The 72,089-nt window shown below is 38.8% G+C and overlaps 2 protein-coding genes across 9 annotated transcripts; both read left to right on the forward strand.

Moving 5' to 3' along the window:
• Nucleotides 1–14,795: 14,795 nt before the first annotated feature.
• LOC135594872 (mavicyanin-like) lies at nt 14,796–15,519 on the forward strand. The gene is made up of 2 exons (XM_065085377.1): nt 14,796–15,032; nt 15,120–15,519. The coding sequence occupies exons 1-2, from the start codon at nt 14,849–14,851 to the stop codon at nt 15,473–15,475; spliced, it is 540 nt and encodes a 179-aa protein (XP_064941449.1). The 5' UTR covers nt 14,796–14,848; the 3' UTR covers nt 15,476–15,519.
• Nucleotides 15,520–16,691: 1,172 nt separating this feature from the next.
• Nucleotides 16,692–41,409, forward strand: LOC103999829 (uncharacterized). 8 transcript variants are annotated; one of them, XM_065085758.1, is made up of 7 exons: nt 16,693–17,057; nt 17,702–18,238; nt 18,840–19,063; nt 20,032–20,178; nt 25,809–26,033; nt 40,881–41,159; nt 41,275–41,409. In XM_065085758.1, the coding sequence occupies exons 1-6, from the start codon at nt 16,782–16,784 to the stop codon at nt 41,122–41,124; spliced, it is 1,653 nt and encodes a 550-aa protein (XP_064941830.1). In that variant the 5' UTR covers nt 16,693–16,781; the 3' UTR covers nt 41,125–41,159; nt 41,275–41,409. The 8 variants fall into 8 exon arrangements, with proteins under 8 accessions (XP_009419970.1, XP_064941830.1, XP_064941831.1 ...); XM_065085759.1 differs by having other exon boundaries at nt 40,881–41,152; XM_009421697.3 differs by having other exon boundaries at nt 17,702–17,783; nt 17,874–18,238; nt 40,881–41,409.
• Nucleotides 41,410–72,089: the final 30,680 nt, after the last annotated feature.

Below are 72,089 nucleotides of genomic sequence, written 5' to 3' on the forward strand. Positions count from 1 at the left end.
TGGCTCCATTTTTTAGAGTCATTGGGGTCTATAAATACCCCACCATTTTCTACATTAAAGGGCCAACGATATCTTGATATATTCTTGAGTCTTTAAAGTGTTAAAGAGTTGTAAAGTGCTAGAGTTCTTCTCCTTCCTTTCTAAGTGTTGAGATCATTCAAGAGATGAGTGAAACTTATAAGGGTTGTCTCTTAAGCCCAGCAAAAGGAGAAAAGCTGTAAAAGGTGGTTGGCCTTCACCTATTAAAGGAAGGTGTTAGAACCCTTGCAGATTCTAAACTTGGGGTTGATCTCTTTAGGGGATCGGCCTCCTTGGAACTCTATAGGGGTTCCTCCCTCCAAGTGCTGCTCAAAGGCTGTAGAAAAGTTTCATCTATTGCTTAAGAAAAGAGAAGGAATACATGGCTATTTATAGGGCTTCTAAACCCTAACTCCTAATAGGACTCCTACTTAAGACTCTTACTTCTAACCAACTCCTAATATGACTCATACTCAAGACTCCTATTCCCTTACAACTCCTAATTCTTCTCTAAGAAAAAACCTCCTAATAGAATATCCCTTTCAATTAGGACTCTCCTAGTTAGAGTCCTAACAGAGTGTCCCTCTCAATTAGGACTCTCCTAGCTAGAGTCCTAACATAATGTCCCTCTCAATTAGGACTCTCCTAGCTAGAGTCCTAACAGACCCGCCCTCTTCAAATCAGCCTTGTCCTCAAGGCTGAGATTCCATGAACTCAGGGAACCGGGTCTTCAGCTCCTCATATGGTTCCCATGTGGCATCTTCAAGTGGTAGATTATTCCAATGCACTAGTACTTTAGTAGAGGGATGTCGGCGACGCATCACGATCCTGCGATCGAGGATGGCTCGTGGTTGGGCTTGAATAACTCCATCCTCAGTTGTGTTGGGCAGTTGGATCTGGGGTGACTCGTGTTCTCCCAACTTGGGCTTTAGGCATGATACGTGGAAGACAGGGTGAATTTTGGCATCTTCAGGTAATTTAAGTCTGTATGCCACGGCTCCAATACGCTCTGTGATCTGATAGGGCCCATAAAAACGTGGGGATAACTTCATGGAGGCTCGAGTGTTGATAGAGAGTTGCTTGTATGGTTGTAGGCGAAGATAAACCCAATCTCCCACTGAAAATTCTCTTTCACTTCGTCGTGTGTCGGCTTGCTGCTTCATTCTGGCTTGAGCGGTAGAGAGATTATCTTTTAACAGTTGTAAGAGTTTGTCCCTATCAATCAATTCTTGGTCAACCTGATCTACCATGGCCGAGCCAATTACATACTTTGGAATCACAGGTGCTGGTCGACCATACAATGCTTCATAAGGGGCACATTTTGTAGATGAATGATATGTAGTATTATACCACCATTCGGCCCAAGGAAGCCATTTTGCCCACTCTTTTGGTCGGTCGCTAGCGAAACACCGGAGGTACGTCTCTAAGCACCTATTTACCACCTCTGTTTGGCCGTTAGTTTGTGGATGATATGCTGTGCTCATCTTGAGTTTGGTGCCTTGTAACTGAAATAACTCGGTCCAAAATTTACTAGTGAAGATCCTGTCACGATCACTTACGATGGACCTTGGCATCCCATGCAGTTTAACAATATTTTCTATGAAAATCATAGCAATACTAGCAGCAGTGTAGGGATTTCTCACAGCACAAAAATGAGCATATTTCGTAAGTCGATCAACCACCACGAGAATCGTGCTTTTACCTTTGGAAGATGGCAGCCCTTCAATGAAGTCCATGGAGATGTCAGTCCACATTGAGTCTGGTATGGGTAGTGGTTGTAGCTTCCCTGGATTTGCCACAGTTTCACCCTTGTGCTGTTGACATACATCACATTGTGCCACATATTCAGCAATAATTTTTTTCATCCCTCTCCAATAAAAAATTTTGCTTCACTCTTTTGTAGGTTCTTAGGAATCCAGAGTGCCCTGCTAAAGGTATAGAGTGCATTTCATGCAAGATGATTGCGATGCAAGGGGAGTCAGGTATAAGCACAATGCGACCTTTGTAGCGTAAATCCCTCGAATCCCAGGTGTAGTGGGCTATTGCACTTGGATCCTCCTCCAATTTTTTTATGATCTTGCTGATCTCTAGATCCTTCTTCTATTCTTCCCTAATGTCCTCGAGGAGACCGGTGGTAGGAAGGGAGATGGCTGAAACCTTAGCTTGTTCAGGTAGCCGTGAGAGTGCATCTGCAACAACGTTTTCTTTCCCCTTTTTGTAAATAATTTCATAATCAAATCCAAGAAGTTTGGTTACCCATTTTTGCTGCTCAGGGGATGATATCTTTTGCTCCAAAAAGTACTTGAGGCTTTTATGGTCAGTTTTAATTTGAAATCGCCGGCCGATCAGGTAGGGTCTCCACCTCGTTACTGCATGTACAATGGCAAGCATCTCCTTATCATATACTGACATATTTTGATGGGAGGGAGATAATGCCTTGCTAGTGTATGTGAGTGGTCGACCATTTTGCATGAGAACGGCTCCAATTCCGACTCCAAATGCGTCGGCCTCAATGATGAAGGGTCTATTGAAACCTGGTAGCGCAAGCATCGGCTTCGTTGTCATGGCTGCTTTAAGTTTGTCGAAGGCAGCAAAGGCTTTGTCCGACCATTGGAAAGCATCTTTTTTCAGTAAAGAAGTGAGTGGTGCACTGATCTTCCCATAGTCCTTAACAAATTTTCGGTAGTAGCCCGTTAGTCCAAGGAACCCCCGCAGTAATTTCACGTTTGTAGGTTTCGGCCAGCCTTGCATTACCTCAATTTTTGTTGGGTCTACCGCCACTCCTTCTTTTGATATTATATGCCCAAGGTAGTCTACTTTTTGCTGGAGAAAGCTGCACTTTGGTTGCTTAACAAAAAGAGTATTCTCCCGAAGGATCGTCAAAACAATCCGTAAATGCTGAAAGTGAGTCTCAAGAGAAGGGCTGTAAACGAGAATATCATCGAAAAATACCAGCACAAATTTACGAAGAAAGCTCCGAAATATATCATTCATGAGACTTTGAAAGGTTGAAGGAGCATTAGTGAGTCCAAAAGGCATTACCAAGAATTCATAATGGCCATCATGTGTGCGAAATGCAGTTTTTGGAATGTCATCGTTACATACCCGAATTTGGTGGTAACCGGATCGGAGGTCCAACTTCGTGAAGACTCAAGCTCCTTTCAATTCATCAAGAAGTTCATCCACCACTGGTATTGGGTATTTGTCCTTGACGGTGATGCCATTTAAAGCTCGGTAGTCGATGCACATCCGCCAAGTTCCGTCCTTCTTGCGTACAAGTAGCACCGGTGAGGAATAGGGGCTGCAACTTGGTCGAATCACCCCTGTTTCAAGCATCTCCTTTACGATCTTTTCAATTTCATCTTTCTGGAGGTGAGGATATCGGTATGGTCGAGTGTTCGCTGGTGGCTTGCCCGGAAGGATTGGAATTCGATGGTCATGTTACCGAGAAGGAGGAAGACCGCGCGGTTCAGCAAATATGTCGGTAAATTCAATAAGCAATTGGGCAAGATTTTGATCTTCAAATTCTATTTTCTTTCCCTCTGGTTGCTGCTGGAGGTGCATCAAAATGGCACCATTTACCTTGTGTAAAACTTTCTCCATTCGTTGGGTCGAAACAGTGGTAATGTTGCTTCCGCGCTTCCCGCGTAGGATAATCTGTTGGCCCTTACAGTAGAATTTCATAATTAATTTAGAAACGTTCCAAGAGACATCACCTAGTGTAGTCAGCCATTCTATACCAAGCACTGCCTCATAGTCATCGATTGGTAGGAGGAAGAAATCGGTGATAATTTCTTGGTCTTGCAGTAATAGTTTCACCTGCGGGCATCTTTGGTCGCACTTTAGGATTCTACCGTCGGCAACCTTTACATCGAACTTGCTGCAACCTTCAATATGCAGTGTCATCCGAGCAACAACCTTACTATTCAAGAAGTTATTAGTGCTACCCGTGTCGATGAGAACAGTGATCGGCTGTTGTTTGAGAAGGCCTCCAACTTTCATCGTTTGCGGATTTGAATAGCCGGCTAGTGCGTGTACCGTAATGTCGGTCGGCTATGGCTCTTCTTCCATATCTTCTTCTTCATGTTCAAGGCTCTCTTCTAGATGTTCAATGTCCTCTTCTTCTACTGGTTCAATCATAAGAAGTCTACCTTTTTTACAGCGATGCTCGCGGCTCCACGGCTCGTCACAATGCCAACATAACCCCTTCGCAGATCGCTCCCGAAGTTCTTCTCTTGTTAACCTTTTCGGTGCAAGGACTCGGTTGATAGTAGGGGGGGCTGAGGGCTTTAGTATTGTAGGTCGTGGAGTGATCCTTGTCCTCCGGGCTTCATGGTTCAATCGCTCCTCTTGAAGTCATGCGAAAGAGATGGCTGCCATAAGCGTGTATGGTTGTCGCGACTTAACTTCTCCCCGGATCTCCGACTTTAAGCCCTCAATAAAAGTCCCCAATAACTGTTTTTCAGACCAATCACGAGTTTGATTAGATAACCTTTCAAACCTGGTTTGGTACTCCTGAATGGTGGAGGTTTGTCGGATCTTTGCTAGTTGTCCGTCAATGTTCTCGTAATAAGTTGGTCCAAAGCGGATCAGTAGTCCTTCTTTGAATTGTCGCCATGAAAGGGCTCCATAAGTGTGTTCAAACCAGTCAAACCATTGTATGGCATCCCCTTCAAGATGTATAGCTGCAATTTCCACCATGGATGCATCCGCAGTTTTATGGTACCGAAAATATCGCTCAGCGCGCGAGATCCAACCAATTGGGTCTCCTTCTTCCCATCTAGGGAAGTCCACTCTCATGCGCGAATAGTTGGGGTCAGTCATAGAGCCTCCCCTCTCTTGGAAGTCATCTCTTTGGGCATGATGTGATTGGTTAGAGCTCTCTCCTTGATATGATTTCTTCGGGCTTGGTGGTCGGCCCAAACTGAATTCGGTAAGGAGAGTCCGAATCTTATCCTCCATTCGTGCCTCAAAGGCTTCAAATTTAGCATTGATTGCCTCCTCAGATGCCATAGTATATGACTACAAATCTGTGATGTTAAGATCTCTCTTTTGTTGACGAGTTAAAGGCATGTATAGGTTTGATAGAAATCAGTGAAAGTTTGCTGTTGCAATTCACGGGGAGATCAAAGGTTGATCTGCGGTGGTGGAGATGATGGTGGAATTCGGCGACGATCTTTTAAGCAATTGTGGGAATTGCTTTGGATGGTTGTGGAGGGTTGATGGATGGTTGTGGAAGGGCAGCGAGACGCCAAGAACGCTGCTCTGATACCAGGTGTTAGAACCCTTGCAGATTCTAAACTTGGGGTTGATCTCTTTAGGGGATCGGCCTCCTTGGAACTCTATAGGGGTTCCTCCCTCCAAGTGCTGCTCAAAGGCTGCAGAAAAGTTTCATCTATTGCTTAAGAAAAGAGAAGGAATACATGGCTATTTATAGGGCTTCTAAACCCTAACTCCTAATAGGACTCCTACTTAAGACTCTTACTTCTAACCAACTCCTAATATGACTCATACTCAAGACTCCTATTCCCTTACAACTCCTAATTCTTCTCTAAGAAAAAACCTCCTAACAGAATATCCCTTTCAATTAGGACTCTCCTAGTTAGAGTCCTAACAGAGTGTCCCTCTCAATTAGGACTCTCCTAGCTAGAGTCCTAACAGAATGTCCCTCTCAATTAGGACTCTCCTAGCTAGAGTCCTAACAGAAGGCCTCTAGTGGACGCCGGTGACCTCGTTGGAGGAGGAAGCCGAAAGTGGATGTAGGTCAACTTGACCGAACCACTCTAAAACTCGGTTTGCATTTACTTTGAGCAACTTTCTTTTATAGCAAACTGCCTCTCCTCCTTACTGTGCTTTAACTACGTCTACATATGCTTTCACGTAAACATCTTCCAAGTTCGGCTTTAATCATATGAAGACTTTATGAAACCGATGCTTTTCATTTGTGTAATTTATATTACTACAAATCACCTTAGTCTTCTCTTGCACTTTCATGAAAGGTTTCAAGTTTAATTTCCTTCCGAAATGGATTAAATTGAAACCATTCTCATTGGAATCGGTTTCAATCGAAATAAGTTTTTTAAAATAGCGAAAGTTTTCCGCTGCACTAATTCACCCCCACTTTTAGTGCCGCTCTTGATCCTAATAGAGTCGGCACTAGGGGGGGGGGGAGGGGGGAGGGGGGGTGAATTAGTGTAGCGGTAAAATCACGTCAGTTCTGAAAATTTCTTTCGTTTCGTATGATAAAACCGATTTCGAAAACTTTCTCAACTTGAAAGCGTATAAACGTATTGAAAGTAGTAAGAAAGGAGGTTTACAGTAAGATAAATTGCACAAAAGAAAAGGCAAACCAGATTTTTATAGTGGTTCGATCGTCGTGACCTATATCCACTCCGCCGATTCCTCTTCCGTCGAGGCCATCGACATCCACTATCGATCATCCTTTAATAGGCGAAGATCAACCTCCTTCTTACACCCTTCTTCTCCTTTTCATCGGTTTAGGAGATAACCTTTACATACTTTTAAACTCTCTATGTTTATGTAAGTTAACCAGGGATGAGAGGGATATTTATAGGCTTCATGCTGATTCAAACTTGGAGCCTAAAAAGGTCTCATCCCAGGTTTCCTAGGTACTAGCGCTACCACTACCGTTCCTGGGCGGTACTACCACCACAGGATCTGCCATTGGACAGTACTACCGCCGAACAGGGGCGATACCATTGCCGAACAGGGGTGGTACCACCGCCGACCGGGGTTTCAGCACCCTGGTTGGGCCTTGAATCTGGCCCAAACCAACCCAAGTTCAGGCCCAGTTGGCCCCTAATAGAGTTGATGAGATTACCTCCCAATCCCAACTCTAATTATGTGCTAACTACGATTCCTAAGATATATTCTAAGCAAGATAAGTCCGATTTCTTCTAGCGAGCTTTCGGCGATCTTCTGACGAACTTCCGACGAACTCTTGGCAATATTCCGGTGGACTCTCGGCAAGCTCCTGGACTTCATGATGATCTTCTTGGCGAGTTCCGACGAGCTTCTTTGATAAGCTCCTAGACTTCTCGGTTGGTTCCAGTAGAACTTCTGACGAACGTCCGGACTTCCGACGAACTCTCGAACTCCTAATGAAATCACGTTATTGACTCTAGGACTTCATTTTGCCTTATGTCTTACTATCATAGTTAATCCTACACACAAAAACACACTTCGATCTAGATAATTATTTCTAAGCATGAATCATGTTGTCCGGCATGTCATTAGTCAATCAACGCTTCATCTGATTCTTCAACGCATAGTCCAATCTTGCGGTCTATTGCCCATTCGGTCAGTTGACCTCTGCAACTCCGATATCCTTAGTGCAATATCCGCTCTTCTTAGCTCGATGCCCGAATCCATAGCTCGAAGCCTTCTGTCGATACGCCAACTAATCCTCCGGCCCGACGTCCAATCTTCTGACACGTTTTCCTTCGGCCCAACATGATTCTTCCTGCATTAATTATCTCTCTTTGATCAAAGCATCCTGCATCACTCAAAACGTAGATTAAGTCATAAATACTTATCAATTGGTTTCATTATCAAAATCCGAGATTTAACATCTTTGTGAATTGGCCATCAATATTTTTATACTTCGTAGGTCCGAAACGATTCAATAGTGCGTTCTTAAATTGATTCCACATCAGAACCCCATGATTGTATTGTTAGGAATGAGTTGGCAATAAGGAGGGGCGGGGGGTGGGGGGCCGGTGGTAAATTAGTGCGATAAAATTGCGTTAGTTCAAAATCTCGTTGCGATTAACCAGTTTTGACGAAAACCGTTTCATAAAGATATTAACTTGGAAGCGTAAGGGAGCGTGTAGTGGATGTAAAACAAGTAAGGCAGTTTGTAGTTAAAATAAATTGCTCAAAAGAAATGCAAACTGGATTTTATAATGGTTCGGTTGTCTTGATCTACATCCACTCTATCGATTCCTCTTCCGTCGAGGCCACTGGCATCCACTATCGATTTTTCTTCAATGGGCGAAGATCAACCACCCTTACAACTTGATTCTCCTTTTGATATGTTCAGAAGAGAACCTTTACAACCCCCTTTACTCCTCTCTCAAACTACACTAACACTTAAAGCTTTGAGAGGAGTTCACATACAATTAAAACTGAGTTTTCTTTCCTTTTTTTGCTCTCAGTTATGTGTGGTTTAACTAGGGATGAGAGGGGTATTTATAGGACTCAAGTTGATTCAAACTTGGAGCCTAAAAATGTCTCATCCCTGGTTTTCGGGGTCCTGGCGGTACCACCACCTATGTTGGGTGGTACCACTACCTGTAGCTCTAACATTGGGCAGTACCACTGCTTGACACCGCCTGACAGTCTCTCAGAGACTGTGTTTAGGCAGTACTGTTGAATCTCAGATTTTGATGATGAAATCAATTGGTAAATTGTTTGACCTAATCTATGTGTTGAGATAAGTATATATGATTAACTGAGATAGCAGTAAGGCTTAAAGCAGATGATGAGCCGAAATCGAAGATTCAGATAATATACCGGGAGCTTGCCGAGAGCTCGTCTGAAGATCGCCGAGAGTTCGTCGGAAGATCACCGAGAGTTCGTCACTGGAAGCTCATTGGAAGATTATCGAAAGCTTGTCAGAAGATCACCTAGACATCATTGGGAGTTCGCTAGAAGACTCGCCAAGAAGTTCGCCAGAGGATCGCTGAGAGAAATCAACATACCAGACTAATCGCCTGCCTTAATCATAGTTAATATATTAGTTGAGTTAGGATTGGGAGGTAATTCCACTAACTTAGATAGGGGCCAACTGGGCCCTTAATAGGGCTGAATTGGGCCGGATTGAATAACCCATTCAGCCCCAAGAAACATGGCCGGCGGTGGCACGGCTTGGGAGACCCAATCTCCCAAGTGGTCTGGGCGGTGGTACCGTCGGTAGTCAATGCTGCCAGCAGTGGTACCTCCAGAGCTCGGTCTCCGAGCTCTATCAGGTGGTGGTACCGCCCATTAATGGTGGTGGTACCACCAGCAACCTGAAATCCAAGGATTTAAATTTTTTGGCTCCAACTTTTGAAGTCATTGGGGCCTATAAATCCCCCACCCTTTTTTGTATGAAAGGGTAACAAAGTGTTGTTATATGTGTGAAAAATTCTAAGTGTTTGGGGTGTGAAAAGTGTTGTAAAAGTGAGAAGAGTCCTCCTCCTCCCTCTCTTAGCCTTATAACCATCCAAGAAAGAGGAGTGAGACTTGTAAGGGTTGTCTCCTAAACCCGGCAAAAGGAGAAAGCGTAGTAAAAGGTAGTTGGCCTTTGCCTATTGAAGGAAGGCCTTTATAGACGCCGATGATCTCGACGAAGGAGGAATCCAAAGTGGACGTAGGTCTCATTGACCGAACCACTCTAAATTCTGGTTTATTTTTTCTTTTGTACAATTTACTTTATTGTAAATCTCCTTGAGCTTCTCCATTTTTACAAAAGTTTTAAGTTCAACATCTTTTTGAAACGATTTGAATCGATACAAACTTTATACGAAATCGAAAAAAATTTCACTATACTAATTCACCCCCACCTCTCCCCCCACCCCCACACCCCCCCCGGTCTTAGTGCCGCTCTTGATCCTAACAATTGGTATCAAAGTAAGGTTCACTCTCATTTGGTTTAAAACCCAAGAGAGATGGCATTTACTAGCAACCAAGAGGTTCATTCAATTACATATTCGTCCATGTTCAATAGGACGTATTACACATATTAGAAGACTAGAATGAGGATCTTCCTAATTTCAATAGATTTTAAATTATAGAATATTATTGAAAATGGGTTTCAAAAGTCTTCTCTTCCAATGAACAATTGGAATGAGTTAAAGAAGAAGACTTTCGCTTTAAACGCTAAGACTATGAATACTTTGTTTTGTGTTTTAGATAAAAACGAGTTCAATCGTGTGTCTATTTGTGAAACCACTTTTGTATTTGGCACACTCTCGAAGTAACTCGTAAAGACACTAGTAGAGTGAAGGAGTCAAAAATTAATCTTTTAGTGCATATTTATGAGTTGTTTCCAATGAAACCGAGTGAGACCATTGGAGACATGTACACCCGATTTACGGATGTTGTCAATGGTCTAAAAGGACTTGGTAAAGGTTTTTCGAATTTTGAACTTGTTAATAAAATTTTAAGATCCCTTCCAAAGAGTTGGGACCCTAAAGTCACGGTCATTCAAGAAGCCAAAGATTTAAATAAATTTCCTCTCTAAGAACTAATCGGATCACTAATAACCTATGAGATTACTTATAATGCTCATGAAGAGTTTGAGAACAACCTTCCAAAGAACAAAAAGGATATGTCACTAAGAACTCAAGAAGACCACTTGAAAGAAAATTCAAGTGATGAGGACCTTGATGATGACTTGGCACTCTTTACAAGAAAGTTTAAAAAATTCATAAAAAGAAATAAATTTAGAAATGATACAAAAAATGAATTTAAACCTAAGATAGAACAAGTGATATGCTATGAATGCAAGAAGTCGGGACGCTTCAAGAGTGAATGTCCCCAAGCAAAGAGGAAGCAACCGAAGAAGAAGAAGGCTCTTAAAGCAACTTGGGATGACTCAAGTGCATCCGAAGACGAGGAACCAACCAACACCGAGCAAGTTGCTCACTATGCGCTAATAGCTATTAGAGATGAGGTGAGTAGTTCCTTTGATGCAAATTTATCCTTTGATGAACTATTAAATGCTTTTCATGATTTATTTGATGAATATAAATTAATTAGTAAAAAATATAAATTGTTGAAAAAAGAGCATGCTTCTCTTGTTAGTAATTTTGATAAATTAAAAGTTGAGCACAATGATAGTTTAGTTGTACGTACGAAATGTGATGAACTAGAAATACTTCAAAAGGAAAACTTGCTACTGAAAGAAACCTTAGAAAAATTTGAGGTTGGTAGCAAGTCCTTGAACATGATCATTACTAACAAGGGTCATATTTTTTAGGCACCCAAGATTAAATAGGTACCTAAAAATCATCCTTTTTTGTAGAAATGTTTACCATCACAAGCTAGGAGCAAAAGATGGTACCTTGATAGTAGGTGCTCAAGGCATATGACCAAAGATTCATCTCAATTCTCTAAGCTCATTAGCCTAGACGAAAGATATATTACATTCGGAGACAAAAACAAGGGTAAAATCATTGGCAAAGGAACCATAGATAACAAATCTAACCTTTTTATTGAAGATATTTTGTTGGTTGATGGCTTAAAGTACAATCTTTTGAGCATTAATCAATTATGTGATAAAAGATATATTGTTAGATTTGAATCTAATGCTTGTATTATAGAAAAACTACACAAAAACACATATATGATTGTCCTAAAATAAAATAATATATACATTATCAACATTGATGATATTTGTAATGGATCTACGAGTCTACTTTTAGATGAAGCAAGCTTTGTCCAAATCAGAATTCGGTGCAGAGACTCATAAGTAAGACAAGACAGAAAAATTAGTATATCAAAAACTTTCAGGTTCACAATTTCATATCTAAATGAGATAGGTTTCTGATTAGTAAAAATAAATTAGGTTTTTAATTTAATTTTATATATCCTTGACTTAGGGAATGACTCAAAAGAAGAGAATGATTGTAATTCTCTAGCCTTATAACACTTATAGCTTAATCTTGGTAGTGTAGAAGGTCCCAAATAATGATATTTTTAAAGGTAATAAGATAACATAAATGATGATCTTCTATAGGGTCTTAGTCCTTTTCTAACTTATCATTATTTCAATCTAAGGGGATTAGGGGAAACAAGTCTTTTGTGGTGGTAAAGTGGATTTGCCTGGATGATGCATGAACAAAATTGAATGTAAATGTATACTTCTTTTTAGCAAATAAATGAGAAGGGTCTTGGTTTTCTCGTACCGGATCTTGTCTCCTTCAAGGATAGATTTATTAAAGGAAGAAGAAGTCTTTACAATGAACTGACTACCACTATTAAGAAGGGGTTAGATGCTTACTAAAGAGAGAGGAGTTGATTAAATTATGGTGGAATTCGACGTTGAACTAAGTGATACAAATTTTGGAGAAAAGGATAGTGCCTCTTTGAAAACCTAGTTAATGATTTATTTCACATTCTTACTTATTTGTCTTAGGTAACATTTTCTTATCTATTTTAGAAGAATAACTCTAATACCTCCACTAAGTAGACTTATAAGTGTTTGATAAGTATACTACTATTGATTTCAATCTAAGTATTTTAATTAGTGGTTTGGATCAAACATAGTTAATAAATCAATTATCCCATTGGATCGTAACATTTAAATGTTATACCCAAATTTTTACGTTATTTTGATAATTTTATAACTAAATCTATGTTAAAATTAATAAAAGATATTTTGATAAATAGATACTCCTCCTAATTATGTTAAGAATATATATTTTGATTAAAAGTGAATGTCGAGATTTAATAGAAATCCTAATTAGATTAGGATTGCAAATCAAGCCATGTTAATTAAATTAGGGCTCCTAATAGATTTGGGTTAGGGATCTTTGGAGAGATAGATACCCATCATATAAATATATCATGATCCTTTTTCTCCCAAGTTGTCAAGGGAGTGAGGTCGACGATGGAGATGATGCTGACGAGGGAGAGAGAAAAAAGGGCATGGATATCACCTTTGTTGATAGGGATCTTCGTTTGTTTACACTTATATTTCTTTGATTAATAACTTATCTTTACATCAATTAAATTGACTGTTCAATTGATTTATTCATCTTTCATGATCCATAAACTTGTAATTGGATCGAGATGTATGTGATCCTTTCTTATGATATAAAAAGAGAATTAAAGATGGTTGAGGTTCCTGTTGTGGATCAACTCATCAAGGACTAATATTGACGTACTCACCGACATGCCGTAGATCATAAGAAACCAGCCCACTCCAGGGCTACGTATTAGATCTTGTGAGATTGCTGCAGCCAACCCTATGACCACCACGGGTTGGCGGGCTCTCGGGCTGCAGCAACTGTCGGCTGCCACGAGCCGTAGTTGCTATAACTTATGTCTTACAGTGACACTATGGTTTCGGTCACCATAGTAACGTCCACACTATGATTGCAGCTACAAACCATAGTTACATCGTACAGCCACACAATGCAATTCGGTGCATACCCTGCAGGCGGCAGCACGATTGGTTCCAAGGGTGTTGTTGCACACTGCAGATTGTGTTTACTGCATAGCATCACCTTAGATTAGACAATTGATCTCTTTGTATGGAATTATGTAACACCGTACCCATCCTTTATAAGCACAGTAACAGTGCATGACACAATCCAGAACGCACCAGAACACATAATCCCTTGCAAACATGACCGCGTACGTGGACTGTTAGAACGCATGGTTGCTGCTAGCATGCAACCTGCTACACGTCGGGCGTCCCTCACCCGGCTTGATGTGCAAGTTTATTAGGCTGCTGCCATGCCAACCCTCTTTCTCTGCAACCTATGATTCCCATAGAAATAGTATTTACATGGTTCGGGACCTAAAGCTTGGTCCCACTTTTCTATGTGATCCAATAATTAGAGTATGCATTAGTAAACCTCTTTCATGATTGAATCTTGCTGGAGAGAAACTATCATATATAAGATTATAATGCATGACTAAGTATAGAACGTGTTTAAGGGTTATAAATGACTAGGTAATCTCCTGGCTTCCCTTATAACTACAACCACCATGTTGCCGTAAGTCACAGTAGCAGCATTAACGACCTAAGCACCTTGAAATTAGTTGAGTTCATGCCACCGCATGTTGCTTTGTGCATTAGAGCTGTTTGTCCTATACTTAATAATGATAATACCACTACAGTCAGGTGTCACGTGACCCAACATTTATGCACAGGCTTAAGTTCAAATGCAAGCCAAGACAAGCTTAGGCCTGCAGGTTTAGGCACATGAGCAAGACTTAGTACTCTCATTGCACTTGAACATACGTTCCATTTGCATGTCTTTTAACTATACATAAGAGTGCATGAGTAATACTATTTGGCTTCGCGCACAATAATAATTGACGAGTCCAACATTATATATCCTCGTATAAGTTGCACTTTACACTGCATGTAGATCAGACGACCAACTTGGCCTCACAGAACCAAGTAGTTACCTATTTGACATAATTTTTCACATATGGATTAGTAACTATTTGTTATTTGTTAATGTTATATCACTTGAGGTGCACCATCCTGAATAGGTTTGTCACGCGACGTGTGGACTTGACCAGGACAAAGAATTTAGACTTGTGATCCACACCTAGCACGGGGCTTATCTGCTTAAGATATAACATGTACTGTTATGTGATAATACTAATTTACGTACATATGGCAGCTTAAGCCACTACTTACCTAAAGCACCTGCCTTAATAACCAGTAAAAGAACTTTTAGTATAGATGGGTCCCGTTCATGATTGTTAGACTTGGTCAATGCCACCGCGTCCTCCACACGCGACGTGTTCGGCCATGATTAGACTCGTTCAACGACACGTAGTCACAAACAAAACTCCGGCATTCTCTCTCGCTCTCTCTCTCTCTCTCTCTCTCTCTCACTCAAACATCGAATCTTAACACGTACATGTACTCACCTGTTTGAATCAATCACGTCATACACCCCACTCCCCCTCGAGACTGCATGCTCGATCCAATCCAACGAACATTAACTACCCATTACTTTCTCTCTCTATACTTGCCTCCTTTTAAAGGTCTTCTTTGTTGCTACAGCACTTTCACCTGAAGAGCGTCCACGAGTCCAACACGAGCAGGTCGAGATTTTGTGACCTTCCAGTCTCATCAATGGCTGCTGCTTCTCACCTCTTCTTCTTCTTCCTTTCGGTTTCGCTTCTTCTCTCCTCCACCTTATCGGCTTACGAGTTCCGTGTTGGAGGACCGAAAGGTTGGACGAAACCCACGGGAGATGAGTTGGAGAACTACAACCACTGGGCGACGAAGAACCGCTTCCATATTGGAGATTCCTTGTGTAAGCTTTCTCTCTCATTATATAGTATTAAGATCGTTTTGCTGGCACGAATAACATTCGATAGTTCATTTCTTGATGAGCTGTCAGATTTCAAGTATGAGAACGACTCGGTGCTAGTGGTGGACAAGAACGCGTACAAAGAATGCGACACGAAGGCGCCACTCCTCAAGTTCGTAGGCGGCAACACGACGTTCACGTTCGACCGCCACGGCTACTTCTACTTCATCAGTGGCGAACCAGGCAACTGCAAGGCAGGGGAGAGGTTGATCATTCGCGTGATGGTGCACTGGGAAGTGGTCATCTCAGGAGATGCTCCATCTCCTCAGCCAGGCCACAGTGGCAGCTCCATCTCCAGCGCAGCCGTGGGTTTTGCTACTTCCTTCAAGAACACCGTGTTCGTGGCAGCTCTTGGATCTGCTTTCGCTATATCTCAGTTTGTCTAGATTAAGCTTATGTTCATTTATTTGTTGATCTTTAGGGACCTTAGAGTTGGATGCTTCTGTCTTCTGTTTTAAGATTTGGACAGCTTTAAGTTTGAATTACGCTAAATGATTATTCCATATATAAAAAACAACATAGTAATTTACTTTATCAAGCAATGTTATAGTATGGTATATCATCCTGGTAGTGCATTACCATAGAGGAGATGTTCCTATTAATATGTAATTACTATTACACGCTATTTCAATCAAAGAAGCAGTGAAGATGGAGAATAAAATTCAACGGGAAGGTGCGTCCCACTGTACACACTGAGAACCTATATTGTAGGCTCTGATCCATGCGAGACCCAATTCATATCGGCTTGCAAGGCATAGACATGAAGAAAGCAAACGGATAGTAGAAGGTAAGGAAACATCGAATAAAATATCGTTCGAATTGAACAGGACAAGCAAAAAAACACTGCTGGTTGTGGTTGTGGCAATGCCAACGACTACAAGTCTCGTGTCAGATCTGAACAAGGACGGAAGCATGCATTAATTCTTCTTCGTAGCTCAGCTGCAGTCTCCGGTCTTCCTCCTCCACCATGTCTTTGCCTCAGGCAACGCAACCGTCCGGCGATCACCAGAGAGTCCCCCACATCACCTATTAGAATTTTTTTTTTCTAGATCAAATTTTCTGTATATATTGAGGACCTATTTAGAAACTTAAATGTGAAAAAAATATTATATGGATGCATTATAATTTGTTAGAAATAAAAAATAAAAAAACACACATTTTAGATGCTAAAAAATTCATAAAAATACAAAAAACAATGACATATTTTAATAAGTGTCATATTTATAGCTTTCCTCAAAATTTGAGATTATTTTTAGAATATTTTTATATTTTTTTCTTAATAATATACATCATCTATTAGGAAAAAGTTTTGCTCCACCAAAATTTCTACATATATTGTTGACTTATTTAGAAGCTCAAATGTGAAAAAATATTGTATGGATACTTTATAATTTTTTTAGAAATATAAAAAATAAGAACAAAAATAGAAAAATAACATGTTGTTTAGACGCTTAAAAATTTATAAAAATATCAAAAAAAATTTAAAAATAAAAAACGAGTGACATTTATCCATAAGTGTCATATTCAAAGTTTTCCTAAAAATTTCAAATCTTTTTGAGAATTCGCAGTTCAAAAGAATGAAGTCATAGGCCTTCTCTATAGAGATTCCCACGGAGAGGCTAAGCAAATAACTTATAACATAGCTAACAGTCTCAAGGGTAGGGGGGTTGTTATCGGGGAGAAGACGCCGCCATGGACGAGGCGGAGGAGATCCTTCTGAGTTCGCTGCGCAGTTCCGGCGTTTCGCTTCCTTCGGGCCTCTCCGCCTCCTCCTCTTCGATCAAAGGTCTCTCCCCCGACGCCCTCGTCTCCGTCTGCGCTCAATCTCTTCGCCTAATCCGTGGCGCCGCCTCGGCGTCCCTCCCGACCTCGATCCCGGATGCCGCCGCGGAGCGGTTCAAGGTTTGCGCGGATGTTGCCGCGGTCATCAAGTCGATCGGATATAAAGACGATCTCAGCTTCCACCAGGTAGTTGCTCCCCCTTTTTCTTTTGTTCGTAAGCGACCAATCTGTTCGCTTGTCGACAATGATGATTCGGGTGAGAAGACCTTTATTTTATATTCGAAGAATCCATATCAAAGAGTCTACTATGAATAAGGAGAGGAAGAATTTAGAATTAGGAGTTTGTTCTGTTACTGCAAACAATAACTTTCCCTGAATTTTCTGTTACTGCAAACAATAATTTAGAATAGGATCAAGTGGAATCTTTTATCAACCCTAATCGTATAAATTCACTTAAGTCCCTAATTGTCGATGTTAATATCTGCTCTTTTTTCCTTGTAACTATAACCATAAATGGTGTGAAAATGAGATCAGGTAAGGGAAACAAAATGAGAAAAACTTTCAGTCTTCCAGACTAATGATTGGGTTCCTGTTTTATGGTTTTGAACTTCATGCTTAATCATTACCATTTGAGCTCTAAAACTAGTTTGATCCTTGATGTTCCTGAAGAACTTGTTTGGTTGTATATCCAAGCTTCAAAAGTTAAATTCAGATTATCCTCTTTCCTTGTGTTAATATTTGGTGTCTTCTTCTTCTTCTGATTCTGTTGATGATTTTATCATTGTTTAACAAATATTCTCAGAAGCAGAATAATCTATTGGTTTTGCCAGTTTCTATATCCAACAAATGAGGAATCGTACAAGTTGCTGAGGTTTTTAGTGGAGAGGCTATCTGAATCAATTTTGAATACAGGTGCATCAGATGATACAACAACCAGTCATGCTTCTGACAGCACCTTAGCTAGTGGTGATAGTTCTAATGATACATCAAAATTGCTTACAGAGTGGCCTAATAAAATGTATGAGAGTCAAGATATACATGATTTTCCATGTACTTCCGGAAGATCAGACAAAGAATTACGGGAGATATCTGATATAGATGTTACGGAAGTAAACACACATGGGTTGCTTGGTGCTAGTGCAGTTCCAGGGCCACTGGAAGAGTCAGATGATGCAGGATCGTTATACGGGCATCGGAAATGTGATATAGAGATTCATTGCAAGGAGGGAAATGTTGGATATGTTTCAGAACAACCAAGGAATTCCACAGAGGTATGTGCCAATAAAGAGGATACTGTGCAGGAAGATAGTGAATGTATTGTTGAACTTGAACAGACACTGGCTTCTCTCCGGTTGGAAAAATTGAAGGTAAGTTGTGAAATCACAATCTTTCTTACTAGAGTCTATTTTGTATGCTTTCTAGGCTTCTTGTTGTTTATTCCTTTTGATAAAAGCATGTATTTGTACAAACATATATTTTTTTGAGGAAATTCTGCAGACATACCTTTCATCAAAAACTTTTTATATGAGCGTGGGGTATACAGTGAACCTTAGACATTAAGTACATATCTCTATGAACACAAAGCTATAGATGATCTGCTTCTTGTTTAAATAAACAATTTCTAACATTTAATTTGTGTCGCTGAAATTGTCTGCGGTCAAACATTTTTTCAGAGGAAAATGGATATTATTAATCATTTCAAATGCTTGACTTCGAATTAACTGTACTAGATTATGCAGATATGTTGCCGTTGTGTATGTTGTGGACTCAGTGCAATGCACATGTCAGACCTCTCACTTTGGAGTTATTTTTATCTTTCTATAAATTTGTCTTCCTTTAACCCATGTGCTATTACTAAAAGGTTTTCTTTGGAGTTTTACATAGATGGTACCCTTTTTCATATAGGTCTATTTTTGAATATGATTATTATCTTTATGTGATGTTACTTGCCTCAAATATCTGCTTCAGCTAAGAAATGAGACTGAGTGTTTGAAAGATCAAGAGAAGTCATTGAAGGAGAAAACACAGTCTAAAGTCTTCGAAATTCAGGGTCTAGAAGCTGAGTATGAGCTCCTAAAAGCAGCTGTGAAAATGGCATTTGATGATCAACATTCTATTGAGCTCTGTTTGAAAGAGCTCAATGAGCAAGCAGAAGCAAGAAGGGGCAATCTTGTGAAACTGGAAATGCAATGGTAGGATATTGTGGTATATCTTCAATCACAACAAAATCTCAATATAAGTTGATGCTTGGAACTTTGGCATATTGCTACTAGAAGTCACAGTATTGTAAGAATTTCTGATTCTATTCATAATGATTACTAATAATATTTGTCATAATTTTATGCTTTCAATCATGGAATGTAGCACTTTTGGTATTAATATTGAATGGCATGGCTTTCTGGGTTTATTAATGAATTATTTATTGCTGTTAAGTTTTCTTCAATGTTGTGCAAGCTTTTTTGGACTCCAAAGCATAACAGGTAGTGGAACTCGCATTGCACTGGTATTAAAAAGACAAAAAGGAACTTGATTTGCTGTCAAAAAAAACTATGCTGCACGTGTGGAATCATGAAAGCTGAAAAAAGAGAGAGACTATAAACCTTGCAAGCTCCTCTTTTCTTGAACAATGCATTTCATAGGAACTTGGCATTTGCACTACATTGTGTTCATTATTCTTTGAAATATTAGTAAGGTTTTATTGATACATCATGTCACACCACATTGATGGATGTCCATGTTGGTAAAGATCTTTAATGATTTCAATGTCATTCTTTAGATGCAACTGCTAAACATGTTATCCATTCTCGATCATCATATTGACTTGCAAGTTCTGTGCTTCTTTATGTTTTGTTTACTCTTATATGCCTTTTCTGAGACACAATCTTCCCTGCAGTACATATCATGTTTCTTTACAATAATCAAGCTCCAATTCTCCTCTGTCTGCAGCTCATTCATATGAGATAATGGTAGCTAATTCTTGATTGTATATCTTACCACAATCTAGCTAAACATGGCAAGTAAATGCTGATTGCTTGAAAGCATTATTAAAGCTACTGTACTTTTGGACAATGAATGTACCAGAGGATGAAAGTTATGGAGGCTCAAATCAACTGCAACTTTCCTCTACGACTTTCACACTGCTTTATCTATTTGATTGCAGGAATGCACTAAAAGGAACAGCAGAAGTGAGACCACTATTGCTTGAGCAGTCGATGCATGCTCAAAAACCTGAACTGCAAGAAAGGCTATTGAAATTAAAAGAAATTAAACAAGTGACAGAAGCCACAGTGTCAGAAATTCACAGAAGGTAAAACTTATTGATAAGAATGCCAACTGTTAGTTAATGAATAATTGTTATATGCAAGAATTGAAATATCGTACCATACTGGAGTTTCAAGATACACTCGGTATGATACGGTACTGTATACCAAGCTGTCACGGACAAACTTCTAAATAGGATGTTTGATGTAATGCTTATGTATATCCGTGTCTTTTGGTATGTTCATGCTTTGCACAGCATGTAGAGGGACGACCGAAGGCTTAATAGTCCCATTTTAGTTGGGTTGGTGGCCGCTTTAGGCTTGTAAATAAAGGTTGTGTCATGTGGACACTTGTGAGAGATTTTCGGTCTGTAATGGATCATTTTGACCCTTGTTGTGCAACTGTTCAGAGCTTGTAAAGTCTGTTTGTAATTTGCATTGTCTATGAAATGTTTTCGGAAATGTTTGCTTGTGGTCCCGAGTGAGGCATTTTCTCTAACCCGTTTTATCTTTTGTGGGTCCTAAGAGACCATGGGAGGCTTTGGGGAGGTTGACCTTTGCGGACGGACACGCAAGGGTGTCGCACGACTTAGGCAAAACCAGCTAAGTCCATGACAGATGGTATCAGAGTGAGACAAGCACTCATAGAAACACTTAGCATGCAAACGTGGGGGACCTAGCGTGGCTGCGTTGAGGGCAGTCAGCACACGCGCGACCGTTTAGGGGAAAACGGGCATGGAGATGTAGGGAAAAGGAGTCGCTCGGAGAAGCAGGCATCTGAGATTGGCATTCAGAGGAATGGCTAACCCTTTGCGCAAGAGACACCACGAGAACAGGCAAGCTTGGAAGAATGCGGAGCACATAAAGGTTGGGATAGTTGAGTTTGAGCTACGGCTCAACGTTGACAACTATACTTGATGGTGCTCAAGGCAAGCGAGGCGCTTGGTAAAGGATGAGACCATGCAAGGTGGAATGAGTTGCTTAGCAACCAAAAGAGTTATGCAAAGCTCACAGAGGTGAGGGGAATTGCTAACTCGAAGAATTCGGTACTCATGCATGGGCTTGTATGCGGACGATGGAATGTTCGTGGCCATCCCAAGGCGATCGAAACTCGGCGCCATGAAGCATTGAAACTTTCTCTTCGGCATGTGAAGGATACGTCCGTAGGAGGCTGAAGTGTGTAACGAGTTCAGCATTTTGCTAGGCCTTGAGTGGTGCAGTGGGGGTTATATTGACGTGAAGTCGCAATCTAGCAAGTGCGTTTGCAGGAGGCAGAACAATGCACAGTTTGTTCAGCAAATCGGAGTAGTCCAAGGGGATGGTGGTCTCCGAAACGAAGAGAGATGTTGCTCCAACAGGATAGTTATCCAGGAAGGATAAGTCACGGCTCTCTAGAGGGAGAATCATGTGGGACAGACTGCACATGTTGAGGAGGAGTACCTCAACAAATAACAACTCCACGAAGCTCAATGGACCGAGCAAGCGGCGAGGAGTCGTCGCATGATCTCGCTTGAGAGAATGCATTGGTGGATGCATTGCGAGATCAAGTGAGGGAGCGACCCAAAGCAACACAAATGAAAGCACACTTGAAGTCGATATGGAGATCGGACTCAAGGGAGGGTTGACCCGTGGAATGGTAGGCACGAGGGCCACCATTAACTCAATGCAAAAACGAGGAGCGGAGCAACTTGGGTGTAACTTGGTGAAGTACCCAAGCCGCATGAAAGGAGCCAGCATAGAAGATGGAACATGGAGCGGAGGCACAATGCTTTTCTTGGACAGAGGCCGAGGACATGAACTCTTGCAAAGGCAAGAGCAGGATCATGTTGTTCCATGGGTCCCTCATTCTGATGGAGTGCTCATCTTGCATGGTGCCAAAGATGAAGGGAGCTTTTGGGCACATGCACCTTATCTCGGAGAAGCATTTGATGGAGGAACTAAGCTAACTCAACTTACGGAGGCGAAATTGGGTTCAGAAGGCCTTGGCACAGGGCAAGAGGACGCGGAGGCGGGTACTCTTGAAGAATATGCCACAGTGTTGCCAGTCAAGTTGTTAGGCAGGAAGCGGTGCGCAGCGGAGATTGTGCTGGTAGGGGCAGAGGCCTAGGATCCAAACAATGGTGCATCATTTTCAACGAAGTCGGTGGACTTCGGGAGCTGTTAGGCGATGGACTGTCCTAGAGCGGTGCTTCATCTAGGTGTGACCCAAGAATGGGTGGATGAAGGTCGATTGCCAAAGGAGCGAACAAAATTGAAGGTGGAAGAGACCCTGTGATGTATTGGCAGAGGCCACACATGGAGGGATCACAATTCGAGTTCATCCTACAAGGATCATAATGCAATAAAGATGTCACCAGGAGGCGACATGGTGCAGCGGATCGTGGTGGAACAGTTCGTGGCAATGCGATACACACGACATTGTCCCGTGAGGGACTAGATCATACAGAGGTATAATCGGGAGCTACTGGAAGCTCCACTTCGGTGAATAACACGACGACAAGAAGGGCTATGGATTTAAGGAGTGAAGGCCATGGTACCGTAGAGGCGGGTCTTCCGTTCGTGCATCGAATTTTGCATTGGATGAAAACCTTTGTCATCGGCATATGGGGACAGTGTTTCATCAAGGAAAAAGTTTGAATGCAAGTACCGGTGAGTCCCATGGGAGGGACTTGATCATACAAAGGTATGATCGAAGCAGCTGAAGAGTTGGACTGCTTCAGAGCCCATATTCGCTTAAGGGAGCCCGACAAGTCAGAGGACAAGGTCGAGTAAGCGAATGTTACTACCAAGGAAGCTAAGGAGAACAGAATTAGTGTAAACCCTACAACGTGATGGCAGAGGCCATGCATGAAAGTTGTAGTCTGTCTTTCCATCGATTAAAGGGAGCTGCTTGGAGAATACAAACGTGTTGAAGTAGGGGGTCGAAAGGGGTGAGGAAGCGACGATGAGTCCAAAGGGACTTAGCTACCCAAAATCAAGCATCAGTTAGAATGAAGGTGGACTCGAAGGAGCGCCACAGAGACATATCTACTGATCGTGAAGACAAGGGATACAAATGTGAGGCGACAGATAGTAGGGCCATGGGCATGGCAGTGCCATGGTACCGCAGAGGCGGGACTTCCGTGAAAGTCATTGATCCCTTGCTCTCATGGAGGGAGAGCGCTTGGTCGTGAAAGTGGCCGAGGAGGTGGAGCATGCAGAGGTAAACTCCAAGTACCGAGACAAGGCTGAAGGGCAGAGGCCAAGGAATTTCGTAAGACCGGTGTCAACGAGCTTCTCCTTAAGATAGTCGAAAGTGAAGGACTTCGGGTCATGCAAAAGTGCACGACCAAGGAACGAAGCAGGCAGTACGCGGTGCTGTACCTTTGCTACTCAGTGGAGTAGGCGGCCGGGTTGATGGAGAAGATGATACAATCCCAGAGGCGACCAAAACTATTAGAGACTTACTCCAATTTGGGTTGAAAACTTTCTGCATTCCAGAAGTTTAATGGCATTGAGAAGGTAAATCGCAGTAGCTAACTCAACGCAAGGAGTGCAAACACTTCAAGTGCTTCAGAAGTGTGAGCAAAGAGCAGGCGAAGGCCAGTAACCAGCTCGATGCATGGAGTACAACCTCGAGGAGGCGGGCGAAGTCAAGTAACCTTTGCCTTCTCAACTCTTAAGAGAATGGGCGAAACCGAGTATCCCAATTCTCTTATCTATCTAGCATAGGAGCTCTGCACAAGTTCAAAGACCCTTTGAAGATAATAGAAGACAATAGTTGTCAAATCCTCACCAACGGTGATCAGTGCTACTGAGAGTAGATTGTCCGCTTCATTTCCCAACGAAATGCCATTCGAAAGCGGAAGTGCTGCGAATCTACTTGGAAGTGACAACTAAGTGAAAGAAGAGTCAATGGGCAAATTTTGTGGAGGAAGGACCCAAAACTTCAGAAGTTTGCGAGGCGATGCTCATTAAAGCTCCAACAAGCATCCACCCAGTTCATGCAGCATGAGGCATTTGAGAGACTGGCGCATAGTAAGGATGGTCTTTTCCTTCATCTGGAGGATCCGTAGGAACCAACAGGGATCAACACAACTTAGCCAACCCCACACTAGAGTCAGAGTCATTGGCGAGTTGAAGCAGCATGGCGGATCAAAGGTTCGACTACTCAAAAACAGCAGCGGAGAGCAGTTGGGAGCCAGGAGGCGCATTGCAGCTGGAGCAGAAGATTGAAGACTCAGCAAAGGCAAGGAGTTGCAGTGTCAGCAAAGGCTTCGACGAGGACGTCGAAGGAATAAGTGGGGGAGAATGTCACGAACAAACTTCTAAATAGGATGTTTGATGTAATGCTTATGTATGTCCGTGTCTTTTGGTATGTTCATGCTTTGCACAGCATGTAGAGGGACGATCGAAGGCTTAATAGTCCCATTTTAGTTGGGTTGGTGGCCGCTTTAGGCTTGTAAATAAAGGTTGTGTCATGTGGACACTTGTGAGAGACTTTCGGTCTATAATGGATCATTTTGACCATTTGTTGTGCAACTGTTCAGAGCTTGTAAAGTCTGTTTGTAATTTGCATTGTCTATGAAGTGTTTTCGGAAATGTTTGCTTGTGGATCCCGAGTGAGGTGTTTTCTCTGACCCGTTTTCTCTTTTGTGGGTCCTAAGGGACCATGGGAGGCTTCGGGGAGGTTGACCTTTACGGATGGACACGCAAGGGTGCCGCACGACTTAGGCAAAACCAGTTTAGTCCGTGACAAAGCGGTATGTTTCGGTATACTACTTGGTGTGTATATATATATATATATATATGTATATATATGTATATATATATGTATATATATGTATATATATATGTATATATATGTATATATATATGTATATATATGTATATATATATGTATATATATGTATATATATATGTATATATATGTATGTATATATATATGTATATATATGTATGTATATATATATGTATATATATGTATGTATATATATATCTATATATATACATACATATATATATATATATATTAAGTAAAAAAAAATCTCTTCTCCCCATACGAGGCGACGTCAACAAAAAAATGAGGCAACATCGCCTCTCTCTCTCTCTCTATATATATATATATATATAAGTAAAAAGATCTTTTATTTATATATATATTTATATATAAAAGTAAAAAGAAAAAAATCTGCAACGTCGCCTCTCTTCTCCCCATGCGGGGCGATGATGCCGAGGCAACGTCACAGAAAATCAAGGCGACATCGCCTATATATATAAGTAAAAAAAAAAAAATCTACGACGTCACCTCTCTTCTCCCCAAGCAGGGCGACGTAGCAGAAAATCGAGATGACGTCGCCTTTATATATATATATATATATATATATACCGTTCAGTAGCAGGCGGTTCGTGTATCGGTTTGTTGGTAGACCGGTTTGTACCGCTCGGTACGGGTGGTATTATTCGAAATTGAAGACCTTGGTTATATGTAGATCATAGTGTGGGTACCAATGCTGTAGTTTACTTGTGAACTAGAACTTTGATCTAGTTTTCCAGAAATGAAATAATAGGTAAACTGTTACAAATCAGTTGTAGGAAAAAGGCGTGTGCTATATCAATAATTTTTAGGCTCATTTTGTTTTATCTCCATTACGATTGTCAAATTTGTTTCTCCTGGCTTACTTTTTGTTGTTCTCAGGGAGGTTGAACATGCTGAACTAATTGTGGAGCTTGATAAATTGCCAAAAGTTCCTTCTAGAAAATATTACATTGATCGTGTGACTGAAATAACAAAGAACAGCTGGAAACAAGACACTGACCTTCATCGAATATTAAAGGAGATTCGAGAAGTTCAGCTAGAGAGTAATTCCATACAGGAAAGGCTTCACAGGACATATGCTGTGGTTGAAGAAACAGTTTTCAGGTATAAGATTTTGCATCTTGCTCTTGTTTTTGTTGTTAAGGTTTTATTAAACTTTAGGAAAATTTTGCTTATGTTTGTTCATATAGAGCAATTTCAGAAAATTATGCTATTCAGCTCAATGATGAACTCTGGCATGCTTCTTTTATGTGATCTTATTTTGGACCTTGTTTCATGAGACATAGCTATTGCTATGGTTCCGTGCAACAGATGTTCACTGGTCATGTAATCAAATTAAATGTCCTTTTCCTTAAGTTTTCAGGATTATATTTGTTGTTTGCCTCAGCATTCAGTTGGTGTTGTCTACTATTCAGGAGGTCTTGACTTGGTAGTTTCAGTATATGCCTAGGATAACTAGAATGAGTTAATTTTTTTTTTATTGCATGCTGAAATTTTAGAAGGAATTCAAGTATTTTCTTGGATGACATCCTTGTTTCCTTGGCCTCATGTAAGTCTTCATTTGCTATTTCGTTTTGTGCTCCTTGGCAGTCTGTACTATATTACTATATCATGAGAGACTTCCTACACTTCCATCATCTTTGACGTGGAACCAATCTTATCTATCTCTTATTTAAATAAATTTGATTAGTTTAGGGGTTATTTTGCATATCATAAGTTGTCACATGACAACATACTGAATAATTTTGACCTAGTTTCTTAGATTACTCAAGGAAGAAGAAAATGTGAAAAGAATTTAAGAAAAATCAAATTATGATTGTGATTGAAAATTCCAAATCCTAATGGATGATTCCAAATCCTAATTGAAAATTATTTCTTCGAAAGGAAATCAAATCATATATTTGATTTGGAGCAATTGTAAAATTTTCACTTTTACATTTTTTTTTTGTACTTAGATAATAAAAAGGGGCTAGAACATTGTAATGCATTATTTAGAGATGAATCAATGAATCGTATGCTTTTCCTACCTTGTGTGTGAGTGGTGCGAGGCTTTCATCCTGAGAGTTCATCTCTTAAGCCACAGCGAGTGAGTTAGTTAACACAAACTTTATATAATAAACTAAAGAAAACTGGAAAAAAAACATTTTAATCTAGAAGATAAAAAGTTAGTATACAAAATAAAAGAAAAAATAAAGCATCTATTGCAATTAGGAATCCCTAGACAAGAAGCCACAAAAATTATAGAAACAGATGCATCATAAAATAGATGGGGAGCGATCCTATAACAAAAAATCGAGGACAAAGAAGAAATTTATAGGTATAGAAATGGAAAATATAATACAAAAATATTATATTAACATCAACAGATGCTGAAATAGAAGTAATAATTAATGCAATTAATGCCTATAGAATATACTTAGACAAAGAATTCATTAAGAGTTGGCTGTCATAATATTGTAGCTTATTGTAATAAAACACATAAAAGTAGATTAGTACAAAGAAGATGGTATAGATTAGTAGACTACATCACTGGAAATGGTTATAAGCAACAATCCCAACATATCAAAGGAAAGGATAATAAGATTGCAGATTATTTATGTAGAGAACTAATAAAACCAATGAGAAATAATATCATTCTAGAAGTAGTACAACAATTCATAATGAAAAACTTTAGATATAATATCTTCACCTTCAAAGCAACAGAACAAAACAAAATAAATTATTTACATTTCTAGACAAAGACAAATAAGTATTAGCTGAAAGAGAAAGTTTCTCTTGTCAGGCATGGTTCACTGGATTATGAGAAATCAATAGAATTTGGAATACATTTTGAAAGAGGTAATGCAATAAAATTCTTTTGTTTCAGATTAGACATGAAAAAGAAACTATATTTTATGATCCAAATGAAAATATGTTCACCTACTTCGAGTTGTATAGAAATCCAGAGGTACGAAAGGTAAACTACTTCTAAATATGGCAAAGATTCGATAATAGAATACAATGCAATATAGCAACATGCCTTATGCATGTAGCAAAGAGGCAATTGAAATAAAAGAAGCACATATTGGCCTTGAATTTTTATATTTCAAAAGAAAATTTATGAATCAATACTATCCGCTGATAGGAGGAATAGAAATAGGAATAAGATGAAAAATAAACTATCGTTACATAAAGGCGAGATGCAAATTTCAGAATAAAGTTTGGTTTTCTTCAGGAACATGAGCTCGAAAGAATTCCCAGGTCCAAAAGGCTTTCGGCTATTTCAAACCAAATGCACTCTCCCTACTGAAGATCAAATTCTTCTAAGTGATATTTTCAACTTTTCTTATTATAAGCAGTATAAATTGGTAATAAGAGGTCTACATAGAATGGCAGAAAGGATAGACAGTTACAATAATAGTTTGATATCAGCACAAAATACAATAAATGGATGTCTGTTAGAGGTTCTGCAATATATGGACCAAGATATTAGCTAAAATCAGTATATAACAAGTAGAATAGCTGAATTAGAAGAGGAAAATAAGAACCGTAAATCCTGCTTGGAAGAACAACATGAATTAGCAGAAGAAGCTCTATGGCACAGGAAAATGTATGAAAGAAAAGAAATACAGATCATCAACTACATTGTTAGGCAATAGCTGAAAAAGTTTTTTATGAAAAAACTGCCAACAAAAGTTCAAGATTATATTTATGAAATAATGAGGACAAAAGATAGGAAGGAACTCTTAGAAATCCAAAAAGAGCTTTGTGATATCTTCTTTCTAGTATAAAATGTTCCTAATATGTCACCACAAGGAATTCCAGTATCATGGATGACTATGACTCATCAAGATCATAAGTGATATTATGAAAGGCATTGTGTCAGTCCTCTATATGATAGTATGATCATAGTAGAATATTTTGGAGTAAAAAAGTTGAAAATCTAATATTCGGAATGACATACAATAATATGGGACAAAATCAGAAAAGGTAGAAGTTTGTACTGCTTTCTAGAAAGAGGATTAATTGAAGAAATTGATTTTTGTTGTTCTCATTTCAATAGTCTAAAAAGAGAAGACATTCTCTATAGACTTAAAGCAACTCTCCTTTATATATATTGGGAAAGAATAATTTTATCCACCTGAAGATTGAAAATTCTGCTTGGTAGAACAAACGAAGGATGAGCATATGATTTTAGGATTTTCATAATTTTTGATCTCATCGTCAAACTTTTACACATCTTTTCATCCTATCGGATCCATAGAAAAACCTATAGAGGAGTTTGTACATTTACACAAAATTAAATATATTATGAACAATAGATGATAGACTAGAAGAAGGCTTATAGCCCAAGGACCTTGGTATGAAATATATTTTGATTCCTATATAGCTTTTATATAGCTCATTCCTAGAAGCAAAGAGTTTAATCAATAATTTATGTATGAAACTAAGCAAAAGATGGATAAACAAGAACAAAATCTTTGGAATGAACCATGGAATGATATGGATTAGCTTGTTGAAGAATATGACCATATTGAACTTGTATAATTTGATGAGAAGAAGAAAATCTTCAGTAGTTGGAAAATGTAGAAGAAAAGAATATCGACGATCCGTTGGAAACAAATAAAACAGATGAAAGTATAGACCATATAATAAATGAACTTGATCAAGTTTACGATGAACTACAGTCTCTGGTTCAAAAGATTTTTGATCAGGAAATAACCGATGGAAGTCATACATAAGCTACAGAATCCATGGCCAGGTGTCCGGTCCGCTGCCTTAAGATCCGGTTCGCCGTAGGATAAGAATGTCGCCTGGATAGAAACAACAATTTAGTGAAGATAAATTTAAGATGTCAGCAATGACATTCGCACAACACTGTTCAAACCCCCTCGACATGCCCATAAATACACTCCCCATTTATGTAAAATCTATCCGAAGTTTGTCTTTGTGAATATTTTTGGTATTTTTGCCCTTTTCTAAATTATGCTTCTAACCTTTTTCATTGGATCTACAAATAATTCTTTTTGTCTCTATCCTTTTTATACTATTAAGAACTATTATTATGATTGTTAAGAATCTAGCTAACTAGAAAATATCTCTTCGCTCTAGTTCTTTACCCAAACTATTGCCTGATTTGCCCAATTTCTACTTATCTAAGAGCCAACGGACTTATGTAGTGCAAATAGGTATAGAACAGATTGCAGAAAAAGCTTCTAAAAGTGAGTAAATTATATTATTCAGAATACAACGATTTACAAAGAAACACTATTATTCAAATATTCAGCATGAAGAATATTTTAGAAAGATACAACTAAAACAGAAAACTTACAAGAACTGTGTCTGATTTCTTAGGCGACTCTTGACGAACACTATAGGGTTGGAAAGCTAAGGGACCCTGAAAGCACACATACACAAACTTTAGATATATTTGTAGGCGTGTTGATCATCGGTCATTTGCTGATCAAGTATCTTCTGAGCCAGAGATTGCAATTTACTGTGAACTTGATCAAGTTTATTTATAATATGGTCTATACTTTCATCTGTTTCATTCATTCCCAAAGGGCCGTCAGCATTCTTTTCTTTTACATTTTTTAACTGTTGAAGATTTCTTTTTCCTTATCAGATTCTACATAGATTTTCCATATGGCCATATTCTTCAATAGGCTAATCCATAGCATTCCATGATTCGTTCAAAAGATTTTATCCCTATCTGTCTATCTTTTGCTTAATTTCATACATGAGGTATTGATGAAGCTCTTTGCTTCTAGGAATGAGCTGTGTATAAAAGCTGTATAGGAACCAAGCTCCTTAAGCAATAAGCCTTCTTCTAGTTTGCCATTTATCCTCCATAATATATTTAGTTTTGTGTAGATGCACGGACTTCTTTGTAGGTTTTTCTATTGATCTGATAGAATGAAAAGATGTGTAATAGTGTGACGATAAGATCAAAGTTGTGAATATCCTAGAATCTTCTGCCCATTCTTTGTCCATTCTGCTAGGTAGGATTCAATTTTCAAATGAATAAAATTATGCTTTCCTGGTATATAAAGGACTACTTTAAGTCTATAGGGAATGTCTTCTATTTCTAGATTGTTGAGATGAGAACAATAAAAATCAATTTCTTCAATTAATTCTCTTTCTAGAATGCAGGACAAACTTTTACATTTTTTTATTTTGTCCCATATTGATGCATGCCTTTCTGAATATTTGATTTTTAACTTTGTTACTCCAAAATATTCTGCTATGATCATACTGTCATACAGAGAATTAACAACTTTGTTTGCACGACTACAAGTTTATTTATTATCATTTAATCTTTTGTAGTTTATTACCATTCTTGCTTTTTCTCTTTTTATCTCGGAATGGTTTCTAACCATAAAAGCTGCAGATCTATGCTTACTCCTACTTTCTCTAATAACTTCTAAGTATAGTAATTCTTTAATTTGTGTATTAAATTCCTCCATATCCAAGGGGCAAGGTTTTATAGTTGAAGTGATTATTGTAATATCTGGATTTATTAAATCTATTTTTGCTTTTATATTATTCCTTTCCCAATTAATTGCTGGGTTTATCCCAATTGTCCAATCTCTTCTAGCTTCTTCTATAATGTCTGCTGTGGAGTCTTCACTTTGTTCTATTTTGGCTACCATGTTGGTTGCTCTAGGGAACAAAGTTACTGTTCTGTTGCTTATATATAAGACTCCTTTTGAACGTATGAAATTTATTCCTAATATTATTGGTACAACACCTGGTATTTTGACAACTAGAGTTCTTGGTAGATAAAATATGGTATTTGTATTTCTATTGTTACATTTGATATGAAATATTCAAACTCATATTGGATATTATCAAACATTATAATTTTTCCTGGATTATCTAACTTTTTAAGGTATTCTATTGGGATTATATGTTTCTGTATTACACATGATCTGGCTTCTGTCTATAAGAGCTTTAGTAACTACATTTGTTGTTTTGAATTTTATAATTGAAGTCACATATATGCTTTTTGTGCTTACATTATTTACTGGTTTTAGATTACCAATTTCTATATAGTCTCTAGGGTCTATTAATTCCAAAAGGTTTACTTCTTCTAAATCTCGTATCTCCTCTATTTCATATATACTAGAGTTATCTGAATCTGCATCTTCTTCTAGATGTAATTGATGTAATTCTATATATTTTAGAGGTTTTTCTAATTTTGGGCAATTGGGTTTTATATGGCTTTCAGCTCCACACAAGTAGCATTTGCATTTCTTTTCACATTTTCTCCTATATTGGTGTCTTTTGGGTTTTCTATAATTTTTTGTATCTGATCTTCTATAATACTTTTTCTTAAATATTCTTTTTCCTACTGGTTTTAATCTATAATTTTTATATTCTTTATATGATTTTCTTCGTCTTGGTGATGGTCTTTGGCACCCGAATTCATCAGGTTCATGATATGCAATTTTTTTTGCATCCTCCTGGTCCGAATCCTCTTTTATCATTTCTAAAGAGATTTCTTCCTTTTAGCAATCGTACTTTGTCACATATCTGGGCATAAAATTTTTTGGCAAATCTTATGGCCTATCGTTTGCTGAAAATTCTGCTTGAGATTTTTATATATTCCAGCAATTCTTTCTGCAGTCTTCCTCCTAAATTTTCTTTAATTCCAGTTATATATTTTCCTATGTAATATGGATTAGATGCCTGTCCTGATTTGCTTAATATTTTACAAGGGCTTTTGAGGAGTCTTCTAATGAACTTAGGTTACAGCACCTTATCTTTTTTAGGTATCCTAAGTATTTTGCTTTTGTTTTTTGGTATCTCCTATGACACATTTACCAATTGTGTCATAGATATTCTTAAGTATTTTGCTATGGCTTTTTCAAACTGTATCCATAATTGTATATATTTCCTTTCGATGACTTCTAAGTAGGATGTATGTTTATTTGCATAATATGCATGAAATATATCTTTCAGTGATCCTCTTAAGGAGCTATTTATAAAATCTAGTGAGTCGTCTACTTCTGATTGTAAAAATAAAAATGTTAGTCTTTGTCCCCAATCTTCTAGTTCTTCTTCCTAGTATTGTATGAGTATAGTGTCTAAATTTATGCTTGGAGTAAGTTTTTCTCTACATATGTATCTGTATTCCATTTCTTCTCCTTGTTTTTCTTGGGTTGCCCTACTAGAACTAGCTTCTCCATCATTCATCATTACTTCTTCATTGTTTATTATTACTTCATCAAAACTTTCTTCTTCTTTGCTTCCGAATTCAAGTTGATATATTTCATTATCTTCTTTCTCAGGCTCCTCTATTTTCAAATTCCTCTTTTATGTTTCCTTCATCTATTATATGTAATCATATTTCTGGTAGCAAGGATTCTTCTTATAGGTCGTGGAAATCTCTCTCTCTCTGTTATTACATTGATCTCAAATTCATCTTTTTCATCTTCAATAATCCTTGTTATTCTTTGTGGTTCATGATATATTCTTGTATGATTACTTGTTTCATTGTCCATCTTGTAGATTTTGATGTTTTCTATAACATTTTTATTGGCTTTATCTACATCTTCTCCTTTGATTTGTTCTATTATATTATTTGTTTCTTCTTCTCCTCTCTCTGTTTTGAAGATAATTTCTTCTAATGTCATAAATTCTAGACTATTTCCTTTATATTTCATTGGTCTTTTCTTTCTTCTATATAAATCTCCTAGTCGATGGGGTTATTTCTTATGTCTTCATTTACTTGTTTGGTAAAGTAGCTAAAGTTAATGAAAGTTTATTTCATTATCATTTTTAGGCTTTATTTCACTTAACATATTTATTTTAATAATATTTTCATCTTCTAGCTAGGTTATTTTTTCTATGTAATTTGAAAATCTTGCTACTGCAAATCCTTGGACATTAGTGTATACATGTCTTGAGGTTGCTTCTAGTTCGATGTCTTGCCTTTTACTTATACTTCCTAGATCCCAGTCTTCAAATTTTAAAGTGTCAATCATTTTTGCGAGGATCATATTTATACCTCTAATTGCAAAACTTTCCACTAGTTTTTCTATTTGTAATAAAAATCCTACACTTATTATGTAGTTTTCCTATTAAGCCTATGGTGACTGCAATATTATTGCTTCAAGAATCATGTCATAATTATTGCTTTTAAACATTATCTTAATATACCTTAAGAATTCTACTAGGTTCATGGAAAAATTTGGTATACATCCTATTACAGCATAGTTGTCATTCATATTACACTCGTGCATAGCTATTTGCGCTTGGTCATGATTATTAAATTGGTCACAAAAAATGTCATAAATGTTCCTCCTACTCCCTTTCTGACTAAGTTTACAATTCTTATAACTATTCAAGGTATGCAATATCGTACCATACCGGAGTTTCGACGTTTGCTCGGTACGGTACGATACTGTATTCCGAGCGGTATACCGTTCGGTATATATATATATATATATATATATATATAATTCGGCAACATCGTCTCGTTTATATATATATATAAATTAATAAATATATATATAAAAGATTATATATATTTATATATATATATATATTTTTATAAAAGGTGACGTCGCCTTTTCCTTCTCCCACGCGGGGCGATGTCGCCGAGGTGACGTGACGTCGCCTCATATATATATATATATATATATATATATATATATATATATATATATATATATATATATATATATATATATATATTCTTATAAAAGGCGACGTCGTCGAAAAAGGCGATGCAACGTCACCTTTTATAAAAATATTTATATATAAATAAATAAATAAATAAATAAATAAATATATGTATATATATATATATTTCATTCCGTCCGGTAAGGGGCGGTCCGTGTACCGGTCAGCTGACGGACTAGTACGTACTGCCCGTACCGGGCTGTCACGGACAAAGTTCTAAACAGAATGTTTGATGTAATACTTATGTATGTCCATGTCTTTTTGTTTGTTCATGCTTTACACAGCATGTAGAGGGCCGATCGAAGACTTAAAAGCCCCATTTTAGTTGGGTTTGATGGCTTTCTTAGGCTTGTAAATAAAGGTTGTGTCATGTGGACACTTGTGAGAGATATTTGATCTATAGTGGACCATTTTGACCCTTTGTTGTGCAACCGTTCAGAGCTTGTAAAGTCTGTTTGTAATTTGTATTGTCTATGAAGTGTTTTCGGAAATGTTTGCTTGTGGATCCCGAGTGAGACATTTTCTCTATAACCCATTTTCTCTTTTGTAGGTCCTAAAGGACAATGGGAGGCTTCGGGGAGGCTGACTTATGTGGACGGACACGCAAGGGTGTCGTACGACTTAGGCAAAACCAGCTAAGTCCGTGACAGATGGTATCAGAGCGGGACAAGCACTCATAGAAACACTTGGCATGCAAATGTTGGGGACCTAACGGGGCTGCATTGAGGGCAGTCAGTACATGCGCGACCGTTTGGGGGAAAACAGGCATGGAGATGTAGGAAAAATGAGTCGCTTGGAGGAGCGGGCATCTGAGATTGGCATTCAGAGGAATAGCCAACCCTTCGCGCAAGAGGCACCACGAGAACAAGCAAGCTTGGAAGAATGCGTAGCGCACAAAGGTTGGGATGGCTGAGTTCGAGCTACGGCTCGACGTTGACAACTACACTTGATGGTGCTCTAGGCAAGCGAGACGCTTGGTAAAGGGTGAGACCATGCAAGGTGGAATGAGTTGTTCAGCGACCGAAAGAGTTTTGCAAAGCTCACAGAGGTGAGGGGAATTGCTAACTCGAAGAATTCGGTAATCATATAAGGGCTTATATGCGGATGATGGAATGTTCGCGGCCATCCCAAGGCGACCGGAACTCGGTGCCATGGAGCATTGGAACTTTTTCTTCGGCATGAGAAGGATATGTCCGTAGGAGGCTAAAGTGTGCAGTGAGTTCAACATGTTGCTAGGCCTTCAGTGGTGCAGTGGGGGCTGTATTTATGTGGAGTCGTAATCTAGCAAGTGCGTTTGCAGGTGGTAGAACAATGCATAGTTTGTTCAGCAAATCGGAGTAGTCCAAGGGGATGGTGGTCTCTGAAACGAAGAGAGATGTTGCTCCAGTGGGATAGTTATCCAGGAGGGATAGATCCCGGTTCTCTAGAGGGAGAATCATGTGCAACAGACCATACATGTTGAGGAGTACCTCAAAAACAACTCCACAAAGCTCAATGGACCGAGCGATCGGTGAGGAGTCGTCGCGTGATCTCGCTTGAGAGAATGCATTGGTGGATGCATTGCGAGATCAAGTGGCGAGTGACCCAAAGCAACACAAATGAAGGCACACTTGGAGTCGATATGAAGATCAGACTCAAGGGATGGCTGACCCATGGAATGGTGGGCGTGAGGGCCACCATCAATCAATGCAAAACGAGGAGCGGAGCAACTTGGGTGTAACTTGGCGAAGTACCCAAGCCGCATAAAGTGAGCCGGCATAGAAGATGGAACATGGAGCGGAGGCACAAAGCTTTCCTTGGACAGAGGTCAAGGACATGAACTCTTGTAGAGGCAAGAGCAAGATCATGTTGTTCCATGGGTCCTTCATTCTGATAGAGTGGACTCATCTTGCATGGTGCCAAAGATGAAGGGAGCGTCTGGGCACATGCACCTTATCTCGGAGAAGCATTTGTAGAGGAACTAAGGCGACTCAACTTGCAGAGGCGAAGTTGGGTTCAGAAGGCCTTGGCATAGGGCAAGAGGACGCGGAGGTGAGTACTCTTGAAGAATATGCCATAGTGTTGCCATTCAAGTTGCCATGAAGGAAGCGGTACGCAGCGGAGATTGTGCTGGTAGGGGTAGAGGCCCAGGATCCAGACAATGGTGCACCATTTTCAGCGAAGTCGGTGGACTTCGGGAGCTACTAGGCGACGGACTGTCCTAGAGCGGTGCTTCATCTAGGTGTGACCCAAGAGCGGGTGGATGAAGGTCGATTGCTAAAGGAGCGAACAAAATCGAAGGTGGAAGAGACCTTGCGATGTATTGGCAGAGGCCACACATGGAGGGATCACAATTCGAGTTCATCCCACAAGGATCAGAATGCAATAGAGATGCCACCAGGAGACGACATGGTGCAACGGATCGTGGTGGAACAGTTCGTGGCAACGCGATACACACGACATAGTCCCGTGAGGGACTATATCATATGGAGGTATGATCGGGAGCTACTGGAAGCTCCACTTCGGTGAACAACACAACGACAAGATGGGCTATGGATTCGAGTGAAGGCCATGGTACCGCAGAGGCGGGTCTTCCGTGCGTGCATCGAATTTTGCATCGGATGAAAGCCTTGGTCATCAGCATATGGGGGTTGTGTTCCACCAAGGGAAAAGTTCGAATGCAAGTACCAGCGAGTCCCATGGGAGGGACTCGATCATGCAGAGGTATGATCGAAGCAGCTGGAGAGTTGGACTGCTCCAGAGACCATATTTGCTTAAGGGAGCCCGGGAAGTTAGAGGACAAGGTCGAGTAAGCAAACGTTGCTACCAAGGAAGCTAAGGAGAACAGAATCGGTGCAAACCCTACAACGTGATGGTAGAGGCTATGCATGGGAGTTGCAGTCTGTCTTTCCATTGACCAAACGAAGCTGCTTGGAGAACACAGAGGTGTTGAAGCAAGGGGTCGAAAGGGGCGAGGAAGCGACGACGAGTCCAGAGGGACTTAGTTACCCAAAATCAAGCATCAGTTAGAATAGAGGTGGACTCGAAGGAGTGTCACAGAGAGATATCTACTGATCGTGAAGAAAAGGGATGCAGATGCAAAGCAACAGATAGTAGGACCATGGGCATGGCAGCACCATGGTACCGCAGAGGCGGGACTTCCGTGAAAGTCATTGATCCCTTGCTCTTATGGAGGGAGAGCGCTTGGTCGTGAAAGGGGCCGAGGAGGTAGAGCATGCAGAGGCAAACTCCAAGTACCGAGACAAGGCTGAAGGGTAGAGGCCAAGGAACTTCGTAAGACCGGTGTCAACGAGCTTCTTATCAAGATAGCCGAAAGTGAAGGACTTCGGGTCATGCAGTACGCGATGTTGTACCTTTGCTACTCAGTGGAGTAGGCGGCAAGGTTGATGGAGAAGGCGGTACAATCCCAGAGGCGACCAAATCTATTAGAGAATTACTCCAAGTTGGGGTGAAAACTTCCTGCATTCCGGAAGTTTGATGGCATTGAGAAGGTGAATCACAGTAGTTAACTCAATGCAAGGAGTGCAAACACTTCGAGCGCTTTAGAAGTGTGAGCAAAGAGCAGACGAAGTTCAATAACCAGCTCGATGCATGAATTACAACCATTGAGGAGGCGAGCGAAGTCAAGTAACCATTACCTTCTCAACTCTTAAGAGAATGGGCGAAACCGAGTACCCCAATTCTCTTATCTATTCAGCAGAGGAGCGTTGCACAGGTTCAAAGACTCTTCGAAGATAATGAAAGACAATAGTTGTTAAATCCTCATCAATGGTGATCAGTGCTACTGAGAGTAGATTATCCGCTTCATTTCCCAATAGAATGCCAATCGAAAGCGGAAGTGATGCGAATCTACTTGGAAGTGACAACTAAATGAAAGAAGAGTCGATCGATATTTTGTGGAGGAAGGACTCAAAACTTTGAAAGTTTGCAAGGCAATGCTCGTTAAAGCTCCAACAAGCATCCACCCAGTTCAAGCAGCATGAGACATTTGAGAGACTAGCGCATAGTAAGGATGGTCTTTTCCTTCATCTGGAGGATCCGCAGGAATCAACAAGGATCAACACAACTCAGCCAACCCCACACTAGAGTCAAAGTCATTGGCGAGTTGAAACAACATAGCGGATCAAAAGTTCGACTACTCAATAACAGCAGCGGAGAGCAGTTGGGAGTCAAGAGATACATTGCAGCTGGAGCAGAAGATTGAAGACTCAGCAAAGACGAGGAGTTGCAATGTCGGCAAAAGGCTTCGACGAGGACGACGAAGGAATAAGTGGGGGAGAATGTCACGGACAAAGTTCTAAATAGGATGTTTGATGTAATATTTATTTATGTCTGTGTCTTTTGGTTTGTTCATGTTTTGAACAGCATGTAGAGGGACGGTCGAAGGTTTAAAAGCCCTATTTTAGTTGGGTTTGGTGGCCTTCTTAGACTTGTAAATAAAGGTTGTGTCATGTGGATACTTGTGAGAGATATTCGGTATGTAGTGGACCATTTTGACAATTTGTTGTGCAACCGTTTAGAGCTTGTAAAGTCTGTTTGTAATTTACATTGTCTATGAAGTGTTTTCGAAAATGTTTGCTTGTGGATCCCGAGTGAGGCGTTTTCTCTATAACCCGTTTCCTCTTTTGTAGGTCCTAAGGGACCATGGGAGGCTTCGGAGAGGCTGACCTTTGCGGACGGACACGCAAGGGTGCCGCACGACTTAGGCAAAACCAACTATGTCTGTGACTGAGCGATATTATTCGAAATTTTATACCTTGTAACTATTAGTCTTATATGGAACTTTGAGTATTCTGCTAATGATTTTTGTAGTTCATCTGTATTGAAGTCTGTTATGACTGCTTTGTCTACGCATGCTATATCTTATTTCTTGTCTTATTATTATTTTTCCTTCAAAAGATCTGTCTTATATGGTGAAACTTCTTTCTTTATCTGTCTTTTCTTAGAACCTCCCCTTAACAGTTTTTCCATTGTATTTTGAGTATTGATTTCTTTAAATTGGGTTTCCATCTTTTGATCCACTGGATGCTTTAAATTCTATATGTGAAAAGTCTAGTTTCTTACGTTTAGTTAGTCTTGATGTTCCTGAAGGGATTTTTAGTTTTTCTAATTGCAATTGTTCTAACTTTTGTATTTTTCCTATAAGTTCTATTTTGGTTTGGATTAAATATTCTAGTATTGTATTCAGGATAGCTGCTTAATTTTGATTACTATTTTTCTCATATCAGGCTATATCAAAATCAGTTGCAGGTATTTTTTTTTAATGGTTTTTGTATGACTTTTGTTAAAGTTCTATCTTCCTTACTCATGCATAATTTTATTGATCTTTTTTATTTGTATTTGTAGATTTTTAATTATTTATTTGATATTTTCTACTTCAGTTTGTAATTTTATCACTAGTTCTTTAGTTTCTTGTTCTATTACTTTAGGATCTGAGATATTTATTGCTTCTAGTGCCTTTTTCAATTCACTTTTATTTGGACTTTGTTTCTACTGCCTTATTCAATTCTCTTTTTTTGGACTTTATTTGATAACTTCCACTGCTTCTCTGATTTGTTCACTTATATGGTCTATATTTCCTAGTAAGGTTTGATTATTATGACTTGACTCTCTAGCTAGATCAATAAGTTCTGAAATTTCTTTATTAGTCTTCTCTTGTTCTTGGAGACTTTCTGAGAGATTTATGATACAATCTTTTATCAGATTTTTTATAGGTGAACCTTGAAGACTATGTACTTGATGTTCTTCAGGTATTTGATAGTTTAATTTCTACCCTCTTTCTAAATTACTTTTTATTTTTGTTTGCTTTTTAATTTCTAAATCCAAATAAGATAAGCGATCTATATTGAAAATTTTAATCCTAACTATTGATTGCTTTGATACCAACAAAAAACAGCAACAAATAAAGTGTAAAAACAGTAAATAATAACTACTGCAATGACTATTATGAATAGCACAACTATAGCTATATGAGCATGCACAAAGATTGTAAACCCTAACCTTATTTTTTTTTTCTATTATCTTCCTTTTATTATCTCTTTTCTATTCTCTCTCTACCCCTTTATCATCAAAAGAATCTGCTGCTTCTCGTCTTACATCATATCCTTGATGAAATAGTGGAGCTTCACATTTAGCTTGGAGGTCCGATTTCTGTTTGTTTCTTTTCCTTCTTGTCAATGGAAATGTATGTGTAGGCCAGGCTATGTTTGGTTGTTTTTCTTAAAATGGCCTGGTCTGTTTGCTGCAGGCACATATGTACTAAGCATTTTTTTCATTACATAGGGATGCAAAAAATGATCCAGTTGGGCGACAGGCATATAGGCTTCTAACTAGCATCCACGATATCTTTGAACAAATCGTGGAGAAGATTCGTGCAACTGACAAAGCTAGAAAGGAAGGTGCTGAGCAAGAGAAGAAGCTTGCAGCCATTTCCTCCCGTAATTTTGACATTCAGAAACTCCAAGCAGATCTTGATTCTATCAGGAAGGAAAATGAATTACTAGAGCAGCAACTTTACCACAATTAGTCAGCAAACTTTTCATGTATCATGTCAGGTTCACTGTATGCTCCCTGGTGCTAATTTGTTTAGTTCCTCTCTGATGTTGCTCTTATTTGTATATGATAATCTGAAACTTTCCTAACACCGTACTTCTCTTTTGACTTTTCTTTGTTGTAGATGTTTTCTCTTGCTCCATGAGAAAACTAAAGATATTGAGAACCTGTCACCTTGCAACCCAAGTGGATTGTTGGATCAGTTCGTCTTTGCTTGTGATAGCGGTGTGATATATATATATATATGATTGTTGCATCAGTTCTTGTCTTTGCTTGTGATATATATATATATATATATGATTGTTGGATCAGTTCTTGTCTTTGCTTGTGATATATATATATATATATATATATATATATATATATATATATATATATATATATATATCTGCAAATGAAAGTGGTTAAGATGAGATACAATCTCAGGCCAACTTAAGATATGAGTCTGGTACACTATGACCAGCGGAATTATGCTAGTGATGGTCCCTGTTGGCTCAAAAGCTTCTGTGAATGTAAGAAAGAGCATGTAGCTTGTCAGTCTCTAATGGAAGTATTGTTCTGATGTGTCACCAATCAGATATAGTTGATTTCTTGCTCTGTATATAATGTGTGCGTAATTGAAATCCGGTAACCTTTAGAATCAAAAGTTACGTCCGATATGCTGACCTCTGTCAAAAGATGTCTGCGACGTGTGACTTCGATTGATGGAAGTGGCTGATCCTGATGCGTGACTTCGATTGATGGAGGTCAAATTTCTATCCTCTTTCTCCCTTGCTTCTATGTTTCTAGCCATTGCTCTCTCTCTCTCCTCTTTTACCTCCTCTTTACAATTTACTTAAAAAACTTATTGCACTCGAGCTATATTCATTATCATTGCACTCGAGCCATATTCATTCATAGAATATATTAAAAATATATTAATTTTTATATAAAATTATTCTAAATTTATCATAAATTAAAAATATATTAATTTTATATAAAAATAATCTTAAATTATCTAAAAAAGTCATTATATTTGAATTATATGCAGGTTACAATAAATAGAACATATTAAAAAATAGAATTAAGGTTCATTTTAACTCATGTGATTTTGATTATGGACCTCTTAACTCCTTATATTTTATTCGTATATAAAATGATTCATATATTTTAAAAACGTAGCATGTAAGTCCCTCTTGTCAAGTCTGAATTAACAGATGTTAGAGTATGCTTACGTGGCATGTTGACTTACAATAAATTATTAATATAATGACACATGTAATTTAAGTTTTAAAAAAAGGGTTAAGGTCTATTTTAGCTCCTTTGGTTTTGGCCATGAACCTCTTAAGCCCTCATGATTAACTCATGTGTAAAATAACCCATATATTTTAAAAAACGTAGCATATAAGCCCCTCGTATCAAGTCTGAGTTAATAGATATTAGAGTCTGCTTACATTGCATGTTGATTCATAATAAACCATTAATATAATGACATGTATAATTTAAGTTAAAAAAGGATAATATGTAGATTTGAAAACGTGGATCGGCTGCCTAATCAACTCTGTGAAGGCAAGCTAGAAGATGCCACTCTTTATGGTGGAGTGCTCCCATGCCTTCCACTTTCCTTGTATTGCTGCCCACGTTAGGAGCCACGCTAGCTTCGCCTACCTCGTCTGCTCTGCCTCCTAGTGCCATGCTCCCTTCCTCTCAACACTTCGCCTTTGAACAGAGGATGCACTCGTTGTCGAGCAAGGGGTAGTGAGAGAGACGGAGAACCAAAACCCGAATAGAATAACTACCAACGGCGGTAGCTAGAACACTAGCAAAGGCGGGGAACAACAGTTAGGGGAGAATAGAGTAATAGATTAAGATGTGATGAGAAAAACTGAAAAAGTTTCATTAACATAAACTTTATTTTTAGAGGTTAGAGGGAAGGATTTCCTCTATCAAGATTAGTTAATTATGAGAGATTTCCTCAAGCAATTATGAAAATCTTATTTTCTATTATGCCCCCACAAGATTGAGCTCTTGTTATGGATGCTAATCTTGGATCGATACAATGAAAATATTTTACGAGCGAGAGGCTTTGTGAGAGAGTCTACTAGTTGATCAATCGTATATACGTGAGAAACACGTAGTTGATGTTTGACAACTTGATCTTAGACAAAGTGAAAATAGATGACAATATGTTTCATGCGTGAGTGGAACACTCGATTGGCGCATAAGTAGGTGGTTCCAACATTATCACAATATATTATAGGAGTTAGGGTAAGTTGATGTCAAGTTCCTTTAGTAGATTCGTGACCAATTGAGTTCTGTAGCAGTGGTGGCGATGGCTAGGTATTCAGCTTTAATTGTAGACCTTATGATTGTCTTCTGCTTCTTTGAATACCTACTGATTATATTAGCTTTAAGGAAGACAATATACCCCAACAACGTAGATGTTCTATCATCAAAATTCTCTACCCAATCAGCATCAACAAAGGCATGGAGATAAAGTAGTGAGTGTTTACGGAGAAAGAGTCCATGATTAAGGATTCATTTGAGATATTATAGGACTCATTTTACTATAGACTAATACATAGTGGATGGCTATTGTATGAATTGTAATAATTTATTGACTACAAACGAGACGTTTGGATGTGTGAAAGATAAGTACTGTAAGGAGCCAAGTATTTATTGGCATTGTATAGGATCCATAGTAGAGTTGCCATCATATAATTTGAGTGATTCAATAGTAGAGAGTGGAATGACAATCTCTTTGACATTCTGCATATTCGTCTTTGATAATAGATCTTGAATGTACTTTCTTTAAGATAAAAAGGGTCATGAAGATTTGAATATTGCTTCCACTCCCAAAAAGTAGCTCAATGTTCCTAGATCTTTGATGGAGAATCGATTTGCCAATTGCTTGAGGAATTTCTTAATCTCCATAGGGTTATTGCATGTGATGATAATTCATTCACATACACCAGTAGATATATTATACCTCCATTTTGTTATCATAGAAATAACGTAGTATTAGACTTAGAGTTAATGAAGCTAGTTGATGTCAAAAATAGCCAAGTTCGGTGTATTAGGCTCTTGGAGCTTGACAAAGTCTATAAATAGCTTTTTGTAGTTTACAAATATGTCTTGGATACTGAGAATGGATGAAGCCAGAAGATTGCTGCATAAAGATATCTTCAATTAAAGTCATTTGTAAAAAAACATTATTAATTTTCAGTTGTTATAAATGCTAGTCTTTTGAGATGACCAAACTCAGGATAAGTCAGATTATTATCGGCTTAACAATGTGATTGAATGTCTTTGTGAAGTCAATATCAGGTCATTAGTGAAACCCTTTGCCCACTAGATGTGCTTTATATCTAGCAACGTATCCATCTGGGTTCCGTATAATTCAAAAGACCCACTTACACACAATGATATTTTGTATGTGATGAAAGAGTATAAGGGTCCATGTAGAAATATGAAGTAGGGCATCATATTATTCATATATGACTTTATGCTAGTGTGGAGATTTTTGGGCTTGAGTAATGGTTGTGGGTTCAATGAGTGACATGTGAGTGTCTAATTTGCTACAATAAGCTCGTGTGGATTTTGCTAATCTTATGATATTCTCTACAGCCTATAATATTATCTCAGAGCCTTTAACCCAGCCCACTCAAATATGACGACGCATGAGCATATTCCTTAGACAAAGTTAAAGCTATTTTAAGGTGCTTTTATTCATGACCAAGGAATGCATTAAAGGGGTTAGTTATCAGTTGTAAAACACTTAATATCATAATTCTCTATGCATGAAGGGTTATTTCATGCACTAGTACTTATTTTGGTATTTAAGGGTTAGAAAGAAGTTTAGAAACTGATAATATTAGCAAAACCTCTCTTGGAGTTCTCTCTTAAACTCTGTATCTCTTGGATGCTTTCTTGAGTAGTGATTCTTTTATTTTCAGTTCTGTATCCTTGTTTATTCTTGGGGTGGTGAACTTTCTATATCCCTTTGTGATTTTAAACTTGGTGGTGATCTATTTATCGATTTTATTAAAGTTTTATCATGAGTTCGTTCCTTTTCAATCCAAAGAGCTAATTCCAGCAATTACAACTATACTATAAGCTTTCTTTCAAAATATATTTTGCATTACCCCGATATCACTTTTCAATTCGAAGAACTTATTCCTACATTTATAATTGTACTATTAGCTTTCTTTCAAAATCTATTATGCATTACCCCAATATCAGTTTGGTATGATAGCTAAAGTTTAGAGATCATTACAAAACAGAATGATAAAGATATAGTTGGTGAAGGTAGTGGCCATGAAGATGTTGTTGAGTCATTGAGGCTGTAGCTATGGAGATTGCTACATAGTTTATAAGAAAAAATGAAATCATTGAAGAACTTCAAAGTAGAAACAATCAACATGAAGATGATGCCCAAAAGTATATTTCTAATGATGATATTTCTCCTCACTCAAGGGAGTTGGGAAGATTTCAGGCAAGACATAGAGTCCAGGACGAGTGGTAGAACAAATACAACCCAAGATTAGATTTTCCGGAGTTTGAAGGTAAAATCAATATTAATGACTTTATTAATTGGCTTAATACAATGGAAAAAATATTTAATTTTCATGAACCACCAAAATAAAAGAAGGTAAAGTTTATAACACTTAAACTAAAATAGAATGCATCTTTTTGGTGGGAAAACCTAAAGAAGTAAAGAGAACATGAGGCGAAGAGTAAGATCGTGACTTGGAAGAAAATGAAAAGGGAGTTAAAGTGGAAATACTTACCTAACAACTATAGGCAAGAGATCTTTATTAAAATCCATGATTTCAAGTAAGTGGAAATACTTACCTAACAACTATAGGCAAGAGATCTTTATTAAAATCCATGATTTCAAGTAAAAAGATCTTAGTATGGTGGAGTATACAGCAGAGTTCAACAATCTCATGTTAAAAGGAGAGCTTGTGGAATCAGAGAAAACCATTGCAAGATACTTAGGAGGTTTAAAATATGAGATTGCTAAAGTGGTTCAACTCTAACTATATTGGTCTTTGAATGATGTAAGCAAGTTGGCTTTAGAAGTTGAGAAGCAACATAAGTTTGAAAAGAGTTCTCGATATAGGTCTAAAGAAGGCTATATGAAAGGAGAAAATTCCAAGCCTACTTTCCAGAGAGCGGTGGTATCGAAGGTGCAAGACAAAGGTGAAAGATTTGCTGGCAACAAATAAACACATAATTTTTCTACCCCAAGTGGCCAAAAATACTTCAAATGTCATGGTTTTGGGCATATTGCTTTAGATTGTCAAAATAAGAGGATTGTTACTTTAGTTGAAGATCATAGTGATTGAGAAGAAGATGAAGCCAATGACAAACTAAAATATGATGATGATGAGGAAGATGTTACTTATGCTAATCATGGTTTGTCTATTATGTTACAATGTAGCTTATAAGTGTCCTATATGATTGAGGATGAAAGTTGGGTGAGAAAGAGCGTGTTTCGCATCAAATGTGCTTCTCATGGCAAGGTATGCTTCGCGATCATTGATAGTGGCAGCTTTGAGAATATGGTATCTTTGGAGATAGTGTAGAAGCTAGAGTTGGACACAATCCCTCATCTACATCCTTACCAATTATGCTGGATACAAAAAGGAAATGACAACAAGGTAACTAAAAGATGTTTAGTTTCGTTTTCTATTGGCAAGTATTATAAAGATGAGGTATGGTGTGATGTTGCTAATATGGATGCTTGTCATTTATTGCTGGGTAGACCTTGACATTATGATACGAGAGTGTTGTATGATAGCTACAAAATGCTTATTTTTTTAAGATGAATGAAAAGAAAATTATTTTAGCTCCATTACAATATTCTGAAATTAGTATACCAAAAAAGGAAGTTAGTGCTTTTATGTCCTATAGTGAATGCAAAGGTGAATTAGAAAAGGGTGGTCATATTATGGCTCTAGTAGCAGTAGAGGAGAATGAACAACACAAGGAGACACCAATAATCATGAAACCAATTCTGTAGGAGTTTCAATATGTTATATCGTAAGAGATTCCACATGGCTTTTCATCTTTTAGAGACATTTAATATCATGTTAATCTTATTCCGAAAGCTATCCTACCTAATAGGGCAGCATACAAAATGAGTCCCAAGGAGCATGAAGAACTTCAAAGGCAAGTGGATGAGTTTGGTGGAAAAGGGGTTGATTCGGGAGAGCATGAGTCCTTGTGCGATTCTAGCCTTGTTGGTGCCTAAGAAGGATAGTTCTTGGAGAATATGTGTGGGCAACTACGCCATCAACAAAATCACAATTGACTATCATTTTTTCCATTCCAAGGTTAGATGATTTACTTGATCAATTGTGTGGTGCTTCTATTTTCTCTAAAATTGATTTGATGAGTGACTACCACTAAATAAGAATGAGGTCTAGAGATGAGTGAAAAATAATATTTAAAATTAGAGAAGGCTTATATGAATAGTTGGTTATGCCATTTGGGCTATGTAATGCTCCTAGCACTTTCATGAGATTTATGAATCACATACTTAAGCATGCATTGCGACTTTTGTAGTGGTTTACTTTGATGACATATTAGTGTACAGTAAGAGTGAGGAGGAGCATATGAATCATCTTAAGGAAATATTTTTTATTTTGAGGCAACAAAAGCTTTATGCTAATTGTGATTTACTTTACTCCTAGTGTGGTGTTTTTGGGATATATTATTTTAAAAGATGGAATCATGATAGATCAAAGTAAGGTATATGTTATTCTTAATTGGCCAACACCTATTTTATTGCATGATGTGAGGAGTTTCATGACTTGTTCTTTTTGCAAAAGATTCATCAAGGGTTTTAGCTCTATTGTTACTCTAATCACAGTGATAAATTCATGTGGACTAGTGAGGCTGATTATGCTTTTGAACTGTTGAATAGAAATGTGACCAAAGCTTCTATCTTAGTTTTGCCTAATTTTGACAAAGGTGTTTGAGGTTGAATGTGATGCCTCTAATATGGGAATTGGTACTATTTTGAGTCAAGACAGAAAGCCCATTGCCGTTTTTAGTGAGAAGCTGAATGATATAAGAAGGAGATATTCTATCCATGATAAGAAGTTCTATGTCATTTATCGAGCTTTATCTTATTAGAGTCATTTGTCCTATATTCTGATCATGAAGCATTGAAGTTCATTAATCACCAGCACAAGCTAAACAAGAGGCATGCAGCTTGGGTAGAGTTCTTGCAATCTTATAGCTTTACAATCAAGTGCAAATCTGATGTTCAATACGTAGTTGCTGATGCATTGAGCAAAAAATATTCTTTATTATATGCAATCGAAGTCAAAGTGGTTAGATTTGAGAAATTAAAAAATCTCTATAAGAATGATGTGGATTTTGGCTCAATAAGATAGAATTATAAATAAGGTTCTTTTCAGTAATTTTTTATCTTTTATGATTTTCTTTATTGAGCTAATACCTTGTGTGTTCTATCTTATTCTTTGAGACAAGTAATTCTAGCTACTCATTATAGTGTTTTGTGAGGACATTTCGGTAGGGATAGGACTCTCACTCTTATTCAATCAAATTTTTATTGGCCTAAGATGTTCAGAGATATAGAGAGACTTGTAAAGAAATGCCGAGTGTGTCATTTAGCAAAAACAAGATGTCAAAATTCTCATTTATACACTCCACTGCTAGTGCCTAATACTTCATGGGAGGAAGTGAGTCTTAATTTCATTTTAGGATTGCCAAGAACTCAAAGAAATAAGGATTCTATCATGATTATTGTTGATAGATTTTTAAATATGTCTCACTTTGTTTCTTGTAATAAATCAAATGATGCATATGATATTACTGATTTGTATTTTAAGAAGATTATCAGATTGCATGGAATTTCAAGAACTATGGTGTCTGATCGAGATTTAAAATTTTTTAGTTATTTTTGGAGAACTCTTTGGAGGAAGCTAGTTACTTCTTTGAATTTCAGTAGCTCACATCATCCATAAACTAATGCACAAACTGAGATAACCCAATTGATAGTGTTTATCTAATCCACATTTTGAGTGACACATGAAGCTTCGATCAGGGAGAGATAATTAAAAGCAGGAAGAATTATGTTGGGTCAGAGTGGAACATGTTAGAAGATTGGACGTTGAGCTGGAGGATCGGTCGACGTATCAGCAGAAGGCTTCGGACCATGAGTTCGGGCATCGAGCTAGGAAGAGTGAAAATTACACCAAGAAAATTGGAGATGCGGAGGTCAACTGGCCAATTGGGCAATAGGCCATAGGAGAGGACGATGCACCGAAGAATCAGACGAAGTGTCGATGAACCAATGACATGCCAAACAACATGATTCAAGCTTTATAATAATTATCTAGATCAAAGTAGGTTTTATTTATGCAGGATTAACTATGATAGTAAACAAGATATAAAGCAAAATAAAGTCCCGGAGTCAAGAACGAGAGTTCGTTGGGAGTTCGAGAGTTCGTCAGAAGTTCGGACGTTCATCGGAAGTTCTGCTGAAATTGACTGAGAAGTCCAGGAGCTTGCCATAGAAGCTTGTCAGAACTCGCCAAGAAGATCGTTATGAAGTCCAAGAGCTTGCTAGGAGTCCGCTGGAACATTGCCGAGAGATCATCGAAAGTTCGTTGGAAGAAACCTAGACTTACTAGACTTATTTTAGCTTAGTGTATGCCTTAAATTTCGTAGTTAGCACATAATTGGGTTAGAATTGGGCCAACCCAATTAGTGGCCAGTTGGGCCCATGTATGGACTATGTTGGGCTAAGTGAAAGGCCCAAATAGTGACCCAATAGGTGGCACCGTCATGGCACAGTCTCCAAGACTTTGTTTGTTAGGATCAAGAGCACTAGGGGGGGGGGGGGGTGAATTAGTGCGGCGAAAAACTTTCGAGGATTAAAACTTCGTTCGTACGATAAGAGCGATTTCGGTAGAAAAACCGATTCGTAAATCACTTTAACTTGTGATCAAGCAAGATGCAGTTAAAGCAAGTATATGTAGGAAGTTTGCAGTTATGATGGAAATTAGAATATAAGTGTAAACTGAAATATGATGTTCGTACGATAAAACTAATTTACGTTGAAACGCCGATTCAGAAAATACTAAACTTTGAAACACGATCGTAAATGCGCAGAAGGCAGTAAGCTATTGAGGAGGTTTGCAATAAAGATAATATGCTCAAAGTAAATGCAAACCGAGATTTTAGAGTGGTTCGGTCAATCTTGACCTACATCCACTTTTGGCTTCCTCCACCGACGAGGTCACCGACGTCCACTAGAGGCCTTCCTTCAATAGGCGAAAGCCAACCACCTTTTTACAGTTCACTCCTTTTGATGGGCTTAGGAGACAACCCTTACAGAATTTTCTTTCCTCTCTTGACAGATCAGAACTTGGAAGAAAGGAGGAAGGAGAACTTTTAACTCATACAACACTTTTGAGCTCTAAAAATCATAGAGCAAGATCAGGATTTCGATGGTTTTTGGTTGCCCTTTCATTATTGAAAGAGTGGGGTATTTATATGCCCCAAACCAGTTTGAATTCCAAGCTCAAAACTGTCAACTCCTGGAATTCTGGGGTCTGGCGGTTGCACCGCCTGGCAGAGCTCGGAGACTGAGCCTCTGGGCGGTGCCACCGCTTGTCAGGGGCGGTTGCACCTCCTGCCAGAGCTCGGAGACCAAGCTCAGGCGGTGCCACCGCCTGACTGGGGCGGTTGCACCGCCCAGCCAGAGCTCGGAGACTGAGCCCTAGGCGGTGCCACCGCCGACCCAGGCGGTGCCACCTTTGGCCAAGTAATCTGGGTCCGAATGGGCTGATCCATTCGGCCCAATTTGGGTCTGTCAAGGGCCCAATTGCCCCAAGATTAAGTTAATGAGATCACCTCCCATTTCTAACTTAATCATCATGCGAACTACGAATTTCTTAAGATATTTACTGCAACTTGCTCCGGTGCGTCAATCGCTTCTTCCGATGAGCTTCCGTCGATCATCCGATGAACCCTCAGTGATGCTCCTGCGGACTTCCGGCAAACTCCTGGACTTGCGACGATCTACTTGGCGAGTTTCGACGAGCTTCTTTTGGCATGCTCTTGGACTTCTCGGATTTGTTCCCGCAAAAACTCCGACGACCGTCCGGACTTCCATCGAGCTCTCGAACTCCCAACGTGATCATAGTCTTGACTCCGGCGCAACTCCTGCTGCATGTCTTTCTTTCATCGTAGTTAATCTTGCACACTTAAAATAAAACTTCGATCGAGACAATTAATCCTAAGCAATTAACTAAGTTGTCCGACATGTCATTGGTCCCTCGACGCTTCATCCGATTCTTCGGCGCATCGTACTCTCCTACGGCCTATTGCCCAATCGGTCAGTTGACTCCGCAACTCCGATATCCTTGGCGCAATACCCACTCTTCTTGGCCCGATGCCCAAGTCCACGGCCCGAAGCCTTCTGTCGATACGTCGACCGATCCATCGGCCCGATATCCAATCTTCTGACATGTTCCTCCGGCACAACATGATTTTTCCTGCTTTAATTGTCTCATCCTGATCGAAGCATCCTGCGTCACTCAAAACACAGATTAAAACATAAACACATATCAAGTGGTTTCATCATCAAAATATGAGATTCAACATTGTCAAGCGGTGGTACTAGTAGACTGGGTGGTGGTATTGCCCAGTGTTAGTGTCAGGCAGTGTTACCGCTAGTCTGGGCGATGGTACTACCCAGACACAGTTTCCTAGGCGGTGGTACCGCCAAACTAGGTGATGGCACTGCATAGTGTCAATGCTGTAGGCGGTGGTACCGCCCAGCATAGGTGGTGGTACCGCCAGGACCTAGGAAACCTGGGATGAGACTCTTTTAGGCTCCAAGTTTGAATCCACTTGAAGCCTATAAATATCCCTCTCATCTTTGGTTAACCGACACAAGAATTGAGACTGAAAAAGAAAGAAAATGCTGTTGTAATCTTGTGTGAACTCCTCTCAAACTCTAAGTGTTAGAGAAGCTTAAGAGAAGAGGTTATGGGGGTTGTAAAGATTCTCTCCTGAACTTGTCAAAAGGAGAATTGAGTTGTAAGGGTAGGTGATCTTCGCCCATTGAACGAAGACCATTAGTGGATGCCGATGGCTTCGATAGAAAAGGAATCGATGGAGTGGATGTAGGTCACGACGACCGAACCACTATAACTCGGTTTGCATTTCATTCTTACAATTTATCGTTACTGCAAACTGCCATTCATTAGTTTTAGTTGATGTATTACCTGTATAAAAGATTCTTAGACCTTAAGTTGAGTTAGGATTGAGAGGTAATCCCACTAACTTGGTTAGGTGCCAATTGGGCCCTTAACAAGGCTGAACTAAGCCGGTTGAACAGCCAATTCAGCACCTGAAGTCACGGCCGGTGGTGGCACCGCTAGGGCTGGTAGTGGCACCACCTAGTGACTCAGTCTCCCAGGTGGTTTGGGTGGTGGTACCACCCAGTGTCAGTCTGCAAGCGGTAGTACCGATCAATAATGGCGGTGGTACCGCTAGTACCTTGAAATCCAGGGATATGACACTTTTTGGCTCAAATTCTGAAGCCATTGGGGCCTATAAATACCCCACCCTTTTCTGCATGAAAGTTCACAAAAGTGTGAACAATATCTTGAATTCTTGGGGTGTTAAAAGTGTTGTAAAAGTGCAAAGAGTCCTCCTTCTTGTTAGGATCGAGAGCACTAAGAGGGGGGGGGGGGGTGAATTAGTGCAGCGGAAATTTTACAGCGATTAAAACCGAAAGTTGCGTTCGTTCGATAGAAACTATTATGATGCAAAAGCTGATTCACAGTTTGTATCTAAGTGCAGTTTGCGTCTAAGCGCAGATTGCGTCTAAGCGCAGTTTGCGTCTAAACACAGTTTGCGTCTAAGCACAGTTTTGCGTCTAAGCGCAGTTTGCGTCTAAACACAGTTTGCGTCTAAGCGCAGTTTTGCGTCTAAGCGCAGTTTGCGTCTAAACGCAGATTTACGTCTAAGCTCAGATTGTGTTTAAGCGCAGTTTGCGTCTGAGCGCAGTTTACGTCTAAGATCAGATTGCGTCTGAGCGCAGTGCAGTTTGCGTCTAAACGCAGTTTTACGTCTAAACACAGTTTTACGTCTAAACGTAGTTTTACGTCTAAACGCAGTTTGCGTCTAAACACAGTTTTACATCTAAACGTAGTTTTACGTTCAAAAGTAGTTTACGTCTAAAACACAGTTTTACGTCTAAGCAGAATCAAGACGTAAACGTAAACTGCAAAGAAACTTGTTCGCAGAAATCAGTTTGCAGTTATAAACAGAATCAAGACGTAAACGTAAACTGCAAAGAAACTCGTTCACAGAAATCAGTTTGCAGTTATAAACAGAATCAAGACGTAAACGTAAACTGCACAGAAACTCGTTCGTAAAAGCACGGAAGACAGTTCTGTAGAATCAAACGTAAACGTAAACTGTAATGTACAAAAATACGAATTTACGTCTGAATGCAGATTCGGAAGAACAGCACTTAGAACTTGTTCGTGAAAGCGCAGAGAGCAGTAGTAATGAAGGAGGTTTGCAGTAATGATAAAGTGCTAAAAAATAAACGCAAACCAGAGATTTAGAGTGGTTCGGTCAGCCTTGACCTACTCCACTTTTGGCTTCCTCCACCGACGAGGTCGCCGACGTCAACTAGGGGCCTTCCTTCAATAGGCGAAGGCCAACTACCCTCTTACAGATTCACTCCTTTTGACGGGCTCAGGAGACAACCCTTACAAATGTTTTCTCTCCTCTCTTTACAACTCAAACTTGAAGAACAGAAGGAGGAGGAAAACTAGCAGTTTTGAGCTCTAAGAACCACTAAAAAGATCAAGATTTCGGCTTAAGTTCTTGCTCTTTCAGTGCTGAATGGGTGGGGTATTTATAGGCCCCAACCCAGTTCAAATTTGGAGCTCAAAACGATCAAATCCCGGAATTCCGGGATCAGGCGGTTGCACCTCCTGACTGGAGAGGTTGCACCGCCTGGCAGAGCTCGAAGACTGAGCTCAGGCGGTGCCACCTCTTGACAGAGGCGGTTGCACCTCTCTGCCAGAGCTCGAAGACTGAGCTCAGGCGGTGCCACCTCTCTGTCAGGGAGGTTGCACCGCCCAGTCTTGCTCGAAGACTGAGCTCAGGCGGTGCCACCTCCCGGCTGGGGCGGTTGCACCTCCCAGCCTCATTGGAAGACTTAGCCTGGGCGGTGCTACCTCCTGGCTGGGGCGGTGCCACCTCTTTCACTATTTCAGCTCACTTGGTTTGGCTCCAAACTTGGCCCAAACCAGTCCGAACTTGGGCCAAATTGGCCCCTACTTGGGTTATAGGATTAACACCTAATCCTAACCCTAATTAATGTGCTAACTATGATTTTAAAGACATTTTCTAAGCTATTACAAAGTTCGCAAGTCAAGACTTCTTCTGGCGAGCTTCCGGCAAACTTTCGGCGGTCTTCCGATGAACTCTCGGAAACCATTCTGCGGACTCCCGGCAAGCTCCTAGACTTCACGATTTGTTCTTAGCGAGTTCCAACGAGCTTCTTCGGCAAGCTCCGATCTTTCTCGGCGAGCTCCGCGAACTCCCGACAAACCTTCGGACTTCCGTCGAACTCTCGAACTGGCAACAAATCCTTCGCGCTTGACTCCGACACTTTGTTTCGCTTTATGTCTTCATCATTATCATAGTTAATCCTGCACAATTAAAACAAAACTTCGATCGAGACAATTAATCCTAATCAATTAACCAAGTTGTCCGACATGTCATTGGTCCCTCGACGCTTCGTCCGATTCTTCGGCTCATCGTCCTCTCCTGCGGCCTATTGCCCAATCGGCCAGTTGACTCCGCAACTCTGATATCCTTGGCGCAATACCCGCTCTTCTTGGCCCGATGCCCGAGTCCATGGCCCGAAGCCTTCTGTCGATACGTCGACCGATCCACCGGCCCGACGTCCAATCTTCTGACATGTTTCTTCGGCACAACATGATTTTCCTGCTTTAATTGTCTCATTCTGATCAAAGCATCCTGCGTCACTCAAAACGCATATTAAATCATAAACATATATCAAGTAGTTTCATCATCAAAATACGAGATTCAACAATCTCCCCCTTTTTGATGATGACAACCACTTGATGACGGAGTTAAACTTTACTCCCGGAGTTTAAACAAACTCCCCCTATCAATATACCTTATTGATAGAAACTCTTAGATTCAAAAATCTAAGCAACATGTCATCATAATCGGAGTTAACCTTAACTCCCAGAGTTTAAACAAACTCCCCCTATCAATATGCCATATTGATAGAACCTTGAATTCAAACTGAATTCAAGTCATTGCAATATTCATCATGAATACTTGCAACACGTCAACATGAACTTATGCATAAACTTATGCATAACTTGTCATGTCATCAACATACTTCTCCCCCTTTGTCATCAACAAAAAGGTGAAGTATCACAATCAAGTGTTTGTGATATTGGTTCAACTCATTGCATGAAAAACATATTATCAAGTTTTATCATCATGCAGTTTTGAAGCCAGAAAATTTAGCAAATGTTACATCATGCTTAGAATATTCAGGCTATCAAGTTTTAGATATGCAAGTTTTACAGCATACAAGATAGCACTTTTAGAACATGCAAACTAGCAATTTAGAGATGTTCAAGAAAGCAACTCTTGCTTCTTGAGATATGCAAATTTGTCAAGTTTTGCTAGATGTGCAAGTTAGCATTTTTGCCTCTTGAGATAGGCAAGATAGCACTTTTGCAATTTTTTTGTTTGGCAAGCTTGTGATGTTCAAGATAACAAGCTCTTTCTTCTCTTTTGAGAAGTGTCAGTTTTGCTTTCTTTGCAAAGTGCAAGCTAGCAAAATGCCAAACTAGCAAGAGATGATGTTTTACATGAGGCAAGCAAACAATTTGGCAAGTGTTACATTTGCATCTTCTCTTTAGATGTGCAAGAAAATAAACAAGTTTTTGTATTTTCTTGACATTTCAAGCTAGCAATTATCGGTGATGTTCAAGATAGCAATTTCTTCTCCTTTATAATTTTTGCCTTTTTCTTGAATTGTGCTAGCAATCTATCTCCCCCTTTGTCATTGTCAAAAAGAAGGGAAAAACCCTTTACATCAATTTCTAAATCATGACAAAGGTAAGTAATCATTCTTATTTGTGCATCATTATAGTTTCAATGCACAAATTCATTAACATTACATTTCATTTTTTTTTTGATACCGAAAAATCAATCATCATCATGAGCATATCAAACATGATATTCAAGTATTCATGATATATCATTTTGGCAACATGATCATAGATATTCAAACGATGGTATCTAAATGTCAGAATTCATTACATCCTTATTATGCATGATCATTAACTCCTCATTTGTATTTCATGCATTATTTCATTTCATCTCATGAGGAATATCAAGAAGAATTATTGGTTGATGAGATAAATATTTTATGAATACACGGAATTGTATAAAAATCATATCATAAGTGTTTCATGTATTCATATTATCACATGAAGCATATTATCATTTTTGAGATTCGTAACATGAATAACGTTATTACTATTTTATCAAAATCAATTTCGAGATTCACACAATATCATGAAATCATTAATCTCGATAAGATGGGAAAAGCATTTTCTTTTTAAGTGATCATAAAAAACTCATTCATAATTCAAGTGATTTACAAGATATTATAAATGAATTTATCACTTGTATTTCATCAAAATAGAGAACTCTAGAGATAGAAAATGATTGAAGCATTTAACATGATTGAAGCATGATTCATATTTAAAGTGTATCTTATGTCGTAAATACGAATCAAGCATTTGTAAAATCTGAAATCATCCTCAAAATTACATTCAATAAATTCATATATGACAAGCATAGATTTATTGAAAAATCAATAAGATAGAGGATTATATTTCAAGTGTTTATCAATTGTAGCATTTCATCACATGGTAAGATATCAATGCGTAAAATTACGATACAAGTTCTTGATATCTTAACGCATGATGCAAACATGGCATAATGCAAATTTGGCAAATATGGCAATCATATCAATTCATATATTTCTCCCCTTTTTTAAGCGTTTCATCATAAGTGATTGATTTCATGTTAGCATGCCTTTTCATTTATGTCAAATAAAGACATGCATCAACGTTTAGGATCGTAAAATGAATTTCATCATAAAACCATCAATCACAAAAATCATCATGTATAACTTTAAAATCTCATGCATAAAATCATCAAATCATAGTATCAAAACTTTAATATTTTCATTGCAACATTAAGCAAGGTTTCATTGAACTTAATTTTGAATGATTCTTATAAATGCCTAAAACTTCTTTAGCTTTAATTTATATGATTGACTTTATAATAACATGCTCAAATCTTTATTCTTATGTCAAAACTATACATCATCTCTAACAATCAAAGATAATGAAAAATATCAAAAGCCATGTATCGTCATTGAAAAGCAATATGAAAATCATCAAAATATACATTCTTGCTTTTCAAGCACATAAATAAGATTAATCTCACAAGGTGTACAATCATTAGATTTCTATCTTGCATTAACATAAGACATGCAGTTTTCATTATCATTTTCAAAATTACAAGCATGATCATATTTTTGCATTTTCATTATTAAATTATTAAAAATGTAATTTTCAAGAAAATTTAAAGAAAAAGAAAATTGCATCATGAAAAGCATCATGTAATTTCGAAGTAAATTAAAGGCATTTTGATTACCTCAGCGTTGAAAGGCGTAAAGGCGTAGTTTGCCACCTCGCCTTTGTTGATTTTCTCCTCGTCTTCGGAGGAGCTCGATTCATCCCAATTTTTATTCTTCTTCTTGCGTTCAAAGCAAGTAGTTCCGTTTTTTTTATTTTTTAATTTTTGTTTCATTTGTAGTTTAAGTTCACCATCACTTGAGCTTATGCTCGAGTGGTCTTCAAATGTTCTATGTCCCAAATCCTTCCTGTTCTTTGGAAGGTGGTTCTCAAGTTCTTCACGTGCATTGCACGTCATTTCATAGGTGATCAATGAACCAATTAGTTCTTCAAGTGGAAATTGGTTCAAGTTTTTCGATTCTTGAATAGCAGTTACTTTTGAATCCCAAGTTTTAGAAAGTGAGCGCAAAACTTTGTTAACGAGTTCAAAATCCGAAAAGCTTTTACCAAGTGATTTTAAACCATTGACGACATCCGTAAAACGGGTGTACATGTCAACAACGGTTTCGCTTGGTTTCATATGAAAAAGCTCGAAATCATGCAGTAAAATATTAACTTTCGAGTCTTTGACTCTACTAGTTCCCTCGTGCGTGATTTCAAGAGCACGCCAAATATCGAAAGCCGTTTCGCACAAAGAAACCCGATTGAACTCATTTTTGTCCAAAGCGCAAAATAAGGCATTCATAGCCTTTGCGTTTAAAGAAAAATACTTCTTCTCCAAATCCGACCATTCGTTCATCGGTTTGGAGGGAAGTTGAAAACCGTTTTCAATAATATTCCATAAATCCAGATTCAGAGAAATCAAGAAAACTCTCATTCGTGTTTTCCAATAAGTGTAGTCCAATCCGTTAAAGAACGGTGGACGAACAACCGATAAGCCCTCTTGAAGAGCCATTTCTCTCGGGTGTAAATCCGAAATGAGAAATACCCCGATCTGATACCAATTGTTAGGATCGAGAGCACTAAGAGGGGGGGGGTGAATTAGTGCAGCGGAAATTTTACAGCGATTAAAACCGAAAGTTGCGTTCGTTCGATAGAAACTATTATGATGCAAAAGCTGATTCACAGTTTGTATCTAAGTGCAGTTTGCGTCTAAGCGCAGATTGCGTCTAAGCGCAGTTTGCGTCTAAACACAGTTTGCGTCTAAGCACAGTTTTGCGTCTAAGCGCAGTTTGCGTCTAAACACAGTTTGCGTCTAAGCGCAGTTTTGCGTCTAAGCGCAGTTTGCGTCTAAACGCAGATTTACGTCTAAGCTCAGATTGCGTTTAAGCGCAGTTTACGTCTGAGCGCAGTTTACGTCTAAGATCAGATTGCGTCTGAGCGCAGTGCAGTTTGCGTCTAAACGCAGTTTTACGTCTAAACACAGTTTTACGTCTAAACATAGTTTTACGTCTAAACGCAGTTTGCGTCTAAACGCAGTTTTACATCTAAACGTAGTTTTACGTTCAAAAGTAGTTTACGTCTAAAACACAGTTTTACGTCTAAGCAGAATCAAGACGTAAACGTAAACTGCAAAGAAACTTGTTCGTAGAAATCAGTTTGCAGTTATAAACAGAATCAAGACGTAAACGTAAACTGCAAAGAAACTCGTTCACAGAAATCAGTTTGCAGTTATAAACAGAATCAAGACGTAAACGTAAACTGCACAGAAACTCGTTCGTAAAAGCACGGAAGACAGTTCTGCAGAATCAAACGTAAACGTAAACTGTAATGTACGAAAATACGAATTTATGTCTGAATGCAGATTCGGAAGAACAACACTTAGAACTTGTTCGTGAAAGCGCAGAGAGCAGTAGTAATGAAGGAGGTTTGCAGTAATGATAAAGTGCTAAAAAATAAACGCAAACCAGAGATTTAGAGTGGTTCGGTCAGCCTTGACCTACTCCACTTTTGGCTTCCTCCACCGACGAGGTCGCCGACGTCAACTAGGGGCCTTCCTTCAATAGGCGAAGGCCAACTACCCTCTTACAGATTCACTCCTTTTGACGGGCTCAGGAGACAACCCTTACAAATGTTTTCTCTCCTCTCTTTACAACTCAAACTTGAAGAACAGAAGGAGGAGGAAAACTAGCAGTTTTGGGCTCTAAGAACCACTGAAAAGATCAAGATTTCGGCTTAAGTTCTTGCTCTTTCAGTGCTGAATGGGTGGGGTATTTATAGGCCCCAACCCAGTTCAAATTTGGAGCTCAAAACGATCAAATCCCGGAATTCCGGGATCAGGCGGTTGCACCTCCTGACTGGAGAGGTTGCACCGCCTGGCAGAGCTCGAAGACTGAGCTCAGGCGGTGCCACCTCTTGACAGAGGCGGTTGCACCTCTCTGCCAGAGCTCGAAGACTGAGCTCAGGCGGTGCCACCTCTCTGTTAGGGAGGTTGCACCGCCCAGTCTTGCTCGAAGACTGAGCTCAGGCGGTGCCACCTCCCGGCTGGGGCGGTTGCACCTCCCAGCCTCGTTGGAAGACTTAGCCTGGGCGGTGCTACCTCCTGGCTGGGGCGGTGCCACCTCTTTCACTATTTCAGCTCACTTGGTTTGGCTCCAAACTTGGCCCAAACCAGTCCGAACTTGGGCCAAATTGGCCCCTACTTGGGTTATAGGATTAACACCTAATCCTAACCCTAATTAATGTGCTAACTATGATTTTAAAGACATTTTCTAAGCTATTACAAAGTTCGCAAGTCAAGACTTCTTCTGGCGAGCTTCCGGCAAACTTTCGGCGGTCTTCCGATGAACTCTCGGAAACCATTCTGCGGACTCCCGGCAAGCTCCTAGACTTCACGATTTGTTCTTAGCGAGTTCCAACGAGCTTCTTCGGCAAGCTCCGATCTTTCTCGGCGAGCTCCGCGAACTCCCGACGAACCTTCGGACTTCCGTCGAACTCTCGAACTGGCAACAAATCCTTCGCGCTTGACTCCGACACTTTGTTTCGCTTTATGTCTTCATCGTTATCATAGTTAATCCTGCACAATTAAAACAAAACTTCGATCGAGACAATTAATCCTAATCAATTAACCAAGTTGTCCGACATGTCATTGGTCCCTCGACGCTTCGTCCGATTCTTCGGCTCATCGTCCTCTCCTGCGGCCTATTGCCCAATCGGCCAGTTGGCTCCGCAACTCCGATATCCTTGGCGCAATACCCGCTCTTCTTGGCCCGATGCCCGAGTCCACGGCCCGAAGCCTTCTGTCGATACGTCGACCGATCCACCGGCCCGACGTCCAATCTTCTGACATGTTTCTTCGGCACAACATGATTTTCCTGCTTTAATTGTCTCATTCTGATCAAAGCATCCTGCGTCACTCAAAACGCATATTAAATCATAAACATATATCAAGTAGTTTCATCATCAAAATACGAGATTCAACACTTCTCCCTTTCTAGTATTGTGATAATTCAAGAGAGGTGTGAGACTTGTAAGGGTTAACTCCTAAACCCGTGAAAGGGAGAAAGCACTATAAAGAGGTGGTTGGTCTTCGTCTATTGAAGGAAGACCATTAGTGAATGCCGGTGACCTCGACGGAGGAGTAATCAAAAGTGGATGTAGGTTACAACGACCGAACCACTATAAATTCTAGTTTGCATTTCTCTTATTATCATTTACTTACTTTGCAATTGCTTCACTTCCTCCTTACTTGGCTTCCACTACCCTTATAAACAAACACGCTTTTAAGCAATCTTCTAAGATCGATTTTTTAACGTACGAAGATTTTTAAACCGACGTTTTTATCCGTTGCACTAATTCACCCCCCCTCTTAGTGCCAAATTAATCCTTACAATTGATATCATAGCACGGTTACTCTCGATTTGGTTTAAAACCCAAGAGAGAGCTTTTGCCGACAATCAAGAGGATCATTCAATTGCACATCCACCCATATTCAAAGGGACGGATTATACATTTTGGAAGACTAAAATGAGGATCTTTCTAATTTCAATGGATTTTGAGTTATGAAACCTTGTGGAAAACAAATAAAAGGTAGTTTTAAATCGAAGAATCAAATAAGCACATCTAGACCATTGCAATTGATCCATATGGATTTGTTTGCACCAATTGATACATCAAGCCTAGGAGGTAGCAAATATGCCTTTGTCATTCTAGATGATTATAATAGATACACTTGGACATACTTCTTGGCATATAAAAGTGATTCTTTAGGTATTTTTTTAAGTTTTGTAAACTTGTTCAAAATGAAAAAGGCTTTATGGTTTCATCAATTTGGAGTGATCACGATGGCGAATTTCAAAACCTTGATTTCCAAAATTTTTGTGAATCTAATGGATATAACCATAATTTTTCTACTCTGAGAAATCTTCAACAAAATAGAGTAGTAGAAAGAAAAAATAGAAATTGATAAGAAATGACAAGAACTATGTTGAACGAACATAGCCTACCCAAATTTTTTTGGGTCGAAGACATTAATACGACATGCTATATCATGAATAGGGTTCTAGTAAGACTATTACTTTTCAAAACTCCTTATGAATTGTGGAATAACAAAAAACCCAACGTTTCATACTTTAAAGTTTTCGGTTGTAAATGTTTTATCTTAAATGAAAAAGATGCCTTAGGAAAGTTTGATACTAAATCTGATGAAAGAATTTTTCTTATCTATTCTTCTATTTCTAAAGCTTTTCATATCTTCAACAAAAGAACTTTGGTTATAGAAGAGTCTATTTATGTTGTCTTTAATGAAGTTCCTGAATTTAAGAAAAATGAGTTTGATGATGATCTTAATATTAATACTTTAAATTTAAATGAACCCTTCCTCCAACTAGCAACTTGGATATATCTTCTTCCGAAACATCCTTGCCCAAGGAATGGAAGTATGTAGATGCTCATCTTAAGGAGCTAATAATAGGAGATGCATCAAAAGGGGTTCAAACTCGTTCTTCTCTTAAATATTTTTGTGCTAACACCGCTTTTCTTTCACAAATTGTACCTAAATGTGTTGACGAGACCTTAAAAGATGATTCATGAGTTATCGCAATGCAAGAAGAGTTGTACCAATTTGAGAGAAATGAAGTATGGAAGCTTGTTCCTAGGCCAAATGACCATTTAGTTATTGGTATTAAATGAGTTTTAAGAAACAAGAAAAATAAATTTGGTATCATGGTTAGAAACAAAGCTAGTTTAGTGGAAGGGTTTCAACTAAGAAGAATATATCGATTATGACGAACCCTTCACTCTTGTGGTATGATTAGAAGCCATAAGGATGCTCCTTGCCTATGCTAGTAGTAATAATTTTAAGTTATTTCAAATGAATGTCAAAAGTGTTTGTTTTAATGGCTTTATTTCCGAAGAAGTTTATGTTGAACAACCTCTCGGATTTGAGAATGATAATTTTTCGAATCATGTGTTTCAATTGACTAAAGCTCTCTATGGACTAAATGGGTTTTAAGAAATAAGAAAAATAAATTTGGTATCGTGGTTAGAAACAAGGCTAGATTAGTGGAAGAGTTCAACTAAGAAGAATATATCGATTATGACGAAACCTTCTCTCTTGTGGTACGATTAGAAGCCATAAGGATGCTCATTGCCTATGCTAGTAGTAATAATTTTAAGCTATTTCAAATGGATGTCAAAAGTGCTTTTCTTAATGGTTTTATTTCCGAAGAAGTTTATGTTGAACAACCTCCCGGATTTGAGAATGATAATTTTCCTAATCATGTGTTTCAATTGACTAAAGCTCTCTATGGATTAAAGCAAGCCCCAAGAGCTTGGTATGAGAGACTTATCTCCTTTCTTATCCAAAATAATTTCTCTAAATACAAGGTGGATACTACATTGTTTATTAAAAATTTAAAAAATAATTTTCTTATTGTTCAAATTTATGTTAATGATATTATCTTTGGTTCTACATATGAATCCTTATGCAAATCATTTGCCAAGAGTATGAGCCAAGAGTTTGCAATGAGTTCAATAGGTGAACTAACTTTCTTTTTAGGCTTACAAATCAAACAACTTAATGTATTTTTCTTAGTCAAACAAAATATGCATTAGACTTACTAAAATAGTTTAATATGGATAGTTCAAAGGCTACCATTACTCCTATGAGTACCTCCACTAAGTTAGACATTAACGAAAGTGGAGAAAGCTTGGATCAAAAAGCATATAGGGGTATGATTGGTAGTTTACTATACCTCACAACAACTAGACTAGACATCATGTTTAGCGTAGGACTTTATGCTAAGTTTCAATCTAATCCTAAGCTATCTAATCTTAAAGCAGTTAAAAGAATTCTTAGATATCTTAAAGGAACCACTAATATAAGATTATGGTATCCAAAATCTAAAAACTTTGAATTAATTGCTTATGCTGATGCGGATTTTACTGGATGTAGAATAGATAGAAAAAGCACATCCAGAACATGTCAATTCTTAGGTCATACACTTATCTCTTGGTCTTCCAAGAAAAAAAAATTGGTTATACTATCTACAATCGAAGTCGAATATATAGTGGCTAGTGCATATTGTGCACAGGTTGTATGAATGAAAAGTACATTAGAAGATTATAAGATTCACCTTAAGAATATTCCCATATATTGTGATATCACGAGTGTAATATGTTTAACAAAAAATCTAATTCAACACTCTAGAACTAAACATATTGACATTAGACATCATTTCATAAGAGATCATGTTAACAACCATGACATATCTTTAGAGTTTATTGATATGAAACATCAATTAGCTGAGATCTTTACCAAACCTTTAAATGAAGAACAATTTGATTTTATTAGAAAAGAGTTAGGGATGTTACATTGTTTGAATGCATGAGTTTATTGTATTTCTTTTCCGGATTATCTTCCTCTTAATTCATCTCATGAATGAAGCTTTCATGAATTTCTCTTCCTCTTAACTTGGTATCAAATTTACTTCATACCCTTGCTTCATCACTTAACGATTTTTGATACACTTAATCACTTCACTCATGGAATTTATTGATAAATGTATCTCTCACGGATTTCACTATTGTAAATTTTTTTATGGATTTGATTTATGAAGTTTTATTCGTGAATTTCTTTTTCATATGATGCTCCCTTCCCATGATTTCTTTGTTACTCCTCTCATGAAAGATGAATTTTATGAATTAACATAGATATCTTGATCCTTGAAAGATAATTTTAGTGTGTGATGATTACTTGCAAGAATGGTGATTTGATTTCACATGGATATCTTGATCCTTTTCATGAATCCCTTCTCTTTGTTAAAATTGAAACATGATTTAATGAAACTCATTTATTTTTTTGAATTTGACTTGATTCAAATCATTTCATGAATTTGGTTCTTAATGGATTCTTTCCTTACCTTTCTTTCTCTTCTTCTTATTTCTACGAAAAAAAGAAGAAAGAAACGTACACATCTAAAGAAAAGGTTATCATGCAAAGTTTTTGCTTACCTTCCTTTATGGCTTAGATAAATTGGTGTGAAACTTGTTTAATTTTGTTTACCACACTTGAATGGTTCCTCCTTTTTGTTGAATGATTCCTCCTTTTTGTTGATGAGGAAGAAATGATACCAAAATATAATAAATTGATGACAAATTGGTATTGTAAATATTTAAAATGTATCTTATCGTAAATGCTTGTATCTGTTAGGATCGAGAGCACTAAGAGGGGGGGGGGGGGGTGAATTAGTGCAGCGGATATTTTTCAGCGATTAAAACCAAAAGCTGCGTTCGTTCGATAAAGACTATTTTGATGCAAAAGCCGATTCTAAGATTACTGCAGTTTACGTTTAAACACAGTTAGCGTCTAAACGCAGTTTGCGTCTAAATGCAGATTGCGTCTAAACTCAGATTGCGTCTAAGCACAGTTTGCGTCTTAGCGCAGTTTGCGTCTTAGCGCAGATTGCGTCTAAGCGCATATTGCGTCTAAACGCAGATTGCGTCTAACCGCAGATTGCGTCTAAACACAGTTTGCGTCTAGGAGCAGTTTAAGCAGAAGTATAAAGACAATGTGCTGCTGTTGTACAGCTCAAAAAGTAATCTGCAAAAAACAGATTTACGTCTAAACGCAGATTTACGTCTAGACGCAGATTTACGTCTAAACGCAGATTTACGTCTTAAACGCAGATTTGCGTCTGAACTTTGAAACTTGTTTGTATACTCGCAGAAGGCAGTATGCAGTTGAAATCAAGACGTAAATGAGAACTGAGATCTGATGATTGTGCGAGGAAAGCCGATTTACGTCTAAATGCAGTTTTACGTCTAAATGTTGAAACTTGTTTGTAAAATTACAGAGGACAGTTTGCAGTTATCACTAGGATCAAAATGTAAGTGTAAACTGCAAAGAAACTCGTTCGTAAAAGCACGGAAGACAGTTCTGCAGAATCAAATGTAAACGTAAACTGTAATGTACGAAAATACGAATTTACGTCTGAATGCAGATTCGGAAGAACAGCACTTAGAACTGTTGAATCTCGGATTTTGATGATATAATCAATTGGTGGGTTAATTGATCTAATCCATATTATTGAGTTAAGTGTGCAGGATTAACTACGATAACCAGAAAACATAAAGCAAGGATACCGGAGTCAAGTTCGATGGACGTTTAAGAGTCCGAAGAATCGTCGGAGATGCTGCCGGAACCAACCGAGAAGAAATCGGGAACCTATCGGAAGTTCATCGAAGAGATCGTCGGAGGTTCACGGAGATCACCGAGAAGGCTCGGCTACTCGTTAAAGTCATCACAAGATCGGGAGCTTGATGGGAGTCCGTCGGAAGAAGTTCGTCGGAAAGCTCGCCGAAACAAGACTCGACGTTCGCGGTTGAAAGCTTGCTTAGGATGTGTTTTTGTTATGTAGTTCACTTGTAATTAGGATTAGGATTAAGAGATAATCCTATATCCTGGTTAGGGGCCAACTGGGCCCAAAGTCAGAGTTGGTTTAGGCTAAAAATTAAGCTAAACCAGCGAACTAGAGAGCCAAGATTGAAGCCCAACTAGTGGCTGAAAACACTGTAGTCGGGCTGAAAACACTGTAGGCGGTGGCACCGCCCAGCACCCGAGAGCTGGTCGGTGACACCTCCTTGGCTGGGCTGTTGCACCGTCCAGCACCCGAGCGCTGGGCGGTGGCACCGCCTGGCTGGGCGGTGGCACCTCCAGCACCGGGAACCCTAAGAGAATTCAAATTTTGGAGCCCAAAATTTGAATCCTCTTGAGGCCTATAAATACCCCTCTAATCTCAGCTGAGGTAACAACTTTTGAGAAGCATTTTTGATTGAGAGAAAAGTCTTAGAAAGTCTTAGCAAGTCTTGTTTTCAATTTGCTAGAGAGTTCTCCTCCTCCTTTCTTATTGAAAATTTGTAAGAGGTTGAGCTGCTTGTAAAAGGTTGTAAGAGGGGTGTTTACCCTTCCATTTCAAGAGACTTGCTAGTGGAAGGTGGGAGCCTCATCGAAGAGGGGCCTCGCAAGTGGAGTAGGTCATTTGACCGAACCACTCTAAAAATCGGCGTAATCTCTGGTTTGCTTTTTATTATTGTCATTTAGATTACTGCAAATCTTCTTACTGCTTTAGTTCCTCATTACTCTTGCTGCGCAACTTTAAGAATACGCCTTCAAGTTAAATTTCTCAAGTTTCGTTCTTAACGTACGAAAGATTTTGATTAAAATCGAAGTTTTAATCCGCTGCACTAATTCACCCCCCCCCTCTTAGTGCCGCTCCGATCCTAACAAGAACTTGTTCGTGAAAGCGCAGAGAGTAGTAGTAATGAAGGAGGTTTGCAGTAATGATAAAGTGCTCAAAAATAAACGCAAACCAGAGATTTAGAGTGGTTCGGTCAGCCTTGACCTACTCCACTTTTGGCTTCCTCCACCGACGAGGTTGCCGATGTCAACTAGGTGCCTTCCTTCAATAGGCGAAGGCCAAACTTCCCTTTTACAGTTTCTCTCCTTTTGACAGGCTCAAGAGACAACCTTTACAGACCTTTCTCTCCTCACTTTACAATTGAAAACTTGAAGAACAGAAGGAGGAGACTTAAAGGCTTTACAACACTTTTGAGCTCTTAGAATCACAGAAAAGATCAAGATTTCAGTGTAGGTCTGTATCTTTTCAATGCTGAATGGGTTGGGAATTTATAGGCCCCAACCCAATTCAAATTTGGAGCTCAAAACAATCAAATCCCGGAATTCTGGGATCAGGCGGTTGCACCTCTTGACTGGAGAGGTTGCACCGCCTGGCAGAGCTCGAAGACCGAGCTCAGGCGGTGCCACCTCTCTGCCAGGGAGGTTGCACCGCCCAGTCTTGCTCGAAGACTGAGCTCAGGCGGTGCCACCTCTCTGCCAGGGAGGTTGCACCGCCCAGTCTTGCTCGAAGACTGAGCTCAGGCGGTGCCACCTCTCTGCCAGGGAGGTTGCACCGCCCAGTCTTGCTCGAAGACTGAGCTCAGGCGGTACCACCTCCCGGCTGGAGAGGTTGCACCGCCCAGTCTCGCTGGGAAGCCTAGCCCAGGCGGTGCCACCTCCTGGCCTGGGCGGTTGCACCTCCTGGTGCAATCAGGGTCCGAATGGTTCATTCCATTCGGTCCAATTTCAATCTTTCAGGGGCCCAATTGCCCCAAGATTAAGCCAATGGGATCACCTCCCATTTTCCAACTTAATCAATGTGCTAACTACGATTAAATCTAAGACAACTTCTGCAGCTTTGCTTCGGTGCGTCAATCGCTCCTTCCGGCGAGTTTCCGGCGAACTTCCGTCGATCATCCGATGAACCCTCGGTGATGCTCCTGCGGACTTCCGGCAAACTCCTGGACTTTGCGACGATCTATTTGGCAAGTTCCGACGAGCTTCGCTTGGCAAGCTTCTGGACTTCTCGGATCTGTTCTCGCAGAACCTCCGACGACCGTCCGAACTTCCGTCGAACTCTCGAACTCCCAACGTGATCATGAACTTGACTCCGGCGCAACTCCTGCTGCTTGTCTATCTTTCATCGTAGTTAATCCTGCACACTTATCTCAACACATAGATTAGACAACAAATGACAATTGACTTCATCATCAAAATCCGAGATTCAACAATCTCCCCCTTTTTGATGATGACAATCAATTGATAATGGAGTTATCCTTAACTCCCCCTGTCTATATGCCATAGTTAAGATAAGTCAACCTTGAATTCAAGACCTAAGAATTCAAGTGACGTATTGATAAGTTAGATCAGTTAAACTTATCAATACTCCCATCATGATACTCATCATGATGTATCTCTTCAAAGATGATGTCAGAGCTTGACATACATCATCAAGTTTGTATGATTGTGTTTGTAACTATTCATCATGTAGTTTGAACATTATCATATAAAGCTGTGAAACTTATTACATGATGCACACATTTGAAATATTCTAGCAAGTTTTGCATTTGCTTCACATGATAAGATATCAACTCAGGGCATAATGCAAACTTTAGCACATGTTCATATTTCTCTTGGTGATGCAAGGATGACATAATCATAGCAGTGTTTATAGCATCATTCATAGTATTTCTAATCATGGCAGTGTTTATCAATTCATATATATCTCCCCCTTTGTCATCAACAAAAAGCATAGTAACTATGATACCAGAAAATAATAATAGCAAGCTTATAGAGGAATTTTACATAGATTGCTTTAAATACTTCTTCCCCTTTGTGTTATAATCCATTGTAAAGATTTTGCAGGATGGAATACATACACATGAATCACTTCATCAAATCTATTTCAGAAACTCAATTTTCATGAAGGTGTACGAGAAAATCTGTTCCATAAATAAGATGCATTTGGACAAGATTTTGTTGCAGATTTTCACATATAATCAAGTGATAATATAGTCCGAGAAAAAAAAATGATTTTAACAAATTTATCTGTTCGGACATATCAACATTCCTAATTCTCTTCTAATGAAATCAAATTGTTCTTCACTTAGAGGTTTTGTAAAAATGTCAGCTAGTTGATGTTTAGTATCAATGAACTCTATGGTTACGTCATGATTGGTGACATGATCTCGTATAAAGTGATGTCTAATATCAATATGTTTCGTTCTTGAGTGTTGTATAGGATTCTTGGTTAAGCATATTGCACTTGTGTTATCACATTTAATTGGAATATTTTTGAGATGAACTTTATAATCTTCTAAGGTATTTTTCATCCATACAACTTGTGCACAGCATGCACTTGCTGCAATATATTCAGCTTCGGTTGTTGATAGTGCAACCGAGTTTTGTTTCTTTGATGACCAGGAAACAAGGGCATGTCCTAAAAATTGACATGATCCTGATGTGCTTTTTCTATCTAATCTACAGCCAGCAAAGTCAGCATCAGCATAAGCAATTAACTCAAAATTCTCTGATTTTGGGTACCATAATCCTAGATTTGTGGTACCATTAAGATATCTAAATATTCTTTTAACTGCTTTGAGATGAGATATCTTAGGGTTTGATTGAAATCTAGCACAAAGTCCTACACTGAACATGATGTCTGGTCTTGTTGCAGTGAGGTAAAGTAAACTTCCTATCATACCCCTATAAGTTTTTTGATCAAAGCTTTCTCCACTGTCATCAATTTCTAACTTAGTGGAGGTGCTCATAGGAGTGTTACTAGCCTTTGAGTTGTTCATGTTAAACCTTTTTAATAAATTCATGGCATATTTAGTTTGACTAATAAAGATGCCATTGCTTAGTTGTTTGATTTGTAAACCTAAGAAGAATGTTAATTCTCCCATTAAGCTCATTTCGAATTCAAGACTCATAGTTTTAGCAAAAGATTCACAAAGAGATTCATTTGTAGAGCCAAAGATGATATCATCAACATAAATCTGAACAATGAGAAAATTATTTTCAAAATTCTTGATAAACAATGTAGTATCAACCTTGCCTTTTATGAAATTATTTTCAATGAGAAAAGAACTAAGTCTCTCATACCAAGCCCTTGGGGCTTGTTTTAAACCATAGAGAGCTTTAGTTAATCTAAACACATGATTAGGGAGGCTATTATTTTCAAATCCAGGAGGTTGTTCAACATAAACTTCTTCGGAAATAAAATCATTTAGAAAAGCGCTTTTAACATCCATTTGAAATAACTTAAAATTATTACAACTAGCATAGGCAAGGAGCATCCTTATGGCTTCCAATCGAGCCACAAGTGCGAAGGTTTCTTCGTAATCGATACCTTCTTCTTGGTTGAAACCTTTGGCCACTAATCTAGCCTTGTTTCTAACCACGATACCATTTTCATCTTGCTTGTTTCTAAAGACCCATTTAGTACCAATAACTAAATGGTCATTTGGCCTAGGAACAAGCGTCCACACCTCATTTCTCTCAAATTGATTTAATTCATCTTGCATTGCGATAATCCATGAATCATCTTTCATGGCCTCATCAACACATTTGGGTTCAATTTGGGAGAGAAAGGCGGCGTTGGCACAAAAGTTTTTAAAAGAAGATCGTGTTTGAACCCCCTTTGATGTGTCTCCTAGGATTAGCTCCTTAGGATGAGCATCTACATACTTCCAATCCTTGGGTAAGGATGTTTCGGAAGTGGATGCATCCAAGTTGCTAGTTGGAGACGGGGTTTCGTTTAAATTCAAGGAATCAAAATTAATATCATCATCAAGATCATTTTTCTTAATTTCTGAAATCTCATTGAAAACAACATGGATGGATTCTTCAATAATTAAGGTTCTTTTATTGAAAATGCGAAAAGCTTTAGAAACCGAAGAATAACCAAGAAAGATTCCTTCATCAGATTTAGCATCGAATTTTCCTAAGTTATCTTTTTCATTCAAGATAAAACACTTACACCCAAAGACTTTAAAATATGAGACATTGGGTTTTTTGTTATTCCATAACTCATAAGGAGTTTTGGTGAGTAAGGGTCTTACTAGGACTCTATTTAAAATATAGCATGCAGTGTTTACAGCTTCGGCCCAAAAATATTTGGGTAGGCTATGTTCATTCAACATGGTTCTTGCCATTTCTTGTAAATTTCGATTTTTCCTTTCTACTACCCCATTTTGTTGAGGATTTCTTGGAGTAGAGAAATTATGGTTGTATCCGTTGAGTTCACAGAATTCTTGGAAATCATTGTTTTGAAATTCTCCACCATGATCACTTCTAATTGACGAAATCATAGATCCCTTCTCATTTTGAACAAGTTTACAAAACTTGGTAAAATATCTAAAGCATTCATTTTTCTGTTTTAAGAAGTAGGTCCATGTATATCTG

The sequence above is a fragment of the Musa acuminata genome, chromosome BXJ1-10, assembly GCF_036884655.1.
Source record: "Musa acuminata AAA Group cultivar baxijiao chromosome BXJ1-10, Cavendish_Baxijiao_AAA, whole genome shotgun sequence".
Lineage (NCBI taxonomy): Eukaryota > Viridiplantae > Streptophyta > Magnoliopsida > Zingiberales > Musaceae > Musa > Musa acuminata.

What these genes read in the sequence shown, in the direction of transcription:
- LOC135594872 (XM_065085377.1), top strand. Translation starts at nt 14,849, where the DNA reads ATGGCTGCTGCTTCTCACCTCTTCTTCTTCTTCCTTTCGGTTTCGCTT. An exon ending in CCATATTGGAGATTCCTTGT is followed by an intron (nt 15,033 to 15,119) that starts GTAAGCTTTCTC and finishes ATGAGCTGTCAG; the next exon opens with ATTTCAAGTATGAGAACGAC.
- LOC103999829 (XM_009421694.3), top strand. Translation starts at nt 16,782, where the DNA reads ATGGACGAGGCGGAGGAGATCCTTCTGAGTTCGCTGCGCAGTTCCGGC. An exon ending in GTGAAACTGGAAATGCAATG is followed by an intron (nt 19,064 to 20,031) that starts GTAGGATATTGT and finishes ATTTGATTGCAG; the next exon opens with GAATGCACTAAAAGGAACAG. An exon ending in GTGTCAGAAATTCACAGAAG is followed by an intron (nt 20,179 to 25,808) that starts GTAAAACTTATT and finishes TGTTGTTCTCAG; the next exon opens with GGAGGTTGAACATGCTGAAC.